Source organism: Mercurialis annua, linkage group LG3, assembly GCF_937616625.2.
Source record: "Mercurialis annua linkage group LG3, ddMerAnnu1.2, whole genome shotgun sequence".
Lineage (NCBI taxonomy): Eukaryota > Viridiplantae > Streptophyta > Magnoliopsida > Malpighiales > Euphorbiaceae > Mercurialis > Mercurialis annua.
Genome location: NC_065572.1, coordinates 55134551 through 55206194, shown reverse-complemented (window position 1 = coordinate 55206194; position 71644 = coordinate 55134551). Strand labels below are relative to the sequence as shown.

General features: G+C 36.1%; 7 protein-coding genes across 7 annotated transcripts; 4 read left to right on the top strand and 3 right to left on the bottom strand.

Moving 5' to 3' along the window:
* Positions 1–21691: 21691 nt before the first annotated feature.
* Positions 21692–22060, top strand: LOC130015267 (uncharacterized mitochondrial protein AtMg00310-like). Its single transcript, XM_056105049.1, has one exon. The coding sequence runs from the start codon at positions 21692–21694 to the stop codon at positions 22058–22060; it is 369 nt and encodes a 122-aa protein (XP_055961024.1).
* A 1767-nt stretch (positions 22061–23827) lies between these two features.
* LOC126674105 (uncharacterized) lies at positions 23828–29504 on the top strand. The gene is made up of 7 exons (XM_050368482.2): positions 23828–23906; positions 24007–24137; positions 24334–24409; positions 25406–25501; positions 26010–26526; positions 27325–27460; positions 28775–29504. Exons 2-7 carry the CDS (start codon positions 24018–24020, stop codon positions 28967–28969), a joined length of 1140 nt encoding a protein of 379 aa, XP_050224439.1. The 5' UTR covers positions 23828–23906; positions 24007–24017; the 3' UTR covers positions 28970–29504.
* Positions 29505–43729: 14225 nt separating this feature from the next.
* LOC126673122 (multifunctional methyltransferase subunit TRM112 homolog A-like) lies at positions 43730–44355 on the top strand. The gene has a single exon (XM_050367110.2). The coding sequence runs from the start codon at positions 43832–43834 to the stop codon at positions 44198–44200; it is 369 nt and encodes a 122-aa protein (XP_050223067.1). The 5' UTR covers positions 43730–43831; the 3' UTR covers positions 44201–44355.
* Positions 44356–45126: 771 nt separating this feature from the next.
* LOC126673121 (uncharacterized) lies at positions 45127–47451 on the top strand. Its single transcript, XM_050367109.2, has 8 exons — positions 45127–45534; positions 45612–45664; positions 45935–45994; positions 46089–46166; positions 46324–46453; positions 46832–46884; positions 46977–47129; positions 47230–47451. The coding sequence occupies exons 1-8, from the start codon at positions 45222–45224 to the stop codon at positions 47368–47370; spliced, it is 981 nt and encodes a 326-aa protein (XP_050223066.1). The 5' UTR covers positions 45127–45221; the 3' UTR covers positions 47371–47451.
* Positions 47452–47523: 72 nt separating this feature from the next.
* LOC126673119 (uncharacterized) lies at positions 47524–52659 on the bottom strand. The gene is made up of 22 exons (XM_050367108.2): positions 52464–52659; positions 52231–52379; positions 51857–51936; positions 51533–51619; positions 51377–51427; positions 50981–51098; positions 50833–50889; positions 50685–50749; positions 50518–50601; positions 50384–50434; positions 50234–50296; positions 50107–50153; positions 49933–50002; positions 49775–49837; positions 49307–49396; positions 49187–49225; positions 48878–49105; positions 48702–48787; positions 48491–48539; positions 48331–48411; positions 48140–48233; positions 47524–48053 (listed from the first exon to the last, which is right to left on the bottom strand). The coding sequence occupies exons 2-22, from the start codon at positions 52358–52360 to the stop codon at positions 47872–47874; spliced, it is 1815 nt and encodes a 604-aa protein (XP_050223065.1). The 5' UTR covers positions 52361–52379; positions 52464–52659; the 3' UTR covers positions 47524–47871.
* A 7179-nt stretch (positions 52660–59838) lies between these two features.
* On the bottom strand, positions 59839–60762 carry LOC126672667 (uncharacterized). Its single transcript, XM_050366620.1, has one exon. The coding sequence runs from the start codon at positions 60760–60762 to the stop codon at positions 59839–59841; it is 924 nt and encodes a 307-aa protein (XP_050222577.1).
* Positions 60763–60951: 189 nt separating this feature from the next.
* Positions 60952–61449, bottom strand: LOC126672666 (uncharacterized mitochondrial protein AtMg00310-like). The gene has a single exon (XM_050366619.1). The coding sequence runs from the start codon at positions 61447–61449 to the stop codon at positions 60952–60954; it is 498 nt and encodes a 165-aa protein (XP_050222576.1).
* Between the last annotated feature and the right edge of the window lie 10195 nt (positions 61450–71644).

Here is a 71644-nt window from a genome sequence, read left to right as displayed (position 1 = left end):
TACTCTTTAAGTTGTTTGCAACAGTCATTCGCATAAACATTAAGGTTAATCTGTTCGATCTTTCCCAAGTTTTATATAAATCTTTTTCTTCATTGCTACTTTCATCAGTAATAGTAGCAAATTTTTCAATTTCAAGTGCCAAATCAAGATCCAGAACACCTTAGTGAAATTGGATTTGTTCGCACCAATCAGAGAAATTCAAACCATTAAATAATGGAATAGATGAAGCATGCGAATGAAAAGAAACGGGTACAGATACTGCAAATAAAAATAACATAAAATACTTATACATTAATGCTTATTCCATTATTTCATAAATAAATATAAATATATCAAAATTCTCCTTTGGGTGATATTAAGACATACTTATACAAACAATGATAGGCAATTACATATGCATAACTAAAATTAATTTTACTATCTTTGGATATGCAAAATAAAATTAGTATGACATACTTATCACCACAATAATGTTTATCAATTATAAAATAAATAATCAACCTTTGGGTTGATCCCTAAATATTTTAAAATGATAAATTTCAATCTCATAAATATATAGAACCATAATGTCATTTAAACATAAAATTTATGAGTAATTGAAATTATAAACTATTATTTAAAATTTATTACTTTAAAACTTGGCCACTTTGGCGACAAGCAAATTTTTCTTAATATAAATTTTGAAAGTCTTTAATTAATATATTTAAAATATATTTTCTTTCATTAAAAATTTAATTTAATTTCATAAATTAAATATGTAGATTATTTTGGATTTAATAAAATAATATAAACTTTATAATCAATCTAGTGAGGAAAAGAAACTTTATGGGCTAAAACAACCCTTTTTTTAAAAAACAGAATATTAACCACTTTTCGTCTGCACAAGACCGTTCATTCACGCACTTTTACACAACGGTGCAAGAAATGCTTGATCCATGTAAACAGTTATGCATCTTTAAGTTGTTTTAGAAAAGGAAAATTATAAGTGCTAATGGTCTTTTATTCCAAAAGCCCAGATTATTCAAATACACTGTTCTATCATTTTGTTTTTCCTTTTTATCAAAAAGATGCCAAACTTGCATAATTATTAACTACGAGATTACATTTACTCCATATGTCTAAAAACTTAATCATTTTTCATACATAATTAATTTAAAACGGCAGTGTTATAAACTGTAATAAATTATTAATTCTTGCATGTAATCATAACAATAATAAATTTGAAAAAAACATAATTTCTTAAACCTTGCTCTGATACCACATGTAAACTATAATTCCCATAATCTAGAACTTCATGCTTTTCACACTATTAATATTAAGGAAGGACATACCTTTATCCATGCTTAATAGAGTATGGTTTCTCTTCCTTTTCCCTTATTGTTATGATGGATGCTCTAATCTTTAAGCATTTAGTATTTACTATAATTTTGTGATTAAGGGTAGAAAGAGGACCAACTCTTATTTATAGACTAATAGTGGTTTTCCATGAAAGCACCAATGGTTACAACTCTTTAATGTCATAAACTTTACCAATAGTCATAACTATTCAATTCATAACCTTTCATTAACGAATAAAATTTAATCATTAATATCTTATTATAATTATATGAGCCATTAATTTCTTACATAAAATACGTAGATACATATTCAGCACCGCACCGTTCTCCAACGCCCTCTGCCAAAACATATTTGATTGATGTTACATAATTTTTTAAATAAAAGATGAACGAATTAAAAAAATACCTTAAAAGAAGCATCATAAGGATAGGCGAAGCAAACCTCAAGAAGGCACATTTTCGGCCAAAGATGAGGAGTCCTCACAGTATTACTCAGGTCATCCGTCTCGTGTTGGCAAATCGGAGTGAAAGCTATGGTGGTCTGACCGAATTTCATGTTCAAGGCAGTTAAGTTCCCAGGAATCCAATTTGAATTCCTTTTCCCTATGTAAACCTATACGGAGGCTCCTCTATTTTATCATTTTTGTTCAGATAGCTCCTATATTTTTTTTTTATCCGTAAAGTCCCTTTACTTATTTTTTTTATTCTTCCAGTCTTTCAAATTATAAATTATAATCTTTTAAGTGATTTTTTATGTACCGGAAAAATCACAAATTGTAAGTAGAGGGACTGGAATAAACACAAAAAGGGATATCAAAATGTAATTCTATAAAGTATAAGGACCCGGACGTGACGAATTTTGGTGTAGGGACTTTTTGAATAAAAATGGCAAAATAAAGGGGTCTCCGTATGGATTTTGCCTATTTTTAATAAACATGACAGCTCCGAAATAGAATAGTTATAAAATATAAGAAGTATGCTAACTAAGCTATTTTAAGTAAACAAGACTGAATAGTGGAGAAAAGATAAAAAAAAAGTTAGTATTTGAGTAAAACATTACCGCATTCTTAATTATTGTGTAATTTTCTCTTAAATATGGTACTTGAAAATCTAATTTAGAAGTATACTATTTTGTTAAAATAATCTAGTGGTAGGAGTTAAAGTTTCAAATATCGGACCGGTCGGGTCAACCAATTGCGAACTGAAAGTTAGCCCTGTTTGAATTTCTGCTAGAAACTGAAATTTCGACTCAGCAGAATTAAAATCAAAAATTAAACCCAATGATCTGACATGGATCAAACTAATGCGCTAACACGCCTTATTTGATTCGCAAATCTACTTACGAAAATAAAAACTAAAATACTTACTGCTTCATCAATTAAGTGCAATTCTCGATCAAACTTTTTCAACATCCGCTAATTGAAACTGCAGCCATTACCTCCAATCACCATCACCCGACCAACCCTTTAAGAAATGGACAACAAATTTTTCATAAAAAAAAGATAACAAATCTTTTATAAAGAAAAGACAACCACCTTTCACATATAAAGGAAAAAACACAATAGGAAACAATAATAAAAAAACTAATATAACACAAACTATTCCATCTTCATTGTTGAAAGGTCATCAATCTATCTTTTACTTGATTTTCGACAATAAATATTAATCCATCAAAAATAAAAATAATAAGGAATTGACTATTTATTAAATTTTATGGAATTAAAACGAAATAGAAAAAGAGATGGCTACCGCCAAATGCAAAAACCATTAACGGCAGCCGGAGAAGAAAGAAAAAATAAACTATTGACGGCTAGGTTTTTTTTAGAGAAGAAAAGTATATATTCTCTCTGTCCCATTTAAAAAGTTCTAAATTTCATTTTTGAATGTCCCATTTAAAAAGTTCCATTACTATTTTTAGAATGTTTTTTCATTGGATACTCTATTTTACCCTTCTTTTAATCATCTCAAAAGAACTCTTTGAAAAATCTCACCATCACTGATAGGGGCAAATCATGAAAAAGACATAAAAAGACAAAGATAATAAATGTTTTCGTAATTTGTGTGTAAAAGTTAATGAGACTTCTTAAATGGAACGGAGGAAGTATATTTTTTTTATCTAAGACTACTGAAGCAAGTCTTACATAATATATAACATTTTTACTGAAGAAATTTAATGGGTGGTTAAACCGGTTGAGCTGCAATTCTGTAAAATAATAACCATTTTGATTCAGCCTAATGTTTTAAAAAAATCCGACCTTATGCTCCTTTTGGATCCTACCCTGACATTGAAAATTTATTAATTTTATTCTATTTTTCATTTTATTATTTCAGTTGTACCCTAATTGTTTGTTTTTCGTCAATCTTTTACTTGAATGATAAAATCATTTAATTAACCATGTTTAAATATAAAATTAAATTTATTTTCATTTAAAAGGTACAAATAAGTTCTTTATTTTTAAAAAAACTAATTAAAAATTATAATCAAATTAAAACTAATTTAGATTCATAATTAATTTAACTAATTCTAAATAAATTTTAAACATGTATAATTAATATATGCCATATATAAAGAACGTTTTTTTAATTTTTTTTCTGAATGAAAAAAAACGTTAATTTAATATTTTAGCGTATAATTGAAATAATAAAATGCGAAATATTATAAATTTATAAGTTTTTAAAGTCATGTTAGGATCGAATTTTATAAGGTCGGATTTTTTTTAAGTATTAGGCCTTTTGATGGTGCAATTTAAAATAGTGAATAGAAATATTACTCCCTCCGTTCATTTTTAGTTGTCATTTTAGGCAAATATTTTTGTCCATCAATAGGTGTCACTTTAGGATTTCTATGTGATTTTTACAATAGTATTCCAAACTTGACCTTCTTATTAAATCACTTCATTAAATAATAGTTCAATTTTCAAAACTAAATCATCCAATAGTAGGTTAATAATTCTATTTTCAAAACTAAATTTTCAATAGTGGAGTTCATAAATAGAATTATATTAGTCTTTATACTTATAATTTAAAATAAAAGAAGCACTTTCTTAATTTTAGCAATCTAGTTTAAAGCGACAACTAAAAATAGACAGAGGGAGTATTACTTTAGAGTTTAAGACTCATTAATTTTTTCGGTAATAGAAAATATATATGTAATGAAGTAGTTAAGTGGGTTGACGATTTTCATCATACTATTCAAGCTATAAACTTAACAATTTCTATATTAAAGTCGGTGTCTTCGAGGAAGATACAAATAAAACGAAGGTTCGCTCTGGTTCTTATTCATGACTGTTCAACCATCAAAGAAGAAATAAATATGCTATTCCACGACTACGACTTTATACTCCCACCAATCAAATTTTGAGGTTGAAAATTTTAATCAAAAATATCAAAGAAGAATTTGTGATTATTGGAGAAAGTCCAAGTCAACAAATGAATACGTACGGTTCATGACCAAAATAAGCAAATAATAATCTAATATAAGAAACATAAATAAATTTAAATTTATTTAAAATAATCATTTCAATTCTTTACCATAATTTTTTAAATTTACATTCTAATCGACAATTTGTATTTATGAAATATTGTTTACTTTAATATTTTTATTTTATTCAATTAATATATTTTATTAAAAAATAACAAAAATACGACGTATTTAATGAATTTGATTTTTTCTAAAAAATGTTCATAGAATTTTTTTTCCAATTAGCTTGAGCAAAAAGAGTATTTTAGTTTTTGTTTTGTAAATAGAAATTATGTAACAATGCACCATGTCGACAAAAGAAATTTAATTATAAGAGGAAGGATAGCTATTTACTATTTTGATTTTAAATGTATCTAATGGTGACTAAGCGTATAAATCAATTTTCAATTTGGTTCGGAAGTAAATTTGTGTGAAATTATTTTAAAAAATTAAAGAAAAAAATTTAAAAAAACTAAAATATATTTAAAACTAAATATAAGCCAAATAATAACACATCTTATATTTTAATCACTTCAATACACATTATTTTTCTAAAATTAAATTATATCTATATAATTCAGTTTTTCATAATTAAGATCGAATCGAACTGAAGTGTTTATAATTTTTATAGTAAATAAACCAATCAATTATTTTGATTTAATACGGTTTAATTTTTCAATCAGTTTGGTTTGCATTTCTAAATTGATGACAACTTCACGCACACGTTTTCTTCAAAATAGAATTTGGAAAAAGAAAATATTACAAGAAGGTACAAATCGTACAAAGAAGGCAACTTAAATTTCCAAGCAATTTCATTTCAAAACAAAGCTATATAAATAGGTGAAGTTAATAGAGAGTTTCAAAGCACATGGTTTAATTCTTACAAACCATGCTGAAGAATTTGAGTCGAATAAGAAGTTTTCCTTCGTTTAAACAACTATGTCGAGACGATGAAGACGATTATGATTACGAGAACGAAGATAGAATTCCGAAAGGGTATGTGCCCGTAATTGTTGGAAATAAAGAAAATGAAAGATCAAAGTTCTTGATTCATGTCAAGATGTTCAAGAAAGCTTATTTTGTTGAATTGCTTGAAATGGCGGCTGATGAATTCGGATATAAACATGAAGGTGTTTTACAAATTCCTTGTGATGCTCTTTCTTTCACTAAGATGCTCAAACAAACCTCTATTTATAGACTTAATTAGAGCTTCTTCATATATAATTTTATCTTTTCATCTTCTTATTCTTCATCAGAATTTTGTAGTTTGATTAGTATTATTATTTATGCTGAAATTGTATTACTAGTTTTTTCCTAAATCATCGTATGACCTAAATTAGTTGATTTGCTAATTTAAACTTAAATAAAACAATATGGCAAAATTAAACCAATTATAGAGATAAGGTTTTTCAAGCAATTTTCTTTGAATTAAATCTAGTAAACATCAAAGTTTATGTTAACTTAATCGCATCATTCTTTAAGAAAATAAAAAGTTGAAATTAAATATATAATTAATAATAAAATAATTAATTCAATCTTTAATCTTTTAAGCTTGCCCCACTCGAAGAGTATAGATTAGCTTACTAATGGTTTTGGTCGTCCTTGTCACTAAACTCCAACCTTTTTTAGAATAATTTAAACATATCTAGTGGCTGAGCCAAAATTCGAACTTAGACGAGCGAGATTTAAAGTAATAAAATAAAATATATACAAATATTTAAAGTTAATTTATATTAAAAAAACTGATCGAGTCTGCCTTCTGATCCGGTAGATAACCTACAAAACAATGTAGAAACTAATCGGACGGTGGTATTCCGATTAACTCTCTGATACTTAAGTCAGTTTAGGCTTGAGCAGCGTTTTGAGTATATGAATGTAATCGTGTTTTTAGGAAATACCTCAAACTCTTTATATAGTAGTTGAGTAAATATCTAGTAGACTTCGAATAGGAAAGTGATTTTTAATTAGTAGGTTTGACATTGAATAGAAAAGAGATCCCTTATTCAAATAAAATTCAGAAATATCTTCCTGGATAAGTTTATCTTCTTAAGTTGGAGTTTGCGTCTAAATAGGATAGATATTCTAGTTCTTGAATAAATTCCTAAGGCGACGCGCTTTATCCGAGTCTTTAAGAATTCTGCCTCATCCACGGGATTCAGATGATTCTTCATTTGATCTTTGATCTAGGAATCTCATGGATTTGGCTGCTACTGTTCATCTCTTGCCCTTTGGGTGAGAGCTGATATTATTTTGGAGGATGCACTTTGTGCGACTCGGCTCCACTGTAGTTATGATAGGATTTGGTATCCATCATTAGCTCCCCCCCCCCCCCCAAGTGAGTTAAATTCTTGGTATTTATGCCTTGGTAAATTTTAGCTTTATTTGAGGCGAGTCGATTCATATTTCGGCATGTCTTTCCGCTTGCTTGTCAGGATTTCCATTTTTCCTCTTTTTTGCCATGTGTCGATCATCCACTATTAGCCTTTTCAGATTTGAGACAAGTATCCCGTGTTTTCAACATGTGTCGGTCATCTATTGTGATGCTCAGGATTCCGTCTCTTCCTTTGCCTAACCCCCATCATTATAGTTTTTAGGATTTGAGTATATATACTTATTTTGTCATTTCTTCATCTTCTTTACCTTGGAATTTTCTTTGTTTTAAGCTTTCAATTCCTGTTTTTTTTATTTGGCTTGTTTATTTGAAGATTTCTCGTTTCAGAGTTGCTCCATACCTCTCCTTCGATCATATCTATTTAATTTTCAGGTGTTCTTTTTGGATCTTTTGTGTTTCTCTCCCTGTCTTTTGTTTTTCAATTTTTGTTCTTCGTGTTCTTCATGTTTCTGGGCATCGATAACTAACTTTTACTTGTTTTTGATCTTTTTAAATTGAGAAAAGGGTCATTTATGCCCTTAACGTTTGGCTCCAAGATCAAGTAAGCCCTCAACGTCTGGAAAGGTTCAAATATGCTCCCAACGTCTGAAAATGAACAACTAGGCCCCCAATTTTGACAATTAGACCCCAAAGTCTCATTTATAAGTCAAAATGGGAGCCTGGTTGTACACTTTTTAAAATGTTGGGGGCAATATTTGAACGTTTTCGAACATTGAGGGCTTGCTTGATCCTACAACCAAACCTTAGGGGCACAAATGACCCTTTTTTACTTTTAAATTTAAACTTCTTTCTTCTCCGTTGTTTCCCCCATTAATTTAAAAATATCTGAGGAAGTTGAAGGGGCTCGGGGTTCTCGAGGGTGATCGCGATGATTTGGAGCATACTCGTAGTTCTCTGCCTACTGAGCAAATCATTAAATTTGCTCAGGATTTCGACTTTCCCGAATCGTACCAAATTTTAAAACCTGCGTCAAAATTCAGGGCGAATCATAGTACTGATTCGTTCAAAAAATTTGTTTTTTTCCACGAACATCGTTTAATTGGTTTACGATTTCCCTTAGAGCCTTTATTAAAGGATATTTGTGAAAACTTAGGTATTCCAATCGGGTAGCTTCATCCCAATGTTGTTCGTATTGTTTGTCCTTTCTCGAGTCTTATAAGTATCATGGTCAGGACCCTTCTTTAATTTTATTTAATTATTTTTATTTCTTTTCTAATCGAATGGACGATGAATTTATTTCTGCGGGCGGTAGGCCGAACCGTTACCTTTTTGTTCTTCCCTTTTCTCATAAGGGTCGGACCCCTAATTTCTTTTTGGTTTCAGCATTCCTTTTTTTCTTCCTTTGCTCGAGGCTAAACTGACAGTAAAGTTTTCCTTTCTTCTCTTCCGGTTTTATTTGACGAAGAGAAAGACTTTGCCAAGTCTCTCTTGTCAGACGGCAAGGCTGATAAGCCTAAGTATAACGTTCTGTTTGAACAGTTCTTGAATCGTCGCATTTCGCCTTTGGCGGACCTTCCTACTTGAGGTATTTTTTCTAACTTTGTTTCATTTTATCACTTATAGGATGTCTACTTCTCTCAATCACCTTCTTGAAAATTTTGCAGTGGACATGTCCATTGACATGGGCGAGGTGACTAGTGGGGTTCTCCCTCGTCCAACTGTTGTTCCGAGCCTGAGTGCAGAAGGTGTTTTGGCAGGAGATTCAGAGGCTTCATTTCCTCTTTTGAAGATACTTAAGGTTATTCAAGAGGAATCGGCTGTTTTGGGGCTTAAAAAGCGTCTTTCTGGAGATCATTCTGATCCCTCTTCTGGTGGGAAGCATAAGAAGAGGAAGGCTTCGAAAGAGGTTTGTCTTGGCGAAGTGCCGAGGTTTGTTGAGTGGGCAGAGAAACAGGATCCGCCAAGACTTTCTAACTCGAAAGTTCTTCATGCTTACATGGAGAACATTCTGGTCAAAGGGGACGTGGAGTCTATAGATCGCAAACATGGCGAGGACCTGGCTGATTTTGCTTGTCTTTGCGGCTTTTCAGTTAGTTTTCGGGTTGTGTTTTTGTATATATTCGGATGATCCAGACAGTAACTGTGTTGGAGAAGCGTCATCGAGCTGCGGTGGATACGTTGGATCAGCTGATGAAAGATTGAGCTTCTTGGCAATCTAAGAAGAAAGAGCTCAAGAACTCTCTGAGCGAAGCGGATGCTCTTCATCTGCAACTCTTTACTTCAAGAATTGCCAAGGAGAAGGAGATTACTGCTCTAGAGACTCGGGTCAAGACTTTGTTTGAGGAGATCGAGTCTCTTAAAGCTTCTTCATCTTCGCTTTCCTCGGAGAGGGATTCGTTGAAGAAGGAGGCAGAGCGACTTCGCAGTCGCCTTTAAGAGTTTAGGTCTTTTTATTCCCAAGTGATGACTCAGGATCGATTGGCGATTGGGGTGAAGCTGCGTGAGAAGAACCCCGTCGTCGATCTATTGGGTGTTAACCAGTTGGATCGGGCGTCGCTAGCCAAGGATGTCAAGGCGAAGCTCGACAACCAGAAGGCCGAAGCCCTGAAGAAAGATTGTTGATTTTTTTGTTGATTGTTATAATACCCCAAAGATTTGACATCGTCAATTGGACCACGTGTCAATTTTTGAATCTCCTGAGTGGCGATAAGGGAGAAATTATTGAAAGAATTAAAATAAATAAAACCTGAGAAGGTCGGTTATGAAATTCCAATACGGAAATTTTGGAAATTTTTATCGAATAAAGGAGGTGAGATTGGGACTAAAGAAAATGGTAAGAAAAGTTATTAAGATAGAGTTTAAGTCCCAAATTGTAAATAATGAATTAATTCTCGGGAATTGTAATTAAAGGATTTTTTGACGGAAAATAATAATCTTGGATTAGTATTATTTATTTGGTTATAAATAATACGTGTGTATTCGAGTTTAAAGCGAGTAATTAAACGTTCGAGTTAAAATAGAAAGTTTGAAAGGGAAATGGATTAAGTTAAAGAAATAAAGGATTAAAGTGGCTAATTAGCCAAACTAAATATATAAATCATATGAATTGAACTCATATCATCAGCTTGATAGAAGAATGGAGAGAAGAGAAAAAAAAGTGACGATCAACTTTGATCCGTCACCGTTTCGTCGTTTCTCGTCCGAATCGCGTGATATTCGTTCCGTTGCTTCAAGAAAATTGATCTCTACCATCCCCAAGCATCAAAACAAGGTAAGCTCGACGTTTAAGATGTGAGAATTGATAGTTACAGGCTGTTTTAGGTTGAGTAACGTTGCGATCGGAACGAACTCGCTAAAATCACGTTTCTAAAGTCGTTTTTGATGTTTTGGAAGAAACCATGATATGGGTTTTGTTAGAAATGGTATTAGGGTCGTTTTTAGAGCATCAGATCGCATGGGAAGCATCTCGAAATGTGATTTTTGAGGTTGTGTGAAAGCACAGCTGTGCAGTGCAAACGCACAGTACCCTCTGTGCGGTCGCACAGCCAACGGGCATACCTATTGGGGAATTTTACTTTCCGTTGACCCAAGAACTCGACTATATACTTATCAGAGTATAAAATGACTATCAAGGACCTATCAAAAAGTATAAGAAAAGATCGATTAGATTAATAAGGAATTGTCAAAGTTTATATGTCGAGTTCAAAAAGGAAATATAACGTCGGGTCAACCCTAAATATAGGGTTTCGTTATGAGTGGGCGTTTATAATTAAACGCGTTTTTGATAATCGTTTTGTATCAAAGAAGTCATCGGAATATAGAATTGGAGGATTTAGCTATCGAAGGAAAAGTCTATCGGTAATGCACTTAATCGAGGAGTTTGACAATTGAGGAGGAACTTATCGATATTTTCACTTGTTATCGGTTTAGTTATCGCTATCCGTGAGTTGTATTTTACTTTCGCATATTATTTATAACAGTTAATTTCATATATGATGAATATTATTATCAAATACATCGCATTTATATGATTTGTTTGTATGATATACTGTTATATTGATTGCTTTGATCATGAGAATCTGGTGTGCGATCTGAAGTAACCAACTACCTATTGGGTGTCAATAGGCTGTGTGATCAGCAGTAACTGAGTCAGTCTAGCATGTCTAGATTGTTATTGATGATACGAATATGCTTGCGATTGAATATGGATTATGAATGATAGATATGAGGTTGAACTCGGTGGAACTATCCCGGGACCCGTATCTAGTGGGTTGAACTATCTCGGGACCCACGACTTGAGATTAAATGATTGGTCGCAGTTGAATTCGGTTGAATTATCTCGGGACCGGATCATTTGGATTGAAATGATTCGATATGATATGATTCTATATGAATACGATATAGTAAGATGAGTTGGAGCTTAAGATCAGGGTTTCGATCGGATCCAACGCTTGAGAACGTAATATTATTTTCTTATGTCATGTATCGATTTATATATGTTTTGAGCATACAATGTTATGTTTTTATAATACAGTTAGTAATTTGCAAACTCACTCAGTATTTCCCAAAATACTGACCCCCTCACTGTTGATGTTTTTCAGGTGATCGGAGTCAGATCAGACAGACCATCTCCTTTTTGTTGGAAGTCTTTTGACTTGCACAAAGTACAAGTTCCTAGAGCTGCAATAGTCAGTAGGTGTCAGTATAAGAGTAATGTTTTGAATTCAAACAGTATATATTTAAATATAAATTCTGATATGATTTTATAAGTAATTTGTCTACAATGATTATGTTTTCTCCGCTTGATTCTTGTACCAATTGCCGTGAGTGGAGTTGTGATTATGGCTAGAAACAGGGTGGTGCTGGATATTGGATATCGCTTTGTAAGACCATGGTTTCTACGAATCGTTTCGCAAACGCTTTCAGAAAAGAAATACGATATTTCTAATATTTGAAATTTTATTATCTAAAGAAGTTTTTTTGAAGACGTTTGATAGATAATAATATATTTTATTTGTGAAATATTTATAGTGATTTTAGTCTTTCTACGGGTTTCGGAGCTACCACTGCCATTCTCTAACGCCGGTCGCGGCTCAATAATTTGGGTCGTGACAATTGTAGAATGCTTTTATAGCTTTGTCTTATAATCCCCTCTTTTTTTAATGAATAAACGAAATTTTCTCTATCTCCTTGTTTATTTATTTTCAGAGTTAATCTAAACTCGTGCTTTTCTTATTTCAAATTCCGAGGGCCTGACGTCCGAGGCATCTTCAGGTGGTGCGCAAGCTGGGCACTACGCTAGTGACACGCCTCTGGGAGCCGTTATGGAGACTCAGAGACCCTAGAGCAGGATTGAGACTCTCATGATTAGGCTTGTATTGTATGTATACTACATTTTGAATGTTTGTTTTTATTGATGATTGTGTATGCTGGCACAATATTTTAAACATCTGGCATTTTGGATGCCCCGTCTTTATAGCATGGTTTCCGTTGTCTACTATATCCAATTTAGCTCTTCCGACGTCTTTTCTACTTCTTGTTTCTGGCTGGTGGAGACCTGATGCCCTCGGTGCCCCTTTGTTTCTTGTTATTGAAGACTTTATGCCCCCTGTTCTCTGGTTGTTGGAGACATGATGACCCTGGTTCTGTGGCTGTCAAAGATCTGGTGTCCCCTATTTTCTGATTAGTGGAGACTTAATGCCCCCGGTTCTGACTGTTGCGAGGATGGCGCCTGTCTTGATTTCGAGGTAGGTGGAGGCTTGGAGCTTGGCGTTTCTGGGGGATGGGGACCTTAAGTCCCCAATTTCTGAGCGATGTAAGGCTAGCGCCTGTGGTGTTTGGAGGGATGAGGACCTTAAGTCCCCTATTTCTAGGTGAGGAGTTCTTTTGTTCGTGTTGTCTGGCAGAGGAAGTCTTCTGCTTCTCTATTTAAGGACTTTAATACTTTCTGCTATCTAAATTTCCGTCTCTGGATAGCGGAGGCATGTCGCTTTTCGTCTATAAATCTCTTGGATGTAGAGGCTTGTCACCTATTGTGAGGGTTGTGATGGTCCCTATTGGCCGGATTTTGTCTTCGAGTATCGAAGGCGTGGTGCCTATTTTAGATGTTTCTTGAGAACGTGGGCTTGGCGCCCGCTGATTCTTGTGGTTCTGGTGTTGATTTTTGAAGGTAGAGGCCTGGCGGATGTTGTTTCTGGAGTTCAATTTTGCAAAAATTGGCCCTATTTTCCACTTTGCTGGTGGAGTGAGCTCTTCTGCTTGCGTTGTACTCTTTGTTTCCCCCCTCATCGGAGCGTTCAATTTTCTCGTCTGGGAAACTGGATGATTTGATGAATATTCTGGTCTTTGACTGGGTTTGCTCCGAGCGAAGCTTTCTATTCTAGGGGAATATGTTTGTTTCTATGGCAGTTAGTGCGCATTTTAACATTTTGCTTGGCACAACTGGAAATGCATGAAGAAATTTTGAAATTTTGAATTTTTTTGTTCCATTATCTCAAAGCTTTATGCTGTAGGGATTCATGATCCTATGTCTGTCCTTTCTAGGAACATGCGCTAGGCAATGATTTCGATATGCATATATTATTAAAGATCTGTTAAACCGGTTCATTTAATAGTCGGTAAAGTTGTGATATTTCCTGTTTCAAGCGGTTTACCCCTGTTATTAATCGGTCCTTGTGGAAACTTTTTGGATTGACTATTTTTTATATAAGTGTTCTACTCCATCGTAATCGATGGGAGGACTTCTAGTGACTGTTGCGGCTCAATACTTAGACCGTCCAGCTCCAAGATATGATGCTGGGAGGCGGCAGTTGTGCGGTGGACTTTTGTTGTTCGTCTTAGCGTGCCCCCCCCCTAAACTTTTTGTGGCCAAGTATTTTTTTAGCAAATGGGCCGGAACCCACTAGCAGGACTTTGTCCTTTTTGAGACAGTTAGATCAAACTCATATTTCTTTAGGGTATGGCCTATTGAACTAGGATTATCTCTGGTAGTGTTTATTTCCTTCTACCGGTTATTGAATAGACCGGTGAAATAGCTCGATTTCATCGTATGTATGCATATTGAAATGATTGAAAATAGCATATGCCCATCAAGCAAGACATCATATGAATGAGCAAATCTGATGTCATCATTGACTCTGGAATATAAAGAAATAGAATAAACAAAGCAAATTGTTCAAATATCCAGATGCGAGAAATAGAAACTAAAGCTAAGCTAATAGTTTAGGAGAACATATCTCCAAATGCTCCAAACATGGGTGGAGTTCAGTCTTGATGGCGGTATCATGGATGCTGAGGGCCACAGAGTCTATAAAAGACCGAGTTTTCTTGCTTCAGATATTTGTATCCTTCCCTCTCAATCTGCACAAATGTCAGTTCTCTAACCCTTCTGCCTTTCAGCAGGCTTGTTGCATCGTTTTTGTTCAGGGAGACCCAAACTTTGTAGTACTCCTTTGCTGTATCATTTCGGTTAATGATCATGTTCCTTTCTATATGCATTTTTGGCCAGCAAGCCATGAGCTTTTCCAAGAATTCTTGGCACAATGGTATTTAAGAGAAAGGAGATGGAAATTCCACGATTTCCTGCTTCATTTCATACTGTCGGCATAGTCGGGCTGGTTCATAGCATGATACTGTGTATAATCCTAGCAAACGAACACATCCTGCATAAACTTTTGTGATGACGTGGCTGATTTTTCACCAAGGGAATCTCCAACGAATTTCAGTTTCAGAGATCGTCCCGAACCAGATGTTCCAACTGTCTGGCTTGCGTATGACTATGCGACGGCTTGGTAAGCTCTTTGGCAAGTAAAGCATGGGATTGGTAGGCGGAGCTATCATTTGTAATCTTTCTTGTAACCAGATCTATATGAGAAGAGGGCTTTTAGAAAATCTCTTAGTAGTTCGAAAATTGTCTAAGCCAGCTAGTGTCTCGCCTAATATCACCGGAAGAGGAGTGGCTCCTTCTTCCACCTGTTCCATTATGCGTGCAAATCCTGATACCCGCGTGTCATTTGATCGAGTAGAGTAAGTATTGTGCGTAGACATAGAAACCAGTTATCCTAACCGAACTGTTGCTTGTCCTGTCCATTCTTCAGCTACGGCTATGGTAGAGGGAAGGTGAAGGTGGTCTCCTTCTCTGAATGTTGCTATCTTACCAGGTGGAAGTGAAAACAAGGGTACAAGCCCTCTTACTGTTGGGTAACCTGTGGTGGGCAAAGCGATGTCTCGGGTAACGTCTCTGTCTCCCTAAGGATTCCCTCGAATTCTTCGAGAGGTGGAAAGATTTCGACATTGTAAAATCTGAACAAATGAGTCTTCGGGTCCTAGAAATTGGCAGTATCATGGAGGAATTCTTGATCTTCTTTGAGTTGAAACACGGACCTGAGATTCTCCGTGTGGAATTTACTCAGTTTAATCCATTCGATTGCAGACAGGCTTTTTAGGAATGGTAGCATATTTCTTCGCCCTTCTTCCATCTCGATGTCTCCATTTCTTATTTATGCTTGGCGTTGGCCTTCTCTTAGAACACTGGTGAGCCATTTTTGATTGTTGGCAGTTTGTTCCATGATCCCGTCTCAAGTGATATCTAGCGGCTTTGTCGGTTTTCAGTGAGGACATCTGCCCTCAATCCCGATTCATTCATTCAACTGGTCCCTGGATGATTCTGGAGGTCATGCAGGCCATGATCCATTGCTTCATTTCATATGTCTGTTCTTGACCGAGTCCATAACCTCATTCCTTAGCTGGTTCAAACTGGCTTCACTTGGTCCTGACATACTGGCTATGTAGATTGATCTGGTGAGTTTTCTGATCGTTGTTACCTGAGAGAAGCGGAGCAAGTTCCTCGATGGCTGCATCCACAGGGTGATTTCTACGATGCTGGATGCATGAGATGTGTGATATGTATATACGGGGTTAGTTTTGAGCACATGGCACGTAGCAGGTAGCAAGTAAACAGTTTATATCACGGAGACAAATTGTTCTTTCCAATCTTATTTCTCCCACACACGTGTTTCGGGATAGGGTGACCTAGGGTTAGTTTAGAGTCTTCTAGGATTTAAATTGCTAAGGGATAATGTCATGAAGTATTAGGATTAGATTAAAACTCCTTTTAATTAATTAAATTCGCATCGCTAAGTAAAAAGGTGCTAAAAGTGCATTTTGGTGCCTAGAAGTGTTAAAAAAGGCTACTAAGACCCTATGAATTTGGTTATGGTCAATTTCAGTCCTAAAACTTATAAACTGGCCATAAACTTCTAAAATATTGCAATTAGTCCAATTTCTAGACTTAGACTACAATCTCTTTGGATTTTTATAGGCAATTTGCGGCTAATTACATTTTGATCCTCCAAGTTTACAGATATGCGCAAATTTCGCTTGGTTAGATTCCAACAAGCAAATCGGTAGCTTGTCAGCTGGAGAGATTTCTCTAAAAATTATCATGGGACACTTCAGTCCTTATCACTTTTTACCTGTCCGGAAAATAGGTGTTTACAACTATCTTTATTACAAAACTAGCAAGAACATCAAAGCTATAAAAGTTAATTTTTTTTGTTCACATCATAAAAATAACTTTGAAGCTCATCTTTCAAGATGTATAAGTCAGTGGATGAAAAATTATCGAAATAGAATTCAACAAGGCAAATCAATTTGTGTTGATCAAATATAGTAAAGGAGTTTTTTTTGAATCAAGACATTAAATATACCTCAATAATGATGTGCTAGTTTCAGAAAATCAGTTACTCATCTCAGTAGAAAATAGATTAATATTAGCAAGAAAAATCTCATTATGATAATTGTAGACAGACTAGCCAAGGGTCGGCAATTAAACACCTGAAACACACAATCTAACCCTAAATTAGAGAGCTACACCCGAACTACTTCACACACACACACACACACACACACACACTAAATTAGTCAATTCTAGTCCATAAAATAAGTTTAGACGCTTTAATCACTCAAGAACGCAATATTGCATATCGATACGAAGCTGGATTCCACATTCACCATAAAACTAGAAAAGGACTCAGAATGATACTTCTGAGGACCCATAATCATCTTATGTCACTTTGCGTATTGTCTTGATCATAATTGCTGAATATGTTATATTAGGATGCATGCTAGCTTATTTTATCAACTTTTTCCATGATTGCTCTTTTTAATGCTTTTTCCATAATTGCCATGAAAAACTGGTTTGGAGCATGTTTAGGGCTGTTTTAACATATTTTATACAACATACTCAAATTTTATTAAATTCCAGTGCTTGGGATGCATGTTAGGATTAAATTGCCATAATTGTCATCTTTATATGTTTTTGGTGTCTTTACCATCTTAACTTCAAAATTAGCCTAGAAAAACATATTTAGGATGTTCAATGCATGTATATATATTATATTCAATGGCTTAATATATAAAGTTTATTTAATTTTTATTTCTCTTACCTTTAATTTTTAAATTTTTTTTTTACTTCATGTCATTTTTAAAACTAAAAAAAACTGAGAAAAATAATTTTTTTAGGAAAATTTATATCACTAATAAATTTTAAAAATTAAACTGAACTCGTTAATTCACTAAATTTTACAATAGTGTAATTTTTATTTAGACATTAAAAAAATACTTAAAGATTAAATTATTTTTAAGCATATTTTATTAAAAATATATTAAAACACATTTTACTAAATTTGACATTATATATTCTAATTTTTTATTTTTTTAGCGTAAAAAAACTCATTTTTTGATTTGTGGTTTTGCACCTCACCCTTCCAACTCTAAAATATAAACTTAAAAAGGCATGGACAAAACTCTCCCGAAATACGTGGAGTCTCTCTCTTTACTCTAAGGTTTACCTAGGGTTTGGGTTTCTGTATTCAATCTGAAGTTTATTCTCGGATTTATTCCGTATTTTCTTGTTCTGAGGTTTACTGGTTGTTCTGGAGGATATCTTTACGTTAGATATCATGGCTGGGGAATTATCTGACTTGTATGCGAATCTCAAACTCTTTGAGGACGAAAGCACCACCATTAATTTGGAGGATGGGATCGATGATGATATTGAAAGAAAGGCTAGTATGAGTCTTGTTGGGAAACTTCAAACGACAAAGCCTATAATCTTTCTCATATGACTAATGCCCTCACTAGTGCATGGAGATTGTCTAAGGGTTTTTAATTGCGAGATATAGGTGATAACCTATTTGTGTGTGAATTTAATATGAAGATTGATAAGGACATAATTCTATGGGAAGCACCTTGGCACTTCGATAAACAGCTGATTATATTTGAACCTTTGTTGGCTAACATTCAACCCAATAACATGGGGCTTCAACATTGCCCATTCTGGCTTCGTATATATGATCTGCCGCTGAATTACCGTGGTAAAGCAGCGATGACGAAAATTGGAGGGAAGGTGGGCAGAGTGATTAAATGGAGTGATGAGGAGATGGGAAACTGGAACAGGTTTAGCAGGGTCCGAGTGATGGTGGATGTTACAAAATCTCTAATTAGGGGGACGTAAATTATTAACCCTATTATAGATCACTGCTGAATTGCTTTTAAGTATGAGAGAATTCAGAATTATTGTTATTGGTGTGGCTTGTTGGATCATACCGTTCCTGAATGTGAGGAGAAACCTGATAATATTGAGGTTAGTGAATGGACTTATGGCCCTAGCCTTTGAGGCACACCTAGAAAACAAATTTTAATGGGAATAAAACATGACAACACTCAGCAACATGGAGTCTATAGAAACAAGAATTCTACTTCTGCTGATGAGGATTTTGGTGAAATGGGAAGAAGGCCAAATAATAGACGTGCTTTATATAGGGAAGAGGAAGATGACCTCATAACTCTTCAAAGCCCTGCTGCCGTCTAGCAAGTGGTGGAAGGTCAGACCCGTAAGAAGAACCCAGTGCTGCAGAATGTTGTTGAGATGCAAGGAATGGAAGGGGATGGCTTTGTGGAGGTTAATGTTAGGCAAGTTCAAGACAATCATCAGATCTTACATACTGATGCTATTCAGAACTTAAATAACTCACACACTTCTAGTTCAGGTAGGAAAGGAACGTGGACAAGAAGCAATGGATTGAGAATTGGTGATCTTGACACGGGTGAGGTAATGAGCTCGCACGGCAAATCGAAGAGATCACTTATTGAGGCACATATAGTTTCAGATCCAACTAACCTTTTCTCAAAGAAAGTTAGAGATGGGTTGGTGGATTAGTTTGACAACTTTGAGATATCAGCATAGACTGTTATGCAGTCTCGCCGAAAGCAATGAAAATCTTAAGTTGGAACCTCCAAGGTGTGAGGAATCCTTGGACGGTACGTGCGCTTAATTATTTTACTAATACCGATTCCCCGGACATTTTCTTCTTACTGGAAACAAAACTTTCAAATCATGAGTTTGGTCATATTAAGAGGAAATTTCGGTTTTTTAATTCTGTTGTAATTGATTCTGATAGTAGACAAGGTGGTACTGTGCTTTTTTTTTTTGAAAAACGAAATGGATGTTATGATCACAAGCTTTTCTCAAAATCACATAGCCTTTAATGTGGTTGACGAGACATCAGTTTTCAGGTGGAAAGGGTTAGGTATGTACGGGTGGCCAGAAGTAGTCAATAAGAGTCGAACTTGTGATCTTACTAGACAGATTTGCCTTACTGAAACTTGTCCTCTACTTCTATTTGGCGACTTCAATTTGTAGCTTTTGCATTCTGAAAAAGAGGGGGTCAGACTTAGTGACCAAAGAGAGTTGGAAGGCTTTCGCAATGTGCTCGATGAATGTGGGTTATTTGACTTGGGATTTGAGGGAGAGGTGTTACGTGGTCGAACAGAATGGCAAATGATCAATTGATAAAGATTCGGCTTGACATGTTTATCGCTAATGCTGGATGTCAGGAGTTTTATTTGAGATTCAGAGTTCTCCATTTATCTCGACTCAGCCTTAACCACTACCCCATTTTGATCAATACCAAGCAGGACCCAGTTTGCTCTTCCATCGGCATCACCAACCAGAATCCTTTTCGTAAGTTTCCGAAGCCATTTAGATTTGAGCAGATGTGGATGTCCCATGAATTTTTTTGGGGAAGCTGTTATTCAGGCGTGGGGTTATAGCGGTAGCAGAGAGGTAGATTTCATGGGAAGAATGAGCTAGTGTGGTAATAGCGTGAAATCCTGGGCCTTTGACAATATTTGGAACTTGCGGCGCCAAATTAAAGAGAAAATGGCAGATTTAAAATTAGCACGACAATGGAGATGACAGGAAGGAGTGCGATCTCAATGCTGACATTAATGAGCTGCTATCTAAGGAGGAGATTATGTGGAAATAGCGATCGAGAGCGGACTAGCTCAGAGAAGGAGATCAAAACACAAATTTTTTTCATCATAAAGCTTCGAACCGGAAAAAGAACAATTCCATTTCTCGGATTCGTGATAATAATGGTACGTGGCGATATGGTGATGATATTATGGCAGTGGTAATCGATTATTATAAAACAATCTTCACTACGTCTGGGCCTACTAATCAAGATGAGGTTACGAATAGCATCGATTATGTTCTTTCCTTCGATCTGATAGAGTCTCTTATCCGCCCTTATTGTGTTGAGGAGATTAAGACAACGCTTAAGCAAATGGGTCCGACAAAGGCGTCGGGTCCTAACAGTATGCTTGCGATCTTTTATAATTCTTATTGGGACATTGTGGGTTCTGATGTGATACAGTGTGTGTTGTCCTACCTTCGGACTGGAGATATGCCACCTCAGATGAACCACACGTATATTACTATGATTCCGAAGAAGTGTGCTCCGGAGTCTATGAAAGATCTACGACCAATCAACTTATGTAACGTTATTTATAATTTGATCGCAAAAGTGATTGCCAATCGTTTGAAGGCTATCATGCCAAGCGTGATAAACAAGTCTCGGAGTGCTTTTGTTCCCGGGAGATTGATAACTGATAATGCCCTTATCGTTTTTGAGATATTTCACTCGATGGCAAAAAAACCACAAGGCAAGAATGGGTCGCTAGCGTTGAAGCTTGACATGAGCAAAGCTTACGACAAAGTTGAGTGGTATCTTCTTGAGAATTCTATGATCAAAATGGGCTTCCCTACTTCGTTTATTAAGCTAATTATGGGGTGCGTCACTTCAGTTCCCTTTTCGGTTATGATCAATGGAGTTCCTTGTGGTTTTATTGAGCCCTAACGAGGATTGCGACAAGGGGATCCGCTATCCCCATACTTATTTCTGTTAGTATTTGAGGGGTTTTCGGCAATGCTTAGACAGGACAGTCAGCGAGGCTCTATTTCTGAAGTCGTATCTGCAGAGGAGCTCCGAGAGTTAACCATCTTCTTTTTACCGATGACAATGTTCTCTTTGCAAAAGCTACAACACAAGAGTGGCGGTCTATCAAGCAGATTATTGACTACTTTGAGCGTGCCTCGGGTCAAGTTGCTAATTTTGATAAGTCAGAGATGGTGTTCAGCTCCAAAACTCTGTTGGTTGTGCGTCAGGAGATCCTGAATATTTTGGGTATTCGGGAGGTCGATCACTTCATTAAGTAGGTATGCCCATAGTGATTGGTCGTTCGAAGAAACCCAACTTTGCTTTTCTCAGAGATCGGTTGCATAAGCGGGTTTTGGGTTGGAAAGAAAAATTTATGTCTCGTGCAGGACGAGAAGTGCTAAACAAATCTATAGCGCAATCTATTCCAACGTATATCATGAGCTGTTTTGCTCTTCTAGTTTCCTTTTGTGCAGACATGCAAGGCATCATTTTGAGATTTTGGTGGAGTGGTTCAGAGGATAAGAAGAAGATTCCTTGGTTCAACTGGAACTCTATATGTAACTCTAAGAGGAATGGGGGTCTCAGGTTCAGGAATTTGAGAGCTTTTAATCAAGCCATGTTAGCAAAACTAGCGTCGCTCTTGGTTTAGAATCCAAATTCTCTATGTGCTCAGATTTTCAAGGCTAAGTACCACCCTCATTCTGATTTTCGTGATGTCAATTTGAGAAGGGGATCTAGCTATGTGTGGCAGAGCATTATGGAAGGAAAGCAACTCCTTGAATCGGGGTTGGCTTGAAGGATAGGGAATGGTATGTTTGTGAATGCCATGAAGGAGAATTGAATTACTACGACGAATATCATGAAATCCGTTGGTCAGCCAAATATGCTGGAGGATTATAATGTCAGTTGCTTTATTAATCAGGTTACTGCAACTTGGGATAGAACCAAACTGATGCAAACCTTTTTTCCAAGTGAAGTTAACAAAGAATGGTGTCTACACTGTAAAGACTGGCAATTACCAAGCATGTAATATTCAGAGCAGGGATAATGCAAGCTCGTCGGGCGAAGGAGATGGCAGTATTATATGGAAGAAGATCTGGAGTTGCTAGGTCCCGCTGAGACATTTTTTGTGGCGTATATGTCACAAAATGCTTCCGTGCAACATTAACTTATTAAGGAAAATAGTGCCTTTGTCTGTTAGCTTCCCCATTTGTGGTTTAAATGATGAATCTGATTTACATGCTCTTAAAGATTGTCAAGAGGTTCGTGGATTGTGGTTATTCTCCCTGTTGAATTTGAGAGTTGACAGTTTTCGGTGTGGTTCTTTGATAGAATGGTTGGAGTTAACTTTTTCTTCTCTAAAAGCTGATGAATCAATATTTTATCTTTAGTCTTTGGGCTATATGGAACGATCACAATAATATCGTTTTTGAGAATAGAAGACTTCCAGCGCCATTGATTTTGAGATGTATCCCGGGCATGATTCATAGTAGTGAGAGGCGTGAGAAAAGGCATGGTCAAGGTTTCTACTAAGTGTTGGCAAGCTCCTCCACTGAATGTTCTGAAATTGAATACTGATGTCTCAATTCAAGTCGCCAAAAACCTGTCTGTGGTTAGCGCTGTTATCCGAGACAAAGCAGGTTCAGTTGTTAGTAGTGGGGTGGTTGTAGTTCATGGTGTGGTAGACGTTGAATCAGCAAAAGCGCTTGCCATCTATTTTGGACTGCAGTTACCAGCCGCCATATCTGCTTCTGTGATGATCGTGGAATCAAAGTCAACAAGCGTCATCAGCAGGTTTCTTCATCCTGAAGGTGCCATTAATCCAGTCCAGGCCATTATTAGAGATGGTTTAGCTATTGTTGGTGATCACTCTTTTTGCTTGCAGCATGTTAGTAGAGTTTGTAATCAAGTCGCTCATTTCCTCGTCAAATGGGGTTTGTTCTTTGGGCGAGATTGTTTATTCACCGGTGAAATACCTTATCCGGTTAATGAATTTGTAAACTCTATTGTCTGATTTATAAAAAACATTCTTATTTCTCAAAAAAGAAAAAATATAAACTAAAAAAATAAATGGTAATTTCTAAAATTTTGATTTTGCTAATTATATGTTCTCGACGTCGCATTTTTAAAAAAGGATTAACGTTAAAAAAATTCACGAACTTTACACGTTTTTTCATTTTAATCACGTAGTTTAAATTTTCTCATTTTCATGCACGAACTACCACTTTTTCTCAAATTCATGCACGGTGCTGAAGTGACACTCATTTATTGGTGTAAAATGACCTCCACCTCAGCAAATTATACCAATGGAGCCGTAACACCTCAGCACCGTGCATGAATTTGAGAAAAAATGGTAGTTCATGCATGAAATTGAGAAAATTTAAACTGCGTGATTAAAATGAAAAAACATGTAAAGTTTGTGAGTTTTTATAACATTAACCTTTAAAAAAAAAGTGAATGCCTCTCAGCTTGCCATTTTATCGAACATGTAGCAGGCACAACAACAACAACTCATTCATGACATTTTGAATGAAATTAACATTTTTTTTCAATCTCTTTAGTTTCTATGCTAACCAAAACATATTGAATTTTCAGAGCAAACAAAAATGGAAGACTTATTGAAGAACAACAAATTATTTGCTACACATGCCATTGCTGCTGCTGGTTCAGTTACATTTGGCTCTGCCCTCACTTATCCACTTGATACCCTTAAAGTTCTTGTCCAGGTTTTTTTCTAATTTCTTTTCATTTTTTTTAAATTAAAGTACTCGAATTGGAGCTGTAACTCAAATGGTATAAACGCTGTGCAGTAGAATTCTGTCAAGGTCGTGAGTTCTAAAAAGTACCCGAATTTCTTGATAATTATGCAAGACATCAAAATTTGAATTTTTTTTTATTTAATTTGTTTGATTTTGATGACAGGTTGGTTCCAATTCAAATAAACCATTGAATTTGCATCAGGTTTTGAATAGAGTTATTTCATTATCTGGGTATTCAGGTTTATCTTCTTCTCTGTTACTTCTCAAGTTTCTGATATTTTTTTATGGTAGTTTTTGCTTGGTTTTAGATGGAGTGAATAAAATGTTAAGTTTTCATATTTCTTTGAAAATTTGGAACATATGCACCATGGAGATGAATGTGAATGCAAGAAATGAATGTTGTTTAGTGAATACTTACTTCTAAACAAGAAGTTAAGCTTGACTTGAAATGCTGTAATGTAGCACATACATGAAGCGAAAAGCTTGTTGACTTATATAGACATATATTTGATTCACCTGATTGCATAAGCGAAATGACGACTGCTTATTATCAATAACAAATGGGTTTCTGGGGATCATTCAGATCTTTCATGTTGATAAATACTCATTTATTCTAGTAGTGGTCATTGTTATATACATTTTGGATAGCGTGTGGTGAAGATAGATTTGGTAGTGGCGCTATACAGGAAGTAAATGTGGGAAGGAGGTTAATTTTATTATAGTTTCAAGTTTAAACTCTATTCCTGGGTTTTACTATAATGTTGCCTCAAATACTTTATGGTACAGAAATCTGAAGAATTCATAAAACAATGATGGATTGGAACTAAAAAATTGATGTCGAGGTAACTCTATCATGTCAAAGTGTTTCTGATGATTCAATATTATGATCACTTCAATTTGAAATTTCCCTTCGTTTAATGAAAAAATGAGTTGGATTATACTGGAGCAAATCTGAGGGACTTAAGGAATCACAAAATGAGATTAAAAATAAAGGAAGGAAATAATAATAATTCAAACAAAAAAATACAACTCAGATGAGTAAATTCCCATATTGAACAAACTTATGGTTCTAAGGAATTGCTGAACTTGAGAACTCTAAATTGTTTCAGTCAAGCAGTTGCACTATGCATTTCCCAGTTCCATTAGCCCGTGATGTTCTATGAATTATTGTGTCTGAATCCTTGTCTTAGGTGACTATCATCGTAAATATATCTGCTCATGAATGTAATTTGCAGGCTTGTTTAATGGCTTTGGTTGGTTGACATCTGGAAGAATACTTGGGTTAGGAGCGCGATTTGGAATTTTTGAAATTTTGACAGCTTTCTATAAAGGTATTATTCTTGTCGAATCACTTTATTTTCCATTAAAACGTTTTCCTGCCGGTGAGTTTTCCTTGGTTTGGTAGTAGATGAGTTCAAGCACAATGTAACTATAGATCCATTGGAAACGTGATAAATGCAACAGTCTGCTGCTAAAATTGCAACTTCACAACATCTATGCAGGGCCTGCTTTGAGGTGAAGGCATGTTATATCCCCATCATCCCCGTCATAAAAATGTCTTCAAGGACCATATGACTAATTTTTTAAAAGTGATAAGATACTTTTCAAGTTTGCATATTTCTCGACTGCTTCCTCTCTTTCCAAGTAGATTGTGACTATGTGGAACAACTGAAGTTGTTATTCTGTGTACCTCAGCATCCCCGTTCTCTTTTTGTTTCAATATTGTTATTTACACAAACAACTTTGTATGTTACTATGTCTTTGCAATTGAATTTTTGCTACTATGTGGAATTTCCAAGTTAAACTCATTGTGGGTGGTTTAAATTACTTTTCTGGTAGATGGACGTGAAGATAGTTATGTGCACGTTTCGGAGGCCCTGATGGCAGGAATGGCAGCTGGAGTAATAGAGTCGGTCATTAGCTCTCCGTTTGAACTTATTAAAATTCGTGCACAGGTTACCTCTGCATTACGCAGTCCAAGGTCTACCTTTATTGCTGGAAATAAAGATGTCGTACCTCTCATTGATAAATTGCTGCCTGGATATATCCCAGATAAGATGGCGCTGAACAATTCTTCTGCCCTTTTGTCCACCCTATCTGCTAAACACCCAAACTTGGTTGGTGCTTTGCAAGGGTATCCTTGGATGATGACTGGGTCTGGGAAGGCACCATCAGTCTCTGATGTTCAGAAACCGTCAAGCATCATCTCCTTGGAAGGGTGGGGTGCTTTATGGAAAGGACTCCGGTCAGGAATCGTACGAGATTCAGTTTATGCTGGGGTATTCTTTTCTAGCTGGCAATTCCTGCACCGAGCAATGCTTGACTGGAAGGCAGTAGGGATGGATCCTATACCCAGGTTTGGAAATGTTTCCCTTAGTTATCTGTCTACGGAATTGTTATTATGTGGTTATTGTATTTGTTATAAAGTTACAAGTCTATGAAATCCACTCATTTCTTTCACATGTCTACCCCTCAACGCTCCAAATATGCATGGAGAAAGGAAAGTGGCGAGACTTAAGTAGCTAACTCTATCAAATAGTGATGTAGAACTGCATGCAGCTTTGATATTAAATTTTGCTTGTGCAGTGTTGCACCAACTCTAAGTTTTTTTTGTTGATCGACCACATCTCTCTTTCGCAAAATTAGGAATTTACGGGAGTGGTTACCATATAGAATCAAGCATAGGACATGAATGGATTAATATGCATTGGTGGTGTGGTTACTGCCAACATCATTGATTGGTTATTTAAAATCTTATTTTCACTGCATCAATAGTTTGTAGATGAGCTGGTCATAGCTATTTAAGGTAATAAAGATGCTCTAAAATATTTAAATAACAATATTCTGTTAAAATAATAAATAGCTTCATCCGACCATTAATGACATTTAATATGTTATGGCACCCATTTTGTCTTAGTTTACGAACCTTAAGGAACATGCTTGTGTCAAACATTTTTTTACAGTTGTATTGGGGTTATAATCACCTACAATCTGGTGAGATAGGGGCCACGCATTTTGAACTACTATTACCTGTTCACCTGTGTCTTTTCAAGAATTATCAAGTCCATATGGCAAGTTAGAAATGAATATTGCAGTTTGATTGCAGATAATGTCAGAATATTTCCTTTTCTCATATTTAGTAGCTATTAATCAGGACCGATGAAGAAGTTGGGCCTCTCTCTCCTTTAGCTGTTAGTCTTGCAGCTGGATTTTCTGGTTCTGTTGGTGCTGCTGCATCTCATGGCCTTGACACTGCTAAAAGTCGATCACAGTGTACGGTGCTGCCAAAGGTATGATTCTTGTTGCCAATGGTTTGCTCTAACCTTAGTTATAAAACATGATTTCGTAGTGCTTGTGCACTTTACTGATTGGTATAAATACAAACACTCGATATAAACTTTGAATATAGGAAATCATAGAGAATCATATTAATACAACACCTATCATGTGCACAAGCTGGATTCTAGTACGCTAGTCAGCATACTGTTTCTTGTTAAATGGGGCTACTAGCTGATTTTTGTGACGGTTCTCCTAATTTGTTTTTAATCAATTAGCATATGAAGGTATCTCAAGGAACAAATTGGATCTCTCAAATTTTGTGAATGAGACCTTTATATAAGTCTTGCAGTAAGTAACCAAATATATAATGTAGGTTTCTGCAACTCATGGAATAGGTCTCAATGCTCTAAATTGGTGTACCTTTTCCTTGCTATCTTCCCTGAAAATGTGGTTTATTCTTATTCGATTCATAGACACTCTAGAGGCGGTCCTGTTAGCATTTGAGTTTCACATAGATTGCTGCTCATGGTGTCTTGCACTGTCCCTATATTCCCTGTCCAGCAGTTTCTGCCTTCCACTTAAGCGAAATACGAATTTATGCAGCTGACATCCATTGAATCTCACATCTGTAACTTAATGACCAAAGGAAAGATTTAAGACTGTACAATCAGTCCATTCCATAACCTAATACTTGAGCTTTTTTAGTTATTAGAAAAGACCAACTGGGATAGTTGCACGATCTAACAGATGCTTGCTGAGTTGTATCTTTCAGTACGTACAAGTGTCCTCTTTTCTTTTACTCCATGTGAATTTCAAAGTGGTATTCTGGTCAAAGTTTGCATGTTAACATGATTTACTTAATCGCTATGGTGGTCAAACTATCCATCGAACAGTTAGTCGTTTTTCTCGAGGAGGTGAAGTCAATCTGAAGTTCCATATAGAGCTAAGATATGGCATCAAGAGTATAACCCTTCTGCATGCTAGAACCATAGGCACTTATTATGCTGTGATACAGATGCGCTAGAGGGTATTTTATGCTTTTCGAGGCGATATTGTCTCATATGGAACTCTAAACTTCGCAGTAACAGATTTGAAAGAGAATCTATTTATCTTCATACTCCTGGAGTCCTGGTACAAGTGATATTTTAAAGCTAGGATTTCAAAAATCTTGTATAGCTTTTGTTTCTTATCATAAGATGTATGAGTGAACAAACTTCTTATGAGCTTGTTTAAATTTTGAGGAAGTTAAATTATTTATTTAGTTACCTTTTTCATTTTTTAGCTCTGTTTTGTTGCTTACAGATGACCATGTTGTTTTGCTGCAGTATATTTCAATGGAGAGGAAGCTCTTAAAATGGAATAGACCGGGGAAAAGTTTCGAGAGACTTGTAGGGATTCACCCAGCAGATAGAGATCTCTTGTTCCGTGGTATCTGGTTGCGAATGGCTCGTTGTGGGCTAGCATCATTTACAATTGTTGGAAGCTATTATTTGGCCGTTGATTATCTTGTTTCCGAGTGATTTCAGAGAAAAGGATAGCATCATTTAGTTTAAGCCAATTGTTGTTGCTGTTAGATTTGTTGATAAAATCTAACAGCTTACAGCAACTCTCACAGCCGCTCTATTCATTTCAACCGTTTGATCAGCTCCTAGCAGTAAGTAATTCAAAGGGATCTTCATTGGCCTAAGATCCCTTCAGATTGCTTAGGCAGGATGAGTTTTCGCTGCATAATGCATTGGAAATTTAACTTTCATGCTCGAGCCTGGCAAGTGTTCTGGGATATTGCTGGCCGCTTTACCTGATCAGATCTGCCCTGGAAAGCCAAACATGCTTCATGTCATGTACTATGCTATGAATTCAAAAGGAGTACAAAGTCTTATATCCTCATCTATACTAGGAATCTATATTAGGAATTAAGCAACGGTCGATTTTTGTTCAAAAAATTTATTCAATATTATACATTGCAAGATACGGAAAATTGAATCATTGTTCTCTAACTTATAAATAAAATCAGTGGCTTACGTGAGATATTCAAAGAATCACTCTTGAAAGGCACATCTTAGTAGCATCCTTTCATAATGCAATGTATGTGTTTTTTTTTTTGAGTAATGTTATTGTTCGCCTGGAAATATTCCGGACTCGAATCTTTGAATTTATAATCGGGATCGGTTTGAGGTTTGATACTTTAACGAACCTATGCAGATATTCACAGGGCTTGTTTGGTTAAAGACACTTAACCACGTGATCTAAAAGATAATAATCTGGGAGTCACGGACTCAGGCGAGATTAATACCGAAAACTACTCCTAAATTAAAACAATCCGGAGATTGCGGGATAAAAAGCACTGGGCTTGGTTTTTGATTGATTGATTTGTTGATACAAAAATAATGAAGCTCTGAGCTATTTATAGCTCCTCATAACTAAGACTCCTAATTCAACTAGGACTAAAATTCTAAAAGATAAAATACTCCTAATGAGTTACAAATTCCTATAAAACAGAAAAAGCAATAAATAAAAGACTTTTCGTTGGGCCCGAATCCCTTGTAAGCCCACATGAAGCTCCTATCCAATAATTATTTGGTCCGGTGTAAACAATGCCCCCAACAAGCTTGAAACATTTATTTTTGGGCTTGTTCTTCACTTACTCCTTCCTTTGACACTTCCAGGCCCATCCCTGAGGCCCAATTCGTTCGAAAAAAATTTAAAGGGGTGCGCATCTATAAACCTTTCGGTACCCCCTTTAAGCCACGTCATCTCCAGCTGTTCTCCACGATGCCACGTTTTGGTCCCACGACCCTTCGGCTTCCTCTGATTTGGCCTTTTAACAAAAATACCATTTCATTTCATCACTTACCTACTCTCTCTGCATTTATCAAGCTTTCTCTCTCCTCAGCAACCTCGAGTAATTCACCAAGTCTCTTCTGGTAAGTTTTCGCCCTAGCTTCTTCTGTCTTTGATTCGCCTCTTTTAACCGTTCGCCTAACTGAGGGCTCTCTTTTTTCTTCAGTTATCATGGCTGCTCCTAATGATGCTATCGCCGCTCAAGTGACCGATAAGATGAACGAAATTCACGCTGCTGCTCCAAATACCGATCTTCAGGTAATAGTAAAAACCAACGACGACAAAGAATGTGTCGGTCCAATCATTGTCTCGCCCAGTCATCTCTGCGACATAGCAACTCCATTTCATGAAGAAGTCCCACCACGCTTTTCATTACCTCATCAGTCCTCCGTTTGGGTCAACACAATGTTCAGAAACTGGCCGACCGAACACAAAGGGTACCAAGATTGGGTAAATAGATTGAAACCCCATTTCGGCCAATTATGGAAGGACGTCGGCATCTATGACATGATTAGTCTCTGCAAGGCGAGCAGGCCTATCGCCAAACACTACATCATGGGCTCCTCACTTTTCTGGTCTACTGCCGTCCACTGCTTCTGCTTCAAATTCGGCATGATGACAATTACTCTGCTTGATATGGCGGTCATGCTAAATATCCCCATCACTGGCGAACGCGTTTCGCCCAACCTGGACGCCGAAGTCCCCCAGTTCAAACTAACGAAGGCTCAGAGAAGCTATGGTCCCTTCGTCAAGCTTTTTATGGGCGAAGAACATTACAAGCCGGATACCCGAGAACACATCGCCTTCTTGGCATTCTTCATAGCAAAATTCGTCCTTTGCACCTCTTCCTTCAGAGTTACCACAGATTGTTTCACCTTAGCTTCCGCCCTTGCTGAGGGCCGAAAATGCAATCTTGGAGAATTCATGCTCGCCCATCTATACAGGAGTTTGAATGAAATCGCCCCTCATGGAGACAAACGGATCTTTCAATGCCCAAGTGGTCCATTATGGGTGTTACAACTATGGCTGGCTCTTTATTTCCCGGAACTCTTTGAAGTTGGTCCACAGATAAAAGCCGAACTATGCGGTTACCAATTGATTGCTGCCGGTACTCGCCTCCCCCATGTACTAGACGTACTGGAAGTTTTCACCAACTCAGTCAGAACTGCCGAATTGTTCTGCCCCATTCTGTCTCTTCAATATCCCCCTACTTGGTTGTATCTCCCTTGGGATAGCGCCGATTCTGAAGAAGCAATGGCCGATCCTCGTGTAAAACTCGGCGGTCAAAACTGGGGTAGCGCCTTAAAATCACGAAACCTAATCGCCGGGCTGGAATACAACCGCAGTAGCATTGAAGCATACTGCCCAAATTATGTCGCCCATCAATTCGGCTATAGTCAAGGGATTCCCTGTCCTTTATTGATCTCCGTCAATAATCGCGGGACCTATAAACCTTCTTTAGAAAATTACCCAGACCTCCAATTTATCTGCCGCCTAAACCGAGCCTATCTTCCCCCCATTTCCGAAATCTCTCGCCCTTCTTTATCAATGATTCGGACCCTTGAGTATGAAAGCTGGTGGGCTTCAGTCGTAGAGTCTTATTTCGACCTCTCCCCCAAAGAAATCCTCAGTCTTCATAATTTTTCATTGCCTCCTTTATCACGAAACCCTACTCATGCCGATCTATTTCTTTTGCAGGCACCAAAACGTCCGAAATATGAAGGTAATCTCTTTCATCTTTTCGAAATAGCTAGATTCGAACGTTTCTATAAGTTCAAATATGACCCTTTAGATCGCCCTGGTATGAACCTTAGGATGCAAAAACATAGACGAATGGCTAGGGCAAAATATGATGAAAAAATGAAGAAAGTGTGGGAAGAACATTACGAACAAAAATACTCTTATGAATTTTATCTTGCTCATATTCGCCCTAAATTTAAATATAAGAGCCCACCAGTACCCAAAGTTAATATGTCCACCGTTGATCAAATAAAACTTCCCAAGAAAAAATTAAAAAAGCGAAAACCTGAAATAACAAGTGAAGGCGTAACATACACCGGCATCAGATGCCCTTCTGATGTCGAGGCGATAGCCGAACTTGTCCGAATTGGCTATAGTAGGATACCAGGTAACTTGCTTATTTTTTCATTTATTCTTATTAAATTCGCCCTCTAATTTTGTTGCTTTTCTCAGTTGGCGTTCCTAAGTGGGGTAAGGGAGATGTATTCGACACCGACGGCGAGGAGCGTTCTGAACCTAAAAGGGCGAAACAAAAACGTCCTGCCAAGAAACCCTCCAAGAAGGAGCCTAAAACGAAGAGGGCGAAACAGGACACATCGGGATCCCGGATGTTCGACCCTGCACCTATTGAAGCCCCACTTACCAGACCTTCAAGCGTGCAATCTTCTTCTCGGGGTGATACTGAAACAGCCGAGGAGCTTACTGGAGACGAGGGCCGAACCGTGGAGCCGGTGGTTTCTCAGAAGTCCAATTCCACGGTGACACCTACCGTGTCCCAGATGCTGGCGTTTTCGCCCATGCCGACGCTGCTGTCTCCATTGAGCTCGTCTCTTGCCAATCTGCCGGCGAAGCTCGCTTCCAAGACTAAGGTACCTCATATTTGCTTCACTTTGCTTCAATAGTAAAGTTATCAGCTGATCTTTTATTGTGGTCAAACCTGGCAGATCCCTGATGACACCACTGGCTGCGACGACGTTGCGGCGAAGGCTGCTGCTTTTCTGGATTCTGACAGCGATATGGATGATTCGCCCGTCCAAGAGACTGAAGCGCCAAGAGAAGCCAAAGGCTCTGAAAGCTGGGGCGATCATTTAGATGCTGTTTCTACTTTGAAGTCCCAAGGCGTCTCCCTCTTTAAGTCGCCTAAAGATGTTGAACGCCTACAAAAATCGGCGACTGCTTTGGCCGACGCTCCTCCAGAAGTCTTAAGTGAGAAGGCCCGTAGTGCTATGGTCAAGCTGTCGGCCTCGCTCCCCGCTTTCAAGGTCATTTATGACGAATCAACGGCGATACAATCCGAGCATGACAAACTCTTCGCCCAAGAGAATGCTGTCAAGGAGAAACTGGATGGGCTAAAGTTAAATGTAAAATCGGCTGTGTCGACTCTCACGTCTCGCCGGAATCATGCCAAAGAGCTTCAGGAGAAGATCGCTGTGATGAAGTCTGAGTTGGAGGCGGAAGAACAATCCATCGGCGATCTTGAAGTGGCGATGGACAAGGACTTGCTTGAGGGTATCGCTGTCAAGAAAGATCGAAACGCCCTGAAGCAGAGCCTTGCGAAGATGAAGTCAAAGGTGGCAGACGCTCGCTCTCAATTCAGCACTCTCCGTAGTGAGATGGGCGATATGTTTAGTCATTTTTAGCACTCTAAGTTCAGAACAATTTTTACAATTTTGTATGTTAATTCTGAATATTAAAACCCTTGGGTCGGCCTGGGGCCGTATATGGTTTTTTGCAATTTTAATGCTCATTCGGCCATCGAGCCGAAAGTTTCATTTTCACATTTGCGCCTTGTTTGATTATTATTATATTATCGGCTAATAATATTAATCCGATACGAAATAATATTATTAAGCTAAAAAATAATTACAAGGTGTTGAGAAAAACGGAGAACCCGTTGAAAAAACTCAACTGATGTGAAACGCCGAAAATAGCAAATGGTACTACCAACTGATCGGCGTTTTCCTATATTCGCCGCATATTCTGTAAAATGATATCTCATGTTGCTCGGCGGGAAATTACAAACAGCACTACTCTTCGCCGGCTCCAAATAATCGACGGTCTACGCCCTCCCAACAGCTCGGGACGTACTTTTTCAGGAACTGACCGTTGATCGCCCTATCGTGTTCTCCCCCATCAATATCTGCCAACAAGTAAGCACCGCCTGTTAACTTGTTGACCACGATAAAGGGGCCTTCCCAGTTCGGGCTCCATTTGCCAAGCCGAGTGTCTTTGTGGCCGATAGGCAAGACTGCTTTCCATACTATGTCGCCCACGGCTAAACCTTTCCGTTTTACCCGTTTGTTGTAAGCTCTCTCGACCCGTCTTTTCTGGGCTTCCAAGTGGTCTAACGCCGTCAAACGTTCTTCGTCAAGGTCCAGAGAATCTATCACCATCTTGTCAAAGTAATCTTCTTTGGACAATTCGCTTTGGTATCTGCGGCGAGTAGACATGACGGTCAGCTCCATTGGCAACATCGCATCGTAACCATAGACCAGCCTAAAAGGCGAGGTCCCAGTAGCCGACTTCTGACTGGTTCTATTCGCCCAAACAGCTTCTGATAAAAACACATGCCATTGCCTTGGGTTTTCTTCAATCATCTTTTGAACTATGAGCTTGATGGCTTTGTTCGTGGCTTCGGCCTGTCCATTGGCCTGGGCGTAGTACGGTGTTGAGTGTAACATCTTTATCTTCATTTGGGAAGCCCACCAACTTATATCGCTCCCCGTGAACATCGTCCCTTGATCTGTGGTTATAGACTCGGGCAAGCCGTGTCGGTGGACGATGTATTCTTTGAAGAACTTGACTACCGCTTCTTGTGTCGGCGACTTCAAAGGTTTAGCCTCGACCCACTTGGTGAAGTAACAAGTGGCGATAATCACAAAAGTATGACCGTCAGACGAGCCGGGGTATACTTTCCCTATCAGGTCGACCGCCCATCCTCTGAATGGCCAAGGCTTGATAATGGAGTGCAGGTCTTCGGCCGGGACGTGTTGTATTGGGCCGAATTTCTGACAGGCTTCGCATCCTTTGGCATATCTTATGCAGTCTTGTTCCATTTTCGGCCAATAAAAGCCGTATTTATGGATGAGCCACCTCATTCTGGGGCCCGCCTGGTGGGCGCCTGCTATACCTTCGTGTACTTCGGCCATAGCAAGCATCGCCTCTTTCGGACCGATGCATCTGAAGAGTAACCCTTCAAAGCCCTTCTTATATAACTCGCCGGCTAAGACCACGTAATTAAGGGCTAAAGTCCTCAACCTCCTATTTGTGGCGTCTGGTTTTTCGAACCACTTCAGGAGCTCGTCCCTCCAATCTTGGGTGACGTCCAGCTGGTAAACCGAGAACTGTCTTTCGTCGATCGTGATGCCCCCGGTGTGGAGGTTCGGTGTTTCCCTCTCTATGGCATCAAATTCTCGGTTTACCTTGTAACCGCTACCGTGCTGAGCTAGGTCGTTTGCAACGCCGTTATCGGCCCTCTCCGTGTATTCTATTCTCGTGTCTTGGAATCCTTCGATCAGGTGTTTCGCCTTGTTGCAATACCTCACCAATAGCTCGGACTCGCATTTAAATTCTCCTGTCACTTGTTTAATGACTAGCAAAGAATCTCCTTTTACACTGATCGCCCGTGCCCCTAGCTCGGCCAAAATCTCAAAACCGAATATGAGGGCCTCATATTCTGCTTGATTGTTGGTGCATTCGAACTGGAGTCTGAATGATAGCTGGTAGGATGCCCCCAAGGGTGTGACGATGTGTACTCCCGCGCCTGCCCCCTGGCTTGTCCTGGATCCGTCGAACCACATTTCCCACACGGCGATGTCGAAGGACGTGATGTCTACTTGACCAGGTGTCTCCTCCTTGAGGGTAATACCAGGGTGATCGGCCAAGAAGTCTGCCAATACTTGTCCTTTTACTGCTCTTTGAGGAACGTACACCAATGTGAATTCGGACATTGCAATCGCCCATTTTCCAATCCGATTCCTTAGGTATGGCTTTGATAAGATATACTTAATGATGTCGGTCTGGGATAATACATACACTACGACCGGCAACATATAGTATCGCAGCTTGCAGCATGTGAAGTACAGGCATAGACACATTTTTTCTATGTCGGTATAGCGAATCTCTGTGTCCGTCAATCCTCGGCTTAAGTAGTAGACTGCTCTCTCGACCCCATCGTCCTCTTGGGCGAGCATACATCCTAGGGATTCGTGTGCAGCCGATAGGTATAGCAACAACGGCTTATTCGGCTTTGGAGGGGTCATTACCGGAGGTTTCGCCAAGTATCCTTTCAAATCGTCAAACACCCTTTGTTGCTCGTCCGTCCATATCCACTCATCGGTCTCTCTTCCCCTCAGCAAAACACTCCAGCTGCGAAGTCGGCCTGCTGTGTTTGCTATGAATCTTCTTAAAAAATTGATTTGACCGATGAGCCTCTGGAGCTGCTTCTTGGTTTTGGGTGGTTCAGCATTGATAATCGCCTTGGCTTTGTTCTTATCTATTTCTACTCCCCGCTGGTGAACCAAGAAACCCAAGAAGTTTCCAGCCGAAACGCCGAACGCGCATTTCAGAGGATTCATCTTTAACCCATTACGTCGTATACGCTCGAAACCTTTCCGGAGATCGGCCAAATGAACCTCGCCGGTGTTTGATTTGATTACGACGTCGTCGATGTAGACCTCAAGGCATTCAAGGCCTCTGAACATCTTGTTCATCGCCCTCTGATATGTTGCCCCTGCGTTTTTTAAGCCAAAGGGCATCACAACCCACTCGTACGCCCCGATCGGCCCGGGGCATCTAAAAGCCGTTTTGGAGATGTCCTCTTTGCTGATTGGAACTTGGTTGTACCCAGAGTGAGCGTCGAGGAAACTGAGTATTGTGTGTCCGGCTGCCCTGTCAATCAGCATATCGGCGACGGGCATTGGGTATTCGTCCTTGGGCGTGGCCAGGTTTAGGTTCCGAAAATCAACGCATACTCGTAGCTTCCCGTTTTTCTTCATTACTGGTACGATGTTAGAGAGCCATTCGGTATATTGGGCTTCCCGAATAAACTTGGCATCTTCCAGCCGCTTAATCTCATCTTGTATGAGAGTATCCACTTCCCTGGACATTCGCCGGGGAGGTTGCCGAAATGGCCAAAATCCGCTCTTTAATGGAAGCTTATGTTCGGCGATATCAGGATCAAGGCCCGGCATTTCTTCGTACGACCAGGCAAAACAATCGCGGAACTCAATGAGTAAGGCGATCAGTTGCTCTCTGAATCCTTCGTCCAGTCCTGCGTTGATGTATATGGGTTTGGGCGATTCATCTGTCCCCAGATTGATTTCGAGGAGATCGTCCTGTACTTGGGCGGGATCATCTTCTAACTTCCCGGTTGCCAATCGTATGTCCCCGATCCGCAGCGATCCTGTTGGGTCCTGCTCCTGGTCCTCATAGATGCATTCGGCCGAATCAATATCATACAGCGAGGTTAACTGTCTAATCTTCTCCCTCAATTCTTTATGTCGTGCTATCATTTTGAATCTTTGAGGATGGTGGATCGGCCTTTGCCCCCGAGGGTCACTGATACCGGCCGATCCGAGTTAACGAGCAAGCGAGGAACGCTCGTTTCTCCTTTCGAACTAAGGGATTGTATGTTGCGCACCTCTTCATCGTACAAACGTGCTTCGAGCACGTTATGGTCCTCGCCGAAGGGGTTGGGGTCACCCTGCACAACTTCGGCCTCGCCGTCATCTCGCCATATGAAGAGCATCTGATGCATAGTTGAGGGTATACACATGTTGGAGTGTATCCAATCGCGGCCGAGCAAAATGTTGTAGTTGCTCCGGGCGTTGACCACGAAAAACCCTTCTTCGGTTTCTACTCGCCCTACCTTGATTCTGAGGGTAATGTACCCCTCGGCCGGCGTCTCGCCCCCTGCGAAGTCAGTCATGTAAACGTCGGTTGGGTCAAGCTGATCCCGAGTTATGCCCAATTTCTTGAGCATTTTCGCCGGTAGTATGTTGACACCAGCCCCGTTGTCGATGAGGACTCTGTTAATCGACACCCCGTTTAGATCGGCCTTGATGTACAGCGGCCGAATATGCCTGGTCATCCTTGTTGGAGGTTTACTGAGGGATACTACCGCGGTATCATCGGCGCTATCTCCTTCTGGTACGATTACGTCACCTTCCAACGTTGCCTTCTGCCCTGGTTTACTTCTGTACGAGTTGGGAAGCGTAACCACTTTCACTCCGTATTCGTCCCTTACCACCGGGACCCAGGCTTTCAACATGCCTTTCTTGTGTGAAACGACGACCTCGCGGTCTCTGGGCAATCTCGCTTTAAGCTGGCCATCGTGGTGCGATACCAGTACGTCCTTGTAGGACGATCGGCCGTTGGAATCTTCATCATCCTTGTGAACTACTGCCGCAGCAGATACATCGGCCGCTTGTTTTTCGATCTTCGGTATCCATACCTTCCTTACCTTGGCATTTCGCCTATCAGGTGATTTGGTGTCCGCGTCGGCCTGGTTCCTTGCCCCCAGTCTCTCGGTTATTGGCCTACTCCCGCGCTGCTCCCTGGGAGCCGAATCTGCCCCGTGATTCGCCCGCGACTCTTGTCGCAGCCTTTGCATTCGCCTCTTCTGGGTTTTCGTCATACGAGGGGTCTCCTCCGTTGGCCGAAATATCCTCTTGAATACATTAGTGGCAGGCCTCCGTTGTGGCTCATGCCTCTGCCACTGTTCTGTGGGCGATTTTGGTTTAAAGGTCTTGGGATGCTTCCTCGTGTTATCGCTTCCCTTGACTTTAAAACACGTACTGCATGATGGGCACGTCATATCTGCAGTAGGCGAGTTATATCGCTTCCTCTTCTGTTGTTGAGGTTGCCTTTTTTCTCCTCGCCACTTAGAACCATCGGTCTCTACTCTCGGCTTGGGTCTTCTTGGATTCCACTTGCTCCGTATCTGCCCTTGCTCCAGGTAGCTATCAAAGTGAGGCCGAACTGTGTTAATAGACACGTATTTGGCATCGGCCTCTTTCTTTGTTGGGAACAAAAGTTTCCCTTCGTTAATCGCCTTCTGAACCACGTTTCTGAAGTTTACGCAGTTGTTCGTACTGTGCCTCCAGGAATTATGGTACTTGCAATAATCCTTACCGACTAGCTCTTCCGACGGCGGAATCGTATGTCCTTCGCTTAGGGCAATCTGCCCATCCTTCAACAGGGCATCGAATATGTCGTCGGCCTTAGTCAAGTCGAATGAATACTCTTTTTGTACCACCGCGGTCTTATTCCTTTTAACAAAGCCAGGCTTTCGCAAGGCCGAACATTCCAGGGGTTTCGTTCCCAAAAATTCGGCCATGTTGACTTCATCCTCGGAACCACTATCCTCGCTATCGGACACCAAGGCCACGTCAAGCTGGTCTTTGTAATAGGTCCCTTTAGATGCGCCTCTCCTCTGCTCTTTTTCCTGGAGGAGTCTTTCGTAGCTCGTCACCCTGTTCGTTAGCTCGAACAAGTCACGAAACCTGTGGCCCTCGAAGTGTTCCCTCATGGCGAAACTCATCCCTCTTACCACCATAGGTACGCAATCGGCCTCTGACATTTTGGTGGGGCACCTAGTCCTGAGATTTCTAAATCGGCCGATATACTTTTCTGCCGACTCACTCGGTAGCTGTGAGATTCGGGCGAGGTCAGCTAGGGTGACATCAGGTGGTGCTCTGTAAAACTCTTCATGGAAGAGGATCTCGAGATCCTTCCATGTGTCCACCGAATTGGGCGACAATCTAGAGTACCATGTGAACGCCATTTTCGTCAAAGAGCTGGCGAAAAGCCGGAGCTTCCAGAAATCGTGAGCGGCTGCTTCGCCGCATTGGGCTGAAAACCGGGCGACATGTTCAACCGTCGATTGGCCCTTCTCCTCGCCCGAAAACAGGCTGAACTCTGGCACTTTATACCCCCTTGGGAAAGGATATAACTTGTCGATCCAGTCTGGATACGGTTTCATGTACGATGGGCGAGGCATAGGTCGAAGGTCCACCCCGAGCCTTTCTAGCATGTCCACAAGTTGCCCTTGATTGTATATACTTGGATCGCCCCCCTCGGAGTACGATCGTTCGCCCGTGTTGGGCTCCTGGGTGTTGGCTCCAGTAGCTTCCCCTTGTGGTCTAGCCTCGCCTTGTGGGTTGGACGAACTTGCTCCTGGATGATCGGCCCTTCCTGAGAACTCGGCCTCGTTCCTTGTTAAGAGCTTAACGGAACCATATGTATACCCCATCTTGTTGGGTTGTTGTTCGGCCGAACCACCTGGTTGACCAAAACGGCTCGGTGTTTGGTTCTGTTCGGCCCTTCTGTACCCTTGATCGGCCGCGGATTGCCCAGAGAATAATCGCCCTAGGTTCTCCATTGCCTTGTTGAGGCCATCTAAGTTCCCTTGGATCTGCCTCTGGACCGACGTTTGGTCGGCCATGATGTTCCTCATTACTTCGGACATCTGATGCATAGCACCGTCGAACATTTGCTTATTCTCTTGCGCTATTTCGCCCCTCATGGCCGAGAAGTCGGCCTGTGATAAAGAAGGGCGAGAGGGAAGAAGCTGGCGTGAGTAGTCTATCATGTCATCGGTCGCGTCGTCGACCTTGTCCTTAGGTAGGCTCCCCTCGGCGTCCGTTGTATTCGGCGCCTTGCTTGATTGGTTCACCTGTTTGTCCTTGGCCATGGTTTCTGCTCTATCCGAATCTGATTCGTCTACTATGTCACCTTCCTTCCGTTGTTGTCGGCGTATAGACCGAGCGTGCCTGGAATCGTCTTTAAAGTCCGTTTTTGTGCTAACCATAAACTGGTCCCCAGTGGAGTCGCCAAAAGATGTTCGCCTGGAAATATTCCGGACTCGAATCTTTGAATTTATAATCGGGATCGGTTTGAGGTTTGATACTTTAACGAACCTATGCAGATATTCACAGGGCTTGTTTGGTTAAAGACACTTAACCACGTGATCTAAAAGATAATAATCTGGGAGTCACGGACTCAGGCGAGATTAATACCGAAAACTACTCCTAAATTAAAACAATCCGGAGATTGCGGGATAAAAAGCACTGGGCTTGGTTTTTGATTGATTGATTTGTTGATACAAAAATAATGAAGCTCTGAGCTATTTATAGCTCCTCATAACTAAGACTCCTAATTCAACTAGGACTAAAATTCTAAAAGATAAAATACTCCTAATGAGTTACAAATTCCTATAAAACAGAAAAAGCAATAAATAAAAGACTTTTCGTTGGGCCCGAATCCCTTGTAAGCCCACATGAAGCTCCTATCCAATAATTATTTGGTCCGGTGTAAACAGTTATATAATTGTCCTTTTTAATCCATTTTTTTTAAATCACCTAACGTGACAATAAATAAGTGGATGAAATAAAATGTGATTTTTGAGATATGTATTTTTTGAAGAGAATTGGGTAAATAAAACATCGTCATGCAAGGAGGATTATAGAAGATGGATTATAAAATATATATTTTTTTGCGAATGATAATTGTTACCAAATTAGTAATGTATATTAGGGGTGAGTAAAAAAACTGGCTGACCAAGTTAACCAACCGAACTGATAGAAACCGATGACCTTACAAACCTTTTTACCAAACCATTCACAACCACAAAAACAAACATTTATGCCTATATCCATTATGAACAAGTCCTCGTCTGAGGGGGAGCCTGAAAACATTTATGCCTATATCCATTATGTTCGATCCTAACTTTTAAACAAATTTCAAGACTATTTCAGGCTAGATTTGTGGTATTGTCCCTCAAGTGATTAAGTGTTTTTCAGGTTTAAGGATTCTGTTGGTATTAGAAGTGCGAGTTTTAGTCAAAATTATATAAACATGGATTAAACATGTTTTAGCTTGTACTGAATTCTTTCTTAGCAATATATTGCTCCTTTTAGTGATTGACAAAAGAAACATTTAAAGAAACTGAAAGAGAAGAAGATGCGAGGGAGAAATTGAGAGATTAAAAGAGAAGATTTAAAATTGCCATATAAAGAGAAAATTATTCTCAGGTTCACACATATGTCATATGTCATATTTGACTTAAGTGGCAATTTACCCCTTAAATTTGTAAGTAATGGACAATTATATATATATTAATTTTATGGACAAATTAGCCACGAACTTGTTAATTATGGGCAATTAACTCCATTTTGACAATTTGCCCTCCTAATCTTATAAGATAATTATTCCCTAAATTGGCAATTTGTCCCCTTAATTTACGAGCTAATTTTCCAAAATGGGGTTAATTGCCCATAATCACCAAGTTAGTGACTAATTTGCCTATAAAATTAATTTATGTGTTAATTGTCAATTACTTACAAGTTGAGGGGGAAATACTTTTCCATTTTGCTTAAAATAAACAATACGGTCCTTTTATTTTATTTGTATTCACAGTTTTATTTTTCAGATCAGTTTTGATGTTAGTCAATTAAATCAAAAAAATTAACTAAAAAAAATTAAAGTTCAATTTAGTTTTTTAAACTTGAAATTTTAGTATATATAAATAAAAATTTAATAAATATATAATTTACTCGGTGGCAATATTAGGGCTATTTAACTCTACCTTGGGATCATTTTTGCTTCTCAGTAGTAATATTACATCAAACATCATTAAGATCACTTTTACACTTCAGTAACAATATTAGAGTCATTTTTATACCTTTTTCCTATATTTATCTGACGAGTCATCATATTTTATTTTTAGTCTAACGCTTTAAAATTTTTTTAGCCCCTTTTCAATTCTATCTCGACGTTGAATACTCACCAATTTTTCCTATTTCGTATAATCATATTTCAATTGCACCCTAAAATATTGAATTGACTTTTTTTCATTTGAAAAAAGTTTAAAAAAGTCCTACATATTTAATATATACTTTAAATAGCCTTTGATGTTATAAATAACACAAAAAATATCTTCCCCAGAAATTCAAATAATTGTGTTAATAATTTTTTTATTTAATTGTACTTTTAATGCTATTAATTGTTTTCTAGCATTTTCGACGCTAAAACCGTCCCCGAGCCTAAAACCGCCGATAGTACACAATTAACTTTTAAAAGTTTTAAAACCTTAAAATCATCAAACTTGTAAACTCATGCTATTTTCATTTATGATGCAATTGAAAAGAAAAATTATAATTCAAGTTAAATTAGTGATTTTATAAGATGAGAGTGCAAATGAATTGAAGGTAAAAGATGACGGATTTTTTCAGAGGATTAGCGTTTTAAAAAAAAACATTAGGCCTTTATTTTTTACATATTTATTTTTCAGCAAAGGCCTAATTACTTAAAAACCACCCACCTTATAATTTTTTTTTATTTATACTATGACCTAGGAAAATTTTCAATTGTACTCTATTTTTAATTTTTATGTTTCATCTCTACCCTAATGAGTTGAATTGACCTATTTTCTTTTGAAAAAGAATTTAAATTAATCCTTCATTTTTAACCTATATTCTAATAAAACGTTAATATTAATCATTTATATATCTTGTTTTTAATATTTTAATCTTTAAATTAATTAAATTATCAAAAAATTTATTTTTAGAGTACAAACGAAGTATAAAAATCGAAAATAGGGTAGAATTGAAAATTTTCCAAGGTCATGATATAAATGAAAAAAAGTTATAAGGTGAGTGGGTTTTAAGTAATTAGGCCTTTAGCAAAATAGCAAAACTCAAACAAAACAAGTCGTAGGGCTGACCCATATTTTCTGTTCCAACTCCTACCTTCTTCACCTGCTTCTACTGCTGCTGCTGCAATAGGGAGACAAGACAGAGATGAGGCTGCTTACGCACAACATGCTATCTTCCAACATAAAGGGAGTCGCAAACGGATTCCCACTCCGAATCGAAGCAGAGACAGTAATTAAAAAGGAAGTTGATTTCAATCCAGATTTTCTCAAAAACATGTTCGCAAAAATCGAATGGAAAGCTCTCGTGGACGCTGCAAAAGCCATGGGATACGCCGAGCTGCCGGAGGAAGCGGAGTGCGCGATGCTCGAATCGGAAGAGTTTATGAGGAAATTTCACCACGCGGTGTTAGAGGTTGATCTTGAGGAAGGAGCTTTGATTTGCCCTGAAACGGGTCGGAAATTTCCTGTCAAGAAAGGGATTCCTAATATGCTTCTTCTTGAAGATGAGGTTTGATTTTGTAATTAGGGTTTAAGGTTTTGTTTTTCTTGGGTAGTTTATGAAGATTTTGATGTTGAATTGGTGTCTTATTAGGTGTAATATTTTCTTGGTATAAGAAATTATTTGGAACTCTCTGATCTGTAATGTAAATGATTTAATTTTTTTGATTATTATGTGCTTAAAAATGGTATTTGAATGTATTGGGGAGTTTGATAGTGATTTGTAATAGTTTCTGTGCGACTGAGTTTTCTTTTACTGGAGAAAAAATCTGTTAAATTACAGTTTTAAAATTTTAATTAACCAAATTAACTTAACAGTTTTAACTTAAATTTTACATATTTCGATAAATTTGATTCTAGTTAATTCAATTAATTTAATCGGTTGATTGAAAAATAATGTAACTTGATTATAATGGAAGTGGCCATTTGTGCACCCTACTTGCTCGAGCTTGAAATCTAATCCATCAAAGCTGAAGAGAATAGGAAATCTAATCATCATGAATCTTGGTATATTACATCTTTAAGAATTAAAATATGATTTAAAGATTATGTGTCAACTTTTATTTTGATCAAATTATAATTTTTAACATATGCATTAATTATCGGCCTAATCATTCAGAAACCCCCCCACCTTTAATCCCTTTTGCAATTACACTCTAATGTAAGTTTTTTTTTAATTTTACCCCAATTTGTCTTTTTGTGTTTTCATTGTATCGCAAAGCATTAAATTGACATCTTTTCATTTAGAAAAAAATTTAAAATAATCGTTTATTTTTAGCCTATATTTCAATCAGACCCTAATATTATTGATAATATAAAAAATGAAAAATTATTTTAAACTTTTTTTTAAGTGAAAAGAGATCAATTTAATGCTCCGGTACAGTTAAACCAAACCAGGCCTAAACTAGTCTCAATGTGATGATGAGCAAGGCTATATAAGAATGGGCCAAACTGAAACCAGATAAGACTTGTATTGCTTCCTCTTACTCACAAACAAAAGAACAGTAACTAGCAACCTTAATTCTCTCAAAAATCTAATGCTTTCTTTACAGCTCAAGGATTTGGTGGTATCATCATCATCTCCAGTAACCAATTACTGGAACAACCATCAATTTTCTACTATATACTCACCATCTTTATTCCTTACTAATCACTATGCACGTACTAACAATGCAACTCAAACATTATCTACAAAACTGAACACCAACTCAAAAACTGCGGTTGCTGCTTCTTCGGATTCTGTTCAAGAAGAAGAAGAATATGAAGTGATAACAGCAATGAGGAGCAACCACAATGACATTGTAATTGTCGACACTCCTAAAGCCAGGATGTTGCTTCTTGACTCTACTCGTAAGTCTATGTTCTTACTCATTTTTTTACAGATTCTAGAGCTATGTCTTAACTTGAATATGGTGCTGCTGCTGCAGATAATGTTCATAGCATTCTTAACAAGGATCAGAAATGGACTGGGGCTTATTGGGTATGTATGTATGTTCCAGCTTCTTATCTTATCTGCAAATTATGGACTATTTTCCAGTATATATATGCTCATTAGTTTTGATTGTGCTGCTGCCCCATCTTTGTGTCAAATGCTATGTTACGTTGGAAACTTCTTCGGTTTTACATTTCGGCATTACATTTTTATTTCTTGAAATGTTTCTAAATTCTGTGCTTTTATAACCTATTGATCATTTTCAATTTCGGAGATTTCCTGCATTTTATTTGTTCTTTCCGGTGTTTAATTATGCAGGATGAATTTGCTAGTTTGCCAGCTATTATTCCAGAGGGTCCTGTTGCAATCCTTGGCTTGGTATTTCACCTTTTTCATGTTATACAGAACTTATTGTTCTTCAAAATTTATCTATGAATCAAATGATTGAAATTTTTAACTATATGTCCTCCAGGGTGCTGGTACTGCTGCACATTTGATGCTCCATTTATGGCCTTCATTAGATCTCCATGGCTGGGAGATTGATCCCATTGTAAGTCACATTACATCTGCATTTTGTCCCAAGAGTAAACACTGTTTATTTCATCATTTTCTTCCATCTCTTCAGCAAGATTATTGTTAGTTCCTTGCAGCCCGATCTCGACTTCTTTTTTCTTTGATAAAAACTGGATGTTTTATGCATGTTTTAGCTGATTGACAAAGCTAGACAGTATTTTGGACTGTCTGATCTCGAGATACCTACTACAGATGGTGGCATACTTCGTGTTCATGTTGATGATGCTCTATCTCCAGCAGAAAATGATTCTGGAAAATTTGCTGGTTAGTGTGCTTCTTGATATATGATGTATGCCTCTCTTACTAGACCAAGATTGTATCTTCTACTAGTGAGCCTGTGTTTGCTGTTCATATTACCTTTATCAATTATTATCTCTTCCGATTTCTGTTTGTCTCTGCTGTACAAGTGATTGTTTTTCCCTATGCCGAACAAAAACTTCTCCAGTTTTACGTTTCGGCATTTCATTTTTGAGAATAAACTCCAAAACTCTAACCTATTCCTATAAAATATGTTGTTTGTTCGTGTCCCATTTTGGTGTTTTCGTTGCTTTAGAGTCTCCGTTTCCTTGCTATATAGATTTTCTCTCATTGGTCATGGTTGGCATTGCTTTGCTAACTTATTTGGTGACAATAACTGTTCAGGCATTATCATCGACTTGTTCAGTGAAGGAAGGGTTTTGCTGCAGTTACACGAGGTACGAGTTCAGTGAATGTATTGTTGATTGAGTTTCAAATGTTGTGTGGATTGAGTTCTAAAAAGAAACTTAGTTGAATGTATGTTTAATAGGTAGCAACTTGGTTGGATTTGAGCAAGAGATTGATGCCCAACGGTCGGTTTATGGTGAATTGTGGAGGGATCAGTGAGAAACCAGATAATGCAGATGGAACTTGGATGGAAAATCCTACTGTCAAGGCATTATCTGAAGCATTTCCTGGACAAGTATATGGCATTTTTCTCAATTTTATTATCTTTTCAGTAATTAAAAAAAGTTTTTTGCATACATATTAAACCATGAAAGTGTTGGATTTGATTGAAACAGGTAAACTGGAAGAGAGTACCAGAAACTGAAGGTTCAAACTTTCTTGCATTCACAGGACCTTTGCCAGATTTCACATTCTGGGCTTCTAAGCTTCCACATCCTTTAAGTGAAAATGTAAAGAGATGGAAACCCTGTAGTTAGCTATATTTCATCACAATGAATTTGTTCCTTCACTATGTAACGGAGATCGAAAATTGCAATTGTTTTCGAGTTTACTCTTAATGACGGTGAATTCAGAAAAACATGGAACATAAGTTATAATCCTCTTATATAGTTAACTATGTAGCACGGAAATTGAAAACCGACAACACCAGCAGAGTTTAAATAGCATCATAAAAATTTCCTTACAATATAGATAGTTAATAACTGAAAAACAAAAAAGGAAACGGCTCTCATGTCTCAACCATTTCTCATTGCAGTACAACTATAGTAAGGCCAGCAGAAAGTATGGCACATAAGTAATTTAAAGCAGAGCCGTCCCGTTAAAAAGACCAGGAAACGGCTCTGCTTGAATCCACAAACTCTCTCCTTAAAGCTAAAGACACCTATCCATACTCAAATCACTGTACAGAGCATTCCTATGATACTACCAAGATCATCATCAGAATAAGTATCAGTACTGCAATGGAATGCAGCAACAGACTAATAGTGCACACCATTGCCATTGGTATATATGCCATCTGCTGCAATTTTTGCAAATTTGGAGGCGTGTCCATTTTGATAAACGTTTACTTTCTGTTTCGGGGTTCCATTTCTCATTCCGTTTGGAACCTTGTGATTTTGCAGGAGTGCATCTAGCTGCCCACCTGCTGCTGCTATTAGCCCTGCATTTTGGTCAAGAATTTGCAATTTGAGAAAAATCGGAATACGACAGGAAAGATCACTCAAAATGGGAATGAGTGAAAGGTACCTAAGAATAATGCAGAAGGCTTTCCGGGTCTTGATTTAAATTCAGGATGGAATTGAGCACCAACGAAGTAAGGATGATTCGGCAGCTCAACAATCTGTAGCGCAAATATGCCAAAAATGATTCAGAAATTAAACCAGAGAACAATTTTAGAAACAGGAAATCCTTAAACTCTATTGCTTTCAAATCCATACCCCCATGCGCTGACCAGTTTCATCCTTGCCTGTGAATGATAGGCCAGCATCTTCCAGGTGAGCTACCATATCAGGATTGACCTGCATAAGAATGCTTTAGTGTTTCTGATGTAACTACAGCTAGATACAGGACAGACATGCCAATCTTGGTGCTCCATACCTCATATCTATGTCGATGTCTCTCGTCAATGAAGCTTTTGTTCCCATATCTGAGAGAATCAAGATTATAAATGTTAGCAGTTAAGAAAATAGCCAGAATGAAATAGAAAGTTCTATTTCAGTCATTTAAAAAATGCCGCTTATATTGCGGCTAAAAGAACCTTATAATATCACCCTGTTTACTGATACATAATTTTTTGCCAATTACTTACAGTTTTGCAGATTTGCAGTCCATGATATGGAAATAAGTCCTCCTTGATCCGAGACGCATGGTCCCTCCCATATGGGTTTTTGATCCCTGTCAAAAAAAAGGCAACAATATCACACTAACACTAAGATCAGATTTTACTTCGATGTAATTCACACTCTAGCAGAACTGATAAAAAACCTCAGGCATAAATATCACGCAGGGATTCTGGGTGTTTGGATCAAATTCTGTGCTGTTGGCGTCTTGTAAACCAAGAACAGATCGCGCGAATTCGACGACTGCAATTTGCATTCCGAGGCAAATACCAAGGTATGGAACTTTATGCTCTCTTGCATACTTGGCAGCTAGAATTTTCCCTTGCACACCTCTATCGCCAAAACCTCCTGGAACAAGAATGCCATCTGCACCCTGAAGATAGAGGCTAGTCAGATGGGCTACTAAGAAAAGTCTTAGAGAACTTAAAGATGAATGAAATCAATCAACACAGACCTTTAGCAACTTCCAAGCAACCTTGTAAGCGTCTGGATTCTGCACGCAAAGCCCTGACGTTAAGATTTTTAAAAGACGATGAAAGATACACATACAATGTCCGCACTCTATATTAAGTACCTCTGTTGCCATTTGTTCTTCAAGGTCACAAGCTGGAACCCAGTCCACAACGAGTTTCTTCCGAAGGGTAACAGAGGCGTGCAGGAGAGCCTGACAATAGCATAGCAGCACTTGAGAATGGAAGAGAAAAACACAGTACTCATATGTTCTGCTTTAACCTTAACTATTGCAGCACAAATGAGCACATGCAACTGCAGCTAAAACTGAATCACAAACTGAACTTGGCTACTATATGTATACAGATTCCGTGCAACCCGCAACACAAACAAATGAAGCTTGCAGGTAAGAAAACTTCTCGAGTTCTATGTTTCAGCATTTCGCTTTTCTTACTGAAAAGGATTCTGAAACACTATATTTATAACTTATTCTTGTAAAAACGTTGTAGTTTCAGCTTTTCTGTTTCCATGCTACATAGCTTTCAGCTGAATAACAATTGAACGTTTGTCAAGGAACCATAGAAAACCTCACCTTTATTACTGACAGATAGGAATCTGATAAACCTGTATACTTCCCAACCATGGCAATTCGGACCTATAAATTCAAGGTTTACACATATAATCTCAGTCAAGAAGGATCAACAAATTATGGAATGTTCATCTCTGAAATTTGTTCCAATATTAACTCACCGGTTCGTGCAACTTGTCACAGGTATCAGCCCTTAATGTCCATTCCTTTAAAATGGGCTCCCTAGTAGTACTGCACATTATAAGAGTATCAAATATGAGCTGCAGCAACAGAATATAGCGTAGATCACGAAGTGCATATGCATCAAAAGGAGGAAAAACGATTAAAAGACAAACCCATAAAGATTCAGCACTTTCAAAATTGCTTCATGAGCCTTCTGATCCTATTTTAGAAGAAACACAACATTTATAAGAACAAGAAGTATATGAAAATGAAATTCACAACTGCTAAAAATGCACTTACTCGTAAGAGTAAAGGAATACGCCAGATGTTAGGAACATCATAGAGAGTGATGATATTTTCTCCCTGGAACACAAAATGGTATATGATTATGATCTTAATGATCTTGCAAAGTAAATCGGCAAAATTCAAAAAAAAAATAGTCAAACTCACCGGAACATGGCAAAACTGAGAAAGCTTCATCTTTACATTCTCATCAAGTGCCTATACAATAGATTCATGTTTAACAATATGAAGCCAACATAATAAGTATTTGAAAAATTGTGAGATACAGAAAGAGGCACTACCGATGCACTGCGACAAGCTAAGATATTGGGCGTCAAACCTAAACCTCTCAGGCCGCGGACGCTATGTTGAGTTGGTTTTGTTTTCTGCAAATAATAGATATTTAACTATGCTCATAAGAGTGGTTGAAGTTTGTTTAGTTAGGCAAAGATAACACCTAAACATGTACCTGTTCACCAACAACATTTAAAACAGGTACAAGGCTGACATGAATCAAGCAAAAGTTTCCAGTTCCTGAAACAAACAAGGCCAATGAGAAAAGGTCGATTGGAAACTAGAAATAACATCTTATGAAGTTATATAGCTAATGTTCTTACCCACACGGTACGAGAACTGTCCTAGAGCTTCGATAAAAGGCATCGACTCTATGTCACCTGAAAGCAGAAAATTTGCTTATAACATAAACAAAAACAAAGAAAACAGATCCGACTGCAAAAATCAAGAATATTAGTCTTAAATCTGTACCTATAGTGCCACCCAATTCAATGACACAAACATCAGCAGAACCAGGCAGTCCATCTACTGGTATCATTGCAACGCGTTCGATCCAATCTTGAATGGCATCTGTGATATGAGGAACAACCTACATATTCCAAACATACACAGTAACATAGATTATAAGAAATGGATTATTAAGTAAGCCAAGTGAACACAGAAAATGTAACAAATAGTCCAACAATATTGCACGAAAACGGAAATGCTAAAACGGAAAACAGCGAAAGCATATGTTTCCATGAACAGGTTATAAATATAAAATTTAAGTTTCGGAAACCTTTCCGGAAATAAAAACAAAATACCAAAATGTAGGACTCGACAAGTTCCCGTGCAATATAGCCAGAAATTAATTAAAGAAAATCAAACCTGAACTGTTTTCCCCAAATAATCTCCCCTTCTTTCCTTATCAATAACAGCCTATATCATGAACAAAAAATGACCCAAAAGTTAGCAACAAAAAGTGGTTGTGTGCTCTACTTAAGGATCTGTTTCCTGGTTTCTTGAGTGAAAAAAGCAACTTGCCTGGTAGATTTTTCCAGTAGTAATATTATTGTCTCTTGTCAACTTGATATCTAGAAATCTTTCATAATTTCCCAGGTCCAGGTCCACCTTTTCAATTTCAAACAACAAAAATCTGTCATTTTCTTTCTTTCAAAAGCCACACCAATTTTCCACCTTTTTCAAAGAAATTTCAACACTTTTCAATTCTTTTTTTCCCTTTTCCATAAACTGATATAGCTTATGATCACCAATTTTCCTCCAACAATTTTCACTCTCTTCACCAAGAATAAAAATTCATGCCAAAAAATTGAAAATTCATTCTTTAGAGGAAGAAAAAAAGTGTACCTCTCCTCCATCATCTAACACAAAAACTTCACCATGTTCAAAAGGTGACATTGTTCCAGCATCAGTGTTTAGGTAAGGATCTGAGTTAACAAATTCCAAACAAAAAAAATGAATCAATCTTTTTCTTTATAACTCTAAAGGGGAACGCTTTTGCGATGAATTGAACCCACGAACTTTAACAGTTTGCTGCTCCGTGCTTATACCATTCTCGTTGGTAAAAAAAAAAATCAAATCTTTGAACAAAACAATTTAAAGGGTATTCAAAAATACTAAAACTTTTAACTTTTTAGGACCCAAGTAAAAAAAAATCAGAAAATCCCCATCAAAGTTGACAAGTTTTGTACAAGAACAAGAACAGAGAGTAAAAAAAATACCAATTTTAATGGAAGTAACACGAAGACCACAAGCTTTAAGAAGAACACCAATACTACTGGCAGTAACTCCTTTGCCTAGTCCACTAACTACTCCTCCTGTTACCAACACATACTTCATTTTCTTCATCATTTTTTGTCTGTATCACCACCTACCATTTCATGTAAAAACAGAGCTTTAAATTTCAAAAAAATAATTATATTTCAATGTTGTGATTCAGTTAAGCTAGACCCACCTGAGAAATAATGAAGAAGATAGAAGAGCAGAGAGTTTTTGTTGTATATATTTGAGTAGCAGTGTGTAATTTTCTTGGGGTTTATAGTAACAAGAACAAGGAACAAGAAACAACAGAGAAATATTGGGATGCTTGAGATGAACAAGAAGAAGAGAGAATTTGTAGGAAAATGAATGAGATTGGTTACTCTTGGCGGCCTTTTATATACAAATCCTATCCCTTTGTTTTCAAATTTATTACATTTATTTATGTTTCTTTTATTATTATAATTTAATGTATGGTTTTGCAACTTAAGTATTTTTGTGATTTCTTGATTTTCATATACCTAACATGTATTCATGCTATATTTGACTAATTAAAGTTTTCAAAATTATTTAATTCTTAGAGTAATTAAATAAATTTATTTAATACTAAATATACATGTATAAAAAGTGGATTCAATTTTTAGCCGGTGTTTTGAGAATCGAGCCACACAAATCGGTTCGACTGATTTGGCAGCAGACCATTTGATTTCTCTTAAAAACTAAAAATATGGTTCAACTGATTTGAACTGAAAAATCGTATGAACTAATGAGCTATTAACTGGTGAACCGTAAAATCGACAATTTTCATTAGTGTTATTTTTTAACTATAGAAACTCTTATATAAGGTTTAGTTATATATATTTTTTTATTTTTAAAATTAATATATATTATAAACTAAATATTTTATTTTATTTTTCTTCAACCAACCATATTGGTTGAACCATAAATTAGTGATTATACCGATCGTCCATCACTACAATTTTTAACATGTTATTTTTTGTCACAATTAAATATATTAACAACGATAATTTATATTTTAAATGGTATAACATTAGACATCAATCTATTAAAATTGTGAGTTCAGTATTTTCTACAAATGCTCCTTTTACAATTATAAAAAAATATATTAACAATTTTATCATTTTTCATAAAAAAATAAAATCGCTTTCGCTATTACATAAAATAAAATTTAAACTTTACATATTTTTGTTTTCATGCCTTTTCGTGACCAATCCAATTATTAGTTTTTAAAGAAATTACAGAGACATTTTTAATTACTAACAATTAATTAAATTTTCTAAAAAGTTTATTTCTCTCAAAAAATTCTATTTTATTCTCTAAAAAAACTCTAACCTCAGAGAATTTATTTTACTTCTATTTTGTTCTCTACCATTAACGATATATAAATTAATTTCATCTATGGTTGATGGTAGCCAATATCAAATTTATTTTATTTTTATATTTTTAAATTAAAACCTAAATAAGTTTCATCTTTTAGTACAAGACTAAATCGAAATGGTTCAAGAACAAGAACTGATATCTGGTTAGAAAGACAATTAATATCTTAAAATAGTTTTTTTTTATATAATTTTTTTATATCTTTTGTTATGAAAATTTATTTGTTTTCTTCAAGTGTGAGCGGAACGAATTTGGGGCTCAGTCATATTTATGACTGATCTCGATCTGGTTAGTTTTGAAATAATGAAGTCGTCATTTAATTCAGTTAGCAAATATCTTTTATACTGACTAGATAATCTCACGTGTTTATAGATGAGATTATTGTGCACTAGACTAAAAAATTGGGTTCGTGGACACTTGCAAAACTCTTATACTTAACTTATTGATTTTATCAATTTAAAAGACATATATCAAAAAACATCTCGGCAAAGCAGGAAATCTAAAAATTATCGGCATACTGATAAATAAATAACTAGAAATGTAAATAGCTGGAAAAAAGGACTGTAAAGTAAATGCAGAAATGTAAACATGCATCACATTTGAGACGCGCATATGACTTGATTTGAACTGGGAAGTGGAATAATAGCAAATACTCATAAACAAGCATCTAAGAGCATCCACAATGCAATGCTAAATTGGCATGCTAATGCTATAATTTAACATTGATACATAAATTCCAATTTCAAAATGCTATACTACATGCTTAATTTAGCATATGTTATATTGCATGTTAATTTTAGCACTCATTATAGTATATGCTAAAATTGAACAAATAATCAAAATTCATTTCTAAGTATGATTCTACTATTATTTTCTTTGCGTTATTTTTTATTTATTTTTATTTTAAATTTTATGTCTCTCTTTTTTATTTTTACGATCCCAATTGATTGTTTTTAATTATAGACCGCACGCCGACATATTAAAATATTTTAATTTTTAATTTATTAATTCACATAACAATTATATTTCAAATAGCTCATTATTATATCAAATAAAAAATAATAATTATTTGTTCCATATTGCCAAGCCGAAGGGCATCACTTTTGTACGTGATCGTAGTATATTTAAAAAAATTATAAAACATATGATTTAATTTTTATAATATTATAAAAATAAAAATAAATAATTATCATAATAAGCAATTTTAGCATTTATTTTAAAAATAAAATGCTAAATTTAGCATTTTGTCATTTTCGCATGCTAAATTTAGCATAAAAAATAGCACTACATTGTGGATGCTCTAATTCCGGTGTTTCTATCATGTAACCTACGGAAATAATAAAGTCGTCACATAACTCAGTTAGCAAATATCTTCTATACTGACTAGATAATCTCACGTGCTTATAGATGAGATTATCGTGCATCAGACCAAAAGATTGGGTTCGTGGACACTAACAAAACTCTTGTACTTGACTTATTGATTTTATAAATTTAAAAGACATATATCGAAAAAACATCTCGTCGGAGTAGGAAATCCAAATTATCGGCATACTGGTAAATAAATAACTGGAAATGTAAATAGCTGGAAAAAAGACTGTAAAGTAAATTCGGAAATGTAAACATGCATCACATTTGAGACGCGCATATGACTTGATTTGAAGTGGCATGTGGACAAATAGCAAATACTCCTAAACAAGCATCTAATTCTGGTGTTTATATTATGCACCTTCATAAGTGGATTTTATTCCATTTGCATACATAATCCTAAACCAGATGTATAAGTGAAGTTGATTTTTTTAATTATCATCTTAAATGCCTATACAACCACTAATCACATATTTCATGATAGTCTTGAAATTTCTATGTGATTTGATTAGTTTTGAACTGAGTTAACGCGATTATCTGATTAATCATGTAAATAACGAATTTGGACATATATTAAAAGAAATAAACAATATAAACACACCCAATTGCAGGTGAATATACATATAAAGTTAGAAATACTTTAAACATCTTTCAAGGTGTCTGGTAGTTGTTAGTCATTTGTTTGTCGATACATCCGAATTTTGGATCCGGTCAGAACACAGAAAATATTCTTCTAGTCAATATGAATCTACTAGTTCAAACCGGTGTCGATTCCAGGTCCGAACAAAGCACAAAAAGGGTCTAGAGATTGCTGGTCCGACGATTTGGGCCTCAAAGCATATGATGACATGGCAGACCCACTATTGTTGACGTGGCAGGAGAATGCTGACTTGGATGGGTCTGAAAAATTACAAAAATAAAACTTACAACTAATTACTAACCCGTTGGCTCAAACGGGACCCAATTTCAAGTTCAAACGAGCCCAAAAATACAAAAATAATAATTGAAATAATATTGAAAGATCTGGAAGGGTCTGGAGGTGAAGAATAACGGCGCCATAAGAACTGGGCCGGAGCCAACAGCAACAGCGGCGGTGCCATCAAAACAGGATCTGAACTGGTCTCGGGATTCGTCCTAAAAACATGCAGAAACAATAAAAACACTCAATCAAATGTATGGAATTCAAAAACAACCAAATTAAATGCATCAAAACAATTAAAACACCCTAAATATGAATCTAGAGAGAAAAACATGGTAATCAAGACAATTTATACAGTTAGGGCAGATTTCATGGCAGGAACAATAAAAACCACTAACATGCATCCTACTAATCGAATATTGAAATAACATATGCGAATGACAATATATATGACATAAAAGTAATAGAAATAATTTTGAGTCCTTAGAAGTACTATTCTTTGTTCTGAGGTCATTTTCTGGCAATTCAGATGTACAATCCTGCTCTGGATCAAAATGCAGCATGATTCTTGATTGATTGAAGTGTTTAACCTTGATTTGGTAGACTAAAAATTGGCTGAAGTTAGTGTGTGTGGTGTGTATAGTTTGGCCAAGATGTGTTTTTTAGTGTTTTTGTTCTTTGATCGTACGTATCTTTTGTCAATTTGTCTCCCTCCTCAATTAGGGTTTAAAAGGTGGTTTATATAGGATTTAGGGTTAGGTTAGGGTTTTCTAATGTTCAAGTTAGCTTGAAATCGTGTAGTATGTGTTTAGGTTGAGTTAGATATCTATTTTAGATGATTATTTTATTAAATTGGTATTAATTAGCATATACCTGAAAATTCGGCAAAAAAGCTGTTTTGATTTTTAAAAGTGTCAAGAAGGACTTTCAGAGCCAATAAGATATGGGTTTGGTCAATTTGCCCATCAAAACTATAATTGACCCATAAACTTCTAAAAAATTATAATTAGTCTAATTGACTTTTATCACAATTCCTTTTAAATTTTATAAACTATTTTTGGCAAATTACGTTTCAATCCTTCACGTTTACCGTTGCATGACGATTCAGTCCGCTTGAATTTTAACAAAAGAATCGGTAGGCGTCACGAGTGTCTTTGAAAATCATAACCAAACACTTCAGTCTCTTATCATTTTTTTATCTGTCCGGAAAAAAGTATCTAGAGTAAGTAAAAAGAGTTATAATTTTATTATAATTAAGCAATTAATATTTTTACGTTTAAATTTGTCAATCAATCTGCGAACGATATTGTAAATTTCTTACTCATACATCTTGTTTTAAATCAGATGAGTAGAAATTTTCTAAGAACATCTTTAATTGATTTTTCAAATTTTCAAATTCTTTAATTTAAAGAGTTTGACAATAATTAAAGATCAAATTGGCTTTCTATTATATACATATAGAGTAAAGTTTTGTATATAGAAGATTATTTTCATTTTTTACTTTATTTTTTAGAATAAAATTTCAAGATTTAAAATAAATTAGTTATTTCATCTTTTAAAATATAATATATTTTATTTTTAATGTAAAAATTGAATAAATAAATTAAAAGTCAAAATAAATTCATATTATTAATAGTTAATATTTTTATTATTAGAATGAAAGCAAAGTAAGATAAAAAGTTTATATTAAAGGATTTATTGGATTAAAATTAAAAGTATCAATTTATATTTTTAAAATCTTTTTTATTTTATGGAAAACATTATTTAAAATAAAAAGCAACATTAAAAATGCTCCCACACTTGTGATTGTTTTTTTTTTTATGAATAGTATGTATATTAACCATAATAAGTGGCAAAGGACCAGTTCAAAACTTTTGCGCAAAAAGTGGCACACTAGACGCTACGGCTAAGTGAAAGGTCTAAAAAATTAACACCCCGAAAGGAGAATACAAATGGGATTTCGATAGAAATCCATGCCTGAATAAGCAAACTCCCTATTACAAAGTTTAAAAAGAAAAACTGCTTTATTGAAGCAGTTAAAAATAACACTCTCCTTATCCTGCAACATGTTCTGAAACACTATTGTTCCTGTATTTCCAAATTTTTCAGACAACTAGAAACCATAAAATCCTCCACAGATGATAATAATTACCTCTCGAAAAAATATATTTCATTGAAGCATGAAATTCACAAACGAAAAAGGGAAAATTCAAATTATGTCCATCTTGCGCAAAGTAGTGCACCAAACATCTCTGACAAAGTCACAATGGATGAAAATATGGTCCTGCGTCTTCATCACTCCATAAAATAAACAAATAGAATCATCCACAGAGATAATTGACCGACGTGCCAAAAAATCAAGTGAAGTTACTCGATTATGCATGTCTAACCAAATGAAAAACTTAACTCGTGGCAGAGCTTTCGAATTTCATACCGACATAGAGGGTGTTGTGCAAACTGTATCTGGATTACAAGTTGTTTTAAAATTCCATACCGACATAAAGGGTGCTTGTGATTGTTTTTAATATTGGCTTAATCAAGATTTCTTGATTAAAATAATGTTCGCTAATAAAACAAGAAATTAAGATAGAAATAAGTGAGTATTATTTTAATACTATATTTTTGCCCGTTAGCATAATACAACATAGTTATATTTCCAGACTTCCAGTATATGTAGAGAATTTTTCATTATTTTGTAATAAATTACTGTTTGATTAATTTATTATTCCAACTTATTTTTCTATAAAATCACAGGTCCACTTTATAAATTTTCTACCTCTTCACCCACATAAAGCACCATTTTTAGAACAATTTATCTTATTTTTAATAATTTTGTTGGATAACAACATATTTATATTTGGTGCGCTGTATGATAATCCCTACAAGCATGACTTACGCTGATTACACGGTCGATCACCGGCTCTGCAAAATTTGATCAAATTAGAATGGTAAAGTAATAAATTACTCAGCTCAAGTAGGTGGAATTTTAAGTATTATAATAATAATAAGGGTTAATTGCAAATTAATATACGAACTATATTCTAATTTTCAATTATAATACGAAATTTAAAACTTAACAATTACCACACCAATTTTTATTTTTTGGCAGATTGGTACATCCGACTCGAAAAACACTAATATATATATTTTAATATATAATCACGTGTTATATGATTGGTCAGCATATCAATTTATAAAAAAAATGGAATTCAGTGTGATAATTATTAAATTTTAAAATTTATATTGTAATTATAAATTAGGATAAAATTTGTGTATTAATTTATAATTCACCCTAATAATAATAATCATCATCATCATCATTATAATATGTTTGGTTTGAATATTTTATAAATTGGTTCAATCAATTTATACAATTTCTATATTCTTGTAAATTTGCAAATATTCTGTAAACATATAGTTACCGCTAAGCACTAAAATTTATTGTACGTACTAGATTTAGTTTTTCATACTATAAGTATAAACCAGATTAGTTAGCTATTGTGTTGTATGTGGTACCCTGCATTAGGGCAGAATATTCAGCAAATTTAGTTCAAACCATATGAAAGATGGATCAAATTTGAATAAAAAAACAAGAGTCATTTTATGCATTTTCTTGCTGTCGTAGTCCGTCATTAAAAACCTTAGACTTTTTTTAAAATTAAAAATTTGTAGAGTTTCGGAAACTAAACATAATATTCTTATATGAAACAAACATTTTATGTGAACATGTGATGTCTAATTTACAAATGTACTTATGAAAAGACAAAAGGTCTGAAAAACTACCGACCTTTTAATTTTTTTCAATAGCACCCTCACCTTATAATGTTTTCAAGAGCACCCTATTTCGTATTTTTTGATTTTTTTTGAGAGAAAAACTGAGCTTTACTGATTAAGAAATAAACGATACAAGCTCATTGACCGGGAAAGGAATTTCACCGATAAATAATCTATCTTTTCCGAAGAAAACACCCCATTTAGCAAGGGCGTGGGAAACTACATTACCGTTTCTCTGAATGTGTCGAAACACCACCTCTCTATCCTTAGCTAAGTCAAGACAGTCTTCAACGATGAGCTGAGTGTGGTCTATAGCTACCCCAGGCTGCTGCAAACGGTGAATAACATTGAGCGCATCAGATTCCACCACAATCTGCCGTCCCTGGAAATCTTCCATCAGCTGCATCCCTAAGAGAATACCATGAGTTTCCGCCACTTCAACATCCACAATGCCATGCAAAATCTTCACTCCGCATTTAACCACCTTTCCTGCATAATCGCGACACACTGCAGCTGCCACAGACAGGTTTTTCTGGATAACTAATGTTGCATCAGAGTTGATTTTAACCACATTCACCGGCGGGGCTTCCCACTTCTTCGACGCTGCAACACGGCAGGGGTCAGCCTGGCCAGTCTCCTTTCTCCTTCGGAACTCAGCAACACAATGGAACAACATAGAAGCATGCCTACGCTTATTATTAAAAATGATATTATTACGATCGTTCCATACTACCCAAATGCAAGTAAGAAAATCCTGAACCTCTTCTCCTTTCAGCAGCGTAAACATTGTTGACACCCAATCCACCATTGACGAAGGTTGGAATGTGTCTGTTCTTAAACCCAGGGGCGAGGAAAGCCACAGTCCCCTTACTTCCACACAGTCTTTTAAAGCATGCACATCTGTTTCGTTCTCTTCTCCACATCGCGGGCAACAATTCAGTACTGGAACTGCTCGTTTCTTCAAATTATCGTTACATGGGAGAACACCTTGACAAATCCTCCACAGCAAATGTCGAATCTTAGGTTGAACCGGGCACATTCACAACTTTTTCCATAACCCATTATGCTCTGCCGTGCTAGAGGAACTTGCATCATCCCCGTTGGCTATTTCACAAGCTCTATAATAACCTGACTTGACCGTATAGAATCCATGCTTATTAAGAGGCCAAAACAACTTTTCAGGGGGCAGTCTTCTACTCAATGGAATTTTTAGGATGTCAGTGACTTCCTACGGACTCAGTGTCGCTGCTAACTTGTCTATATCCCACGTTGCGGAATTATCATCAATGAAATAGCTAACTTTGCAATCTGCTGGAGAATCAAAATGACTGAGAGGCTTCATGTACCGAGCCGTAGTAATCCAATTATCCTCCCTTACATTCACCGATTGGCCATTGCCAATGCGCCACGCAATACCCGAATCAAGAAGCTTTCTACCTTCCATAATGCTATTCCAAGCGTAGCTAGAACCATGTCTCGAGCAAGCATGAAGGAAATCGACATTGGGAAAGTACTTAGCCTTATACACCCGAGCACAAAGAGACTGTGGAGACTGAATAAATCGCCACGCCTGTTTTGCTAGCATTGCGAGGTTGAAGGCACGCAAATTACAAAAACCGAGCCCTCCGTCCTTCTTAGCTTTACAAATCTTCTTCCAACTAACCCAAGCAATCTTCCTCTTATCATCGCTCCCACTCCACCAAAACTTAGAGATAATGCTCCGCATCTCAGAGCAAAAAGAGATAGGCAAAGCAAAACAACTCATAATATAAGTCGGTATTGATTGGGCAATAGATTTAATTAGCACCTCTCTACCCGCCTTTGACAGAAACCGCTCCTCCCACCCAACATTTTTAAGGGAAATACTGTCGGATTTTTATTAAAAATAAAAAACTAATTTGCGACAGTTGTCTCCCGCTTGTAGGTCCGTGTCCCGCTGACAGTGTTTGATAGTTTGCACCGCTCATGAATTTTTTTCTACCATTTTTTTTACGGTTCTACTCTTCAACAAGTAATGTTGTTGTTTACTGTTTTTTATTTTGGTTAGTTAGAATGGAATGAATAAAACGTAAAAAAAAATTCATTCACACCAAATAAAATCTCAATTATCCCTAGAAAACGTGAACCATGTCCTCAAGAAAGTGAGACACGAGATTATACTTGTGTACAGTTTGCAAAACTGATGTCTACATAATTCGACCACGAGAAAACATATATGTGCAGATGCGGTAAAAAATATTCGTGAGTTTTCTATATGTTCTCTAGGTGGTTATTTAGTAAACATTTTTTTCTAACAGAATATGTTTTTGGTATTATTCAGCATATATTGTAACACCCACATTTAGATTTCATATAGTCATGCTCATACATTTCATGCATTTCGATGGTTAAGAGTAAGAGTCGTTCATTAGCATTTACGTGAGCATTTAAACTTATGACTGATATTAAATTAAATGAATTGATGGGAATTTAATTAATATAATAACTATTCTAAATGATTAAGAGATTGTATAATGATAAACAAATATATACAAACTAAATTGGAATGGAAGTACGTCGGTAAACTACGTTGATTAGAGTGGTTCGAAATAAAATTAACTTTGATGTTAAAATTGAAGATATAAAACATTTCAAGGACTATATGAGATATTAGTATTGATAAATGATTATATGAAACTAATTCTATACTATCGTAATAAACCCTAACTACATGTTAAATATCACCTCTTAAGCATTTTTCTTATCCAAACTAAACCTAGAAAAGGAAGAGAGAAGAAGAGGAAACCCATTGCTGATATTCAAATATCATTACATCAATTACACATAAAATCATTGAGGTTTTAAGGTTTAATCAAGAATTGGAAGCAATAAGGTATGTGGAATCATTTAAATTAGTTGTTTTAGGTTTTCTTGTTTAACTCTGTTTTTGGCAGAATTTTTATTCATGTTGTTTCTGTTGTAAGTCGAGTTTAACAACTCCACATTGAACTATATTTGAGTCTATGGAAACTATAGCAGTCTACTACAATTGTTATTTTTTGTGTTTCATCATTTAAAGTCGTTTTGATAGCCTAATAGTCCATGCAATTTTATTTGCTTATACAGCCTGATAGGGTATCGCCAAAACGTTCATAACTCATTATAAAGATCTAATCTAGCTGGTTCTTTTTGGTATCTTTTATATAATCAAATATTCATAACTCCACCGAAAGGTTTTGTAAAATTATGTTTATATTAATGTGTGGATCACTTTTAAGATAGACTATATGTTCTGTCTACTTGTAGAACTATAGCTGTAGCCTTAACTACTTATAAAATCGATAAAATGAGTTGTACATGTACAAATAATGTCAAGTTTGATTATATGGAATATTGATGATGTTATCTGAAACCTTTTAGTTTTGGCAATAGACTAATTGTTTCAATTAGATGGTGAATAAGGAGAGAACATTTAGTTGTACACTCTATTTAGATAGTTTAACCTAGTTGTGTTGTAAATTGCAAAATTTTCTTTCTACTAATCCTAATTGTGCATAGATAATGTTTGTATTAAAAATGATTCGAATTGAAAGTTAGTACATGCAATCTGCCTAGTTAAAAGGATTGTGGTTACAAGTTTGTTTCTTTATGTAAATTATCAATGTAGTTATCTTGTGAATGAATTGAGATTGTATATATGAATAGCTACTTATAGACCATAAGGTAATTCGACGGACAAACCTGGAACTTCACGAGTTTCAGACTCGATGAATTGAGTAAGTGAATATATAATGTTATACTTGGTATATATTGCAATTCCAAGTGTGTGTTGATTTGAGACTTGTGCTTGTAAAGTACGGTTGAATTGTTGGTGTGATTCATATTTTTGTTATGAAAATCATGTCAAGCTTATGTTTGGATATTCAATGAGAACTAAGACAGTCGTTGATTGCCTAAAATGGCAATTTGAGCCAACGATGTGAGATTGAGTTATTAGTTGCCTAAAGGGCGATTTGGGCCAATAAAGTATATTGGTTGCCTATATGGCTATTTGGGCCAACATGTGAATTGTACGCATGATTGAATATCCATTTGAAAGCTTGATGTTGATTAGAATTGTGTGAATATGTTTGATTTGAATTGACCATTAGACTGCTATTTTGGTTATGATTATTGCTTATATTGAATGGATCATCCCTTGAGGTATATATTAGTTACTTGGAATGTTTATGAATGTGTATATTTAGTATGCATATATCTAATTGCTTATTGAGCTGCAGGCTCACCCCTCTGCATTATTTTTTCAGGATACAAAGAGTTGCATTGAGTCGACATATGCATATAATAGAGGTTTCATGTGGGCAGTGGAGAGTTCATTGCACGTGCATATTTTGAAGTGTTTATTTAGATAATATAGATAAATGAAATGTTTGTAGTAAGAGTTAGTGTTTTATGTGAGATAGTATGAATGTATATGAAAATTTTTGTGTCGAAACATGACATGTATAAAATTGATTTTGTTATGTTTTTTTTTTTTTGAAAATTTGATTTTATTATGTTTGTTATAAATTTATGAATAAATAATGTTTTCATTAAGAGGGTGTCACATATATTATATAATGCACTTGGAGAACTGCGCCGGAAGGCTGCCAAATATTTTTCTCCATATTTATGCATATATCATAATCATATTATGGAGTACCAATTTTTCGAATGAGATATGTACCTACCTTTTTAGCGGTCAATTATATTGACTTTACTATCATCGAGTATTTAATTCACCTAAATCTACGTGCTATAAGAATTACTTTAGACCACAGTTGGATGTATAGTGGGAGACTAAAGGAAGGCTTATTGACTGATGGATTCATTAGGAACGGTATAGAGTTTTTGAACTTTTCTATCCAACACTCCGAGTGTATGAGTGGGGCAGAGATGAAATGCCCTTACCCTAAACCCAAATGTCAGAATACGACTTTTCGAACTGCTGATGTAGTAGAGTTACATCTTTATACAAACAGATTTGTGGAGAATTACTACGTCTAGAATCCTAAACATAAATTTGACGAGATAACGAGCTTCCAGCTCGGGACACCAAAGGAGTTTGATAGACTTTCTAGGAGCATACGTTTTAAGGACTTAATGGTTTTTGTGAGTTTACAATTTAATTTTACATATTAGTATTAAATGTATTAATTATGATATAAATATTGCATTGCATATTAAATAGTATTATTTTATATACCGTGTTTTGCATAGTATAATAGTATAAAATTCAGTATAGATTAGAGGAAATGTGCTACCTATTGAGCGTCAATAGGTTGTGTGATCACTGGTATTAATCCAAGTCTTATGTGTTTGTGCTTAATGAATATTAAAGGGAAAAAGGATGACATTGAATGTAAGATACGAGGTTAACTTGGTATAGGCTCTAGGAACTGGGATCTCGGCAGAGTGAAACTCCTAATGAGTTAACTTGGTGAACAGTGAAGCTCTAGGGACTCACAACTTGTGATTAAGAAATGACCAACAGTTAATTCGGTGAGCTGAGAATCTCTCGGGACCAGACCACTATACGGTTAACTCGGTAGAGCTACTAAATCTCTCGGGACCGTGCCACAACTAATGATATGATCTGTGATAGTTGTATTAATATACGTGATATGGAAATAGTATATATAATTGGGAATAGGGTTTCGATCAAATCCAATTTTTGGTTATGTTTATAAATGATGTTTATATGTGATCCTATTTTATTTAATATACATTTGTAAATATTGAATTCACTCAGTATTTACTGATCCCGTTTACATTACCTCTTTTTAGGTATATAGCGTTGTGACGTGGCCAGACTTCCACTTATGTTCTGGAGGTCATATTTTGAGTAATGTAACGAAAGCTACTATTTCTATCTAGAGCTGCAGTAGTGGATAATGGTAGACTCAGTTTTATATAAGTAGTTTTATATGATAACCGTTTGAATACTGCGATATGATAACCGTTTGAATGTTTGACCAGTTATTATATAATGAACTGGTTTATATGATATAATGTACATGTTTGGAACATGACAATGTATGATAGGTGAGATATGTGTGTAAGACCCTGGTTTCCATATGTATAGATTTGGTTTCCAAAAAATAATTTCTACGGCTATTGTTATGTTCTATAAATGAGTTTTCTGAAAATGTATTTTATATGTTATTATAATTTGAAAAGCGATTTATAGTGTTTTTATATTTGATGCGGGTTTCGGAGCTACTACTCTCATTTCCTAGCGCATGTCATGATTCGAGATTTCGGGTTGGAACAACAACATTTATGGATGGCATTCTAGACCAAAAAAATTAGTTTACATCAACATAAAAGAGACAATTTAAACTGCTAATATAGGAACAAGTTGAAATTGTAGCCAATGAGCTCGAGTTCTGTGATCTTAGTTTCCACACCCATTTGAATAAAAGTCTCTCATCTCAAATATGAAAACTGTAAATACCCCAATCTCCATTAATATAGTCTCAACCTATGAAGCACCGACACTCCTCCGGAGTGCCGTATTTAGGGGGACACTTCGGGGACACGGGGACACGCCGGGGATACGTACCCGACACGCCACGTGGCGTGTCCCCGTACCTTTGACTGGTCAAAGAGGGGGACACGCCGGGGACACGCCGGGGACACTTCAGGGACATTTCGGGGGGACACTTCTAGTGGTATTTAGTTAATTTTAAGTCTTTTTTTAGTATGAGTTTTTTAATAAGAAATTTAACTAAATGGGCCCAAACCCAAATACAATTAGATAGTAAGTGAAACTAAACCCTATTTTTAATTTTAAAAAAAAAACACAGCAACCCCTATATCTAAACAGAAGCAGTAACCTGCTTTCAAAGAAGAAAAACAGCCCCTGATGTAAAAAAAAGAAAGCACCAGTAACCTCCTTTTAATTATTCAACTAATTTACATATTAATTATGCATCTTATAACATAAGATTCATTGTTTTTGCATCTTGAAAGCTTATATATGACTAAATATATATTTTAAAAAAAATAAAAAAATTGTCGTGTCCCCGCCGTACCCGTATCCTATTTTTTTCTAAAATGCTGTTCCCCGTACCCGTACCAGTGTCCGTACCCGTACCCGTATCGGTGCTTCATAGGTCTCAACAAATAACATCTCATAAAATTTTACAAAGAACTCTGTTAGTAGTTATGCCCTTCCAAAAAGACATGTTTTATATAATGTTAAAGTTAGTTTTTAATCAATATCGACATTATTGAAAAAATATATAAAGTAAATTAGAATGCTATTTGGTATTGCTTTCATAAGGTTTAATCTTCACACCGGTGATAATAATGATCCCTTTCATAAAGTCAGTTTGCATTTGAATGATCGAATATCTTGGTTTGTTTTCCAAAAAAACCAAGATATTTAATAGGAAAACAATCCAACTTGTAACCAACTATCTGAGAAGAAAATTATAAATTTTCTTTAGCAATATTAATATCCATAATTCAACTTTTGTGAAAATTGATTTTTAATTCCAAAATAAGCTAAAAATAACAAAAAAATCTGAGTTAAGTTCTTAAAATTATTGATGTCATAAGACAAAAACAATCCAGTATCATATGCAAAATAGTACCGAGCAATTGAATCATATATCACTAAAGGAGAACTCATTAATCAACTCGAACAATTTGATTTTTGAGAATTGTTACTTAGACCTTCCATTGCTAAGACAAACAGATAAAGTGGAATCATCTTGTCTAACACCTCGCTCCAAAAAAAAAATTAAATTTAAAAATAACTTTAATAAAATTTAACTAATTATTCAATTTGATACATTTTTAAAAATTTAATGATGAATTATGGCTCAATTTTCATATTTGGATCTTTGCACTATCATACATTTGAATTCATGTAAAAAAAAATGTCTGCATTGGGTTCTTATTCTATCGATTTCTTCTAAATTAAGTATTTTCGTCTATTTTCGTCTATACAAATACATAGAATTCATCTCTAACAGAAATGGAGGGAATGACTCGATGTTTTCGTAATTGATAGCGAGTGTACGGATTTAATGCGGACATTTTTTAGTACGACGATTCAATTGTTAAAAGTGTGATAGTGCAGGAATCCAGACATGTATTATGACATGAATTAGGGAAATATTTACATGCGTATATTGAATATTTATTTTATTTTTGTGGTTTTAAAAATATGATTTTTAAAATCTATATGTTAATGCAAAATGACATATGTAATAATTGTTAAAATTAAATTAAAATTTCTATCAACTTTTAAAATTAGATTAAAATTGATGCAACTAAGATTTTTGGACCCGTTGACCTAAACATTTGGGTGCAAAACAAAATTTAAAGGGAATGAAGAAGATGGCAAAGTTAAGTCTTTTGTGCTAGTATGGAAGCAAAGGATATTCGAACGAAAAATGAACAAAAAGATTGAGAATTTTGAGATAAGAATTTGTCCTTCATAGGTTGCACTTTCCGAAAGTGATGAAAAGTGCAATAAATAAATCAAAAGAGCATATGATAAAATTAAAAAAATGTATTCAAGATTCTTTTAAGATAATTGAAAAGATCTCATTAAAATTATACCAACCGATCCAATAAAAAGAAGGATGAAGGAATTAAGTATCCTTTTATTTCAAGAAAACTACCTAACGACCAACTAACTTCTTCTAATAGAATAATCAATCAAATTAAACCAATTGTTTCTATTTTCATTTCGAAATTATCCTAAATAGGGTTATCATTATCAAGAGATAAATATTATTGCATGTAATCGTTGCGCCATATTATTCGTGTAACAAACCAATGATAATTTATTCATGTGGAGAAATTAATAATAAAAAATTTAAATAATAATTAAAAGATTATCTATCGCAAATGCTTATTGATTTGTTGTAAATATGACAAGACACAACCAATATATAGGATAAATACTCCTAAAAAAATATCCAAACTTGACCTTTTTTATAGCTAAACTTTTAAAATATTGAATTTTAGTTTAATTTTTAATTTTCAATTTCTATTATAGTCATTTGTTTAAATCATAGTATAAAACGGTTTAAATATGCCATTTATATTTAAAAAAATTTGAATATAAAAAGGTATATTAAAACGATATGAAGCACTAGAAAGATAAATTTAAATTTTTTTTATTCTAATTTAAGCAAATAGCTACAATTTAAATTAAAAATTTAAACAGAACTAAAATTGATAATTTTAAAAAAATTCAGTTATAAATAAAAAAATCGAAAAGATAATATATTTACGGACTTTGAGATAATGGTTTCCCAGTTCAATTACAAATTATTACATGTATGCAACAACCAACTAATATTCAGATTATGAGATATTTTGTCTACCACATGTATAAACTGTCAATAAAAATGCAACAATTCATCATATCGTAAAAAATTTGTGAAAATTTTAATTGATTGCTCAAGTCTTTGCTTATGGTAGAAAGAATAAGTTCAAGGTTGACTATTCTCGTAGGAATAAACTGCACATTTTAAAACAAGTGGAGTTCTTGTAAGTAAAATCCATAAAAGTTCTTGTCTAAATAAATAAATATTGTTTTGATTTTAATATTTTTAACAACTGAAAATATAAACTATAAATTATTTATAAGTCGTATTGGAAAATCTTTTGATTAAAAATAATCTTAAGTCGTAAACTATAAATTATTTATAAGTAGATGTGGAGTTCGTATTTGAAATTATTAAAACGGAAATTTTATGTAAATATACTGAATACATTAAAGTTTATATTTTTTTCTGATAGTAACACAAAAATAAATTAAAGAAGAAAAGTAAAGAGTATATTTTATATATTGTATGAAAAAAATAAGCGGGGTTGGAAGTATGACACATCTCCTAATGGATGATTATTGAGATTTTTGCACCCTAACAAACCCCTCATTGGGACCTTATTCAACTCCAACTTAGAAGCATGACACATATCTGATACTTTTTAGAGCCAAATGTCACTCTTTTGTAGCCGAACGTAGTGGTAGATCCATAAATTATTTTCAGCCTGAGCTTAATTTTTAATTTATCTATAATTTTTTAACATTCATATTCTGACAGCTCGGTTTAATGTTTATTTAATCTTAAATTTTTTATAAATTAATTTTTATTTTTTAAAAAATTACATCTATATTTCAAAAAAAAATGGTCCTAGTAAAGGTTAGAGCCTACCCTAATCTTAGGATAGATTCGCCACTGCCCGTACGTCGATTGGCCCGGTGGTTATGGAACTTAATATAGATGTAGTTTATCTTACAATATTTTTGAATATAATTATTAAGTAATTCTATATATAATCAAATACAAATATATTTATATAGTGGATCTTATAGAATTTTATAGAATTCTTTTGAACTAGACGCATAATAGTAAATGATTTTCTTGAATTTGTTATGTTTATTGTCTATAATTGAGCATTTTTAGAGTTAGTGATACTGATTAAATATAATCAGAACTTAAAGTGAGCCATGAATCGTCCCAGCCATCCATGGCCGGAACAAAGTCAAACATTGTTTGAATCTAATTAAGGGCAATCTACGTCTCTCATTTAACTATATGTAAATATCAGACAACATTGTCTTCCTCGTACGCAACCGTAAAAGAATGTGGCAAAGAGCACGCAATGGGCAGTTAACACACATCGTTCATGGAAGCTTATAAATATTACTCAACCAGTTTTTAAAAAGCGTAATATTTTTCTAAACCTAAATACTATTTGCATTCAATTAATTAACCAAAGAATCTAACTATGCTCAGACATCATAACAGTTATCAGGGAACACCAGTCTAAACTTTTGAGCTTTTATGTTCTCTATGTAGGAAGACATCAAAGCAATCTAGTGGATTTTCTACCTATATCATTGATGCAGTGAGTGTGAGACTTACTTTGTTTCATTTTTTCAAATAACTTTTAGATTGACTGTGATGGATCCTATTAGAGAGGATATACCACCGCCACTACTCGTTGATGAGAGGGTGCAAGAAGATGGACCACCGACGTTGAATTTATTTCTCTAGGGAGTGAAGAATGAGAAACAAGTGATCCACCTCCACCAGAACAGTTGACCCACCAGTAGGAGTTACAAACGGAGTAATTGTGGAGAAGCCCATTACCACCCAAGCTATATTCCAAGTCTTTACCGAGATAAACAGTTTTCTAAAGGATATTAAACAATTTATTTCCCAACATCATCATTCTTTTTAGCTGAATTGGAAGAGTTGGGTTCATCCTATTTTTTAATGAGAGAAGATCCTTCCTTGACATTAAAATTTGGGATATGTATAAGGGGCAACTCGCCATTCTTCTTTGTTGGGGAAACCACAATCAGATTTCCAAATAACCAGTGTTGTTAGCCATTTGAATATCCTCAAAGTTAGAGGAACGTTCCAATATTTCCAGGCCAGCAAACTAGCTTGAATTGGAAACAAAATGGCTGAAGAGCAACTCCTCTTTGTTCAATCACAGTTAGGGATCTGGCCTCTATCAATGCCCTTAGTACCATCCTTACAGCGGAGGTACCATTCATAATGGGCATACCGTTGCAAATTTTACAAGAGGCTCATCCGACTCATTTTTGTTATTAACCCCTTTAGGGAACTTATGCATAAAATCAGGGTCCTTCCTAAGAAGAATGTTCCTTTAACCCTCTATGATAGTTTCAATAAAATTCGAGAGTGGATCGCCTAATTCACTCTTATTCTTGTTCCTATTTTCCTTATCCCTAGCGAGTCTAGAGAGCTACACGGATAGCCTATCTCGTATCTTAGTAAAGTCGGCATTTTCTTTCTCCTTGAAAAAGATTAGTTAGGAATTCTTTGATATCAGCTGAACTGCCAAGTCCATGTTCTCATTCCTCTACTTTAACATCTCGTTCTTGATAGCGTTTAAAA

Excerpts from the sequence above, each read along its gene's own strand:
- LOC130015267 (XM_056105049.1), top strand. The coding sequence starts at position 21,692 with ATGCCCATAGTGATTGGTCGTTCGAAGAAACCCAACTTTGCTTTTCTC.
- LOC126674105 (XM_050368482.2), top strand. The coding sequence starts at position 24,018 with ATGGAAGACTTATTGAAGAACAACAAATTATTTGCTACACATGCCATT. Across the intron at positions 25,502-26,009 it reads TTTGACAGCTTTCTATAAAG|ATGGACGTGAAGATAGTTAT; the intron begins GTATTATTCTTG and ends CTTTTCTGGTAG. Across the intron at positions 26,527-27,324 it reads GGGATGGATCCTATACCCAG|GACCGATGAAGAAGTTGGGC; the intron begins GTTTGGAAATGT and ends GCTATTAATCAG.
- LOC126673122 (XM_050367110.2), top strand. The coding sequence starts at position 43,832 with ATGAGGCTGCTTACGCACAACATGCTATCTTCCAACATAAAGGGAGTC.
- LOC126673121 (XM_050367109.2), top strand. The coding sequence starts at position 45,222 with ATGCTTTCTTTACAGCTCAAGGATTTGGTGGTATCATCATCATCTCCA. Across the intron at positions 45,665-45,934 it reads AATGGACTGGGGCTTATTGG|GATGAATTTGCTAGTTTGCC; the intron begins GTATGTATGTAT and ends TTAATTATGCAG. Across the intron at positions 45,995-46,088 it reads CTGTTGCAATCCTTGGCTTG|GGTGCTGGTACTGCTGCACA; the intron begins GTATTTCACCTT and ends TATGTCCTCCAG.
- LOC126673119 (XM_050367108.2), bottom strand. The coding sequence starts at position 52,360 with ATGATGAAGAAAATGAAGTATGTGTTGGTAACAGGAGGAGTAGTTAGT. Across the intron at positions 50,750-50,832 it reads ACAGTTCTCGTACCGTGTGG|GAACTGGAAACTTTTGCTTG; the intron begins GTAAGAACATTA and ends TGTTTGTTTCAG. Across the intron at positions 49,226-49,306 it reads AAGAACAAATGGCAACAGAG|AATCCAGACGCTTACAAGGT; the intron begins GTACTTAATATA and ends CTTTGCGTGCAG.
- LOC126672667 (XM_050366620.1), bottom strand. The coding sequence starts at position 60,762 with ATGTGCCCGGTTCAACCTAAGATTCGACATTTGCTGTGGAGGATTTGT.
- LOC126672666 (XM_050366619.1), bottom strand. The coding sequence starts at position 61,449 with ATGCGGAGCATTATCTCTAAGTTTTGGTGGAGTGGGAGCGATGATAAG.